At 35.7% G+C, this 72,089-nt stretch overlaps 1 protein-coding gene and 1 long non-coding RNA gene across 7 annotated transcripts; both read right to left on the bottom strand.

Annotated features, from left to right (window-relative positions):
* Window positions 1-7,123: 7,123 nt before the first annotated feature.
* On the bottom strand, window positions 7,124-41,356 carry LOC113289860. Of its 5 annotated transcripts, XR_003331180.1 has the most exons (5): window positions 41,035-41,356; window positions 39,429-39,613; window positions 11,490-11,698; window positions 11,144-11,236; window positions 9,908-10,416 (listed from the first exon to the last, which is right to left on the bottom strand). It is a non-coding gene; the product is annotated as an uncharacterized LOC113289860 (long non-coding RNA). The 5 variants fall into 5 exon arrangements; XR_003331183.1 differs by lacking the exon at window positions 11,144-11,236 and having other exon boundaries at window positions 9,909-10,416; XR_003331173.1 differs by lacking the exon at window positions 9,908-10,416 and having other exon boundaries at window positions 10,736-11,236.
* Window positions 41,357-47,350: 5,994 nt separating this feature from the next.
* Window positions 47,351-52,375, bottom strand: LOC113289875 (protein FAR1-RELATED SEQUENCE 7-like). 2 transcript variants are annotated; one of them, XM_026539298.1, is made up of 7 exons: window positions 52,084-52,373; window positions 48,850-51,908; window positions 48,640-48,712; window positions 48,464-48,554; window positions 48,317-48,379; window positions 48,084-48,194; window positions 47,351-47,936 (listed from the first exon to the last, which is right to left on the bottom strand). In XM_026539298.1, exons 2-7 carry the CDS (start codon window positions 51,899-51,901, stop codon window positions 47,436-47,438), a joined length of 3,891 nt encoding a protein of 1,296 aa, XP_026395083.1. In that variant the 5' UTR covers window positions 51,902-51,908; window positions 52,084-52,373; the 3' UTR covers window positions 47,351-47,435. The 2 variants fall into 2 exon arrangements, 1 of the variants encoding a protein (XP_026395083.1); XR_003331197.1 differs by having other exon boundaries at window positions 47,900-47,936; window positions 48,306-48,379; window positions 52,084-52,375.
* Window positions 52,376-72,089: the final 19,714 nt, after the last annotated feature.

Below are 72,089 nucleotides of genomic sequence, written 5' to 3' on the forward strand. Positions count from 1 at the left end.
GTTTTACCGTGAAGGCTCCATTGTGTATCTTATGTTGAGCACCTTACAACTATGTCGATTAATATTGGCCTTGTTGGTTGTTCCATGAGATGTTATATGTTGAGCATTCTTGAACTAAATTAATCATCTTGATTGGTTATTTAGTTATTTGCTCCGAAAGTCTTCTTTTGTCGAGCAAAATATTTTGACAATTAAATTGATTGCTTCAGTGATTAGTTTGGTTGTGTATTCCAATTAGATTAATTATAGGCTCTCTTGTAATTAATCTAGTTGAGTTTTTCATATATTCCACAAGTTCTTGTGTTGAGTATATGAACGACTATACTAATCATGTTCTATTGGTTGATATAGTCGTATACTCCGTAAGGTTTTCCTTATATTGAGTATTTGAACGATTAAGGTAGTCATCTCCGTGTGGTTATCTTAGTCGTAGCTCCGTGAGTTCTGTTATGTTGAGCACAATCAATTAATTTGATCACTTTTGTGGTTTGATTTAGTTGCGTATTTCGATTAAATTAATCATGGGTTTACTTGTGATTAATTTGGTTGAGTTTTGTATATAGAAAATCATTTCCATGGTTTTTGGTGTCCAATTTAAAAATCCTTCCTTTCTTTCGAAATTAAGGTCACTCTTGTTGTTCTTTCGGGAATGACATCAAATGGGGGAGAGTTCTTTTGAACTTGTGCTTAATGGTAATTTCTTGCGGGGTGTGCGGCTGTGGAATTTTATAGGGGTTATCTTGTATCTTAAAACTCCTTGATGAATGCATTTAGCTTTGGCTTTATGATTGCATCTAAATTAAGTTGGTATGTATTTTTTCTTTTAGTCTATGAAATGTCTCTTGTGGAAATTTCATTATGATCCCGTTCTTTTACCTTTGCCAATTTTATTGACAAAAAGGGGGAGAAATAATGTAGTTCACACTACAAATACATATGGTTTTCGGATCATTGTGTAAGGGGGAGTGGTTTCCATGATCGAGATGAAGTATTAACTAAGGGGGAGTAATACATATCACCATAGTATTGTTGTTAAAGTCGTGATGCAATTGGACTTTGATGTTACATAATGATACTATGACACTGTATAATAATGATCGAGAATCTCGATTTCTCTCATTGTTATAGCTACGGATCTTCAACAACGGTGGTGCTAAACTTACAACCTTTGGGATCATTGGAGTACTTGGAAGGACGAAGATTTCAAGGAACGTTGAAGATTAGACTATGGAATAGGAGCCACTAAAGTTTATCTTTTTATATTCCATATGTATTAATAGTTTTGTCACTAAAATTGACAAAGGGGGAGATTGTTAGAGCATAGATCGGTCGACCTCGCATGCGTTGCTATATCAAGCATGTGTGTAAATGTTAGTGATCAAAACTATGAGTCTTGATTTCTAGTCTATTATAGCTAAGTCTCGGACTAGGATAAAAAAGTGTAGTTGAGCTCAAGGACTTCATGGCGATTCATCATACAACGACGAAGATCTACTCAAGGAACCGTGGAACTTCATCAACAAAAAGGTATGTGGAGACTTGAACTTATCTATCACTCAAAAGTCTATCTATTATATCTCCTACTTTTTATGAGACAAAAAGTTGTATGCTATATAGACTGTATCATACACATTTGACATTTCGAGCTGAGTATTCACTACTTATCTTTTTCTCGAAATCGCGTGTTGGTAAAGCGTTTCGCTTTGATCAAGTTTATCTTCACCTAGTGACGAAAGTCATGAAAAATTTCAATTACTTTGAGAATTTCTCTGACGTGAAACGGTATGTGAATAACGTCTATATAACGTCCTCTGAGAATGTCTCAATGATTGGAATGAGAGTTTAGATTACATAACCATGTATTCCTTAATCCGAAGTTTTCGAACTTTGTTGATTGAGAGAAACCGGAGGAATTGGCTTTGCCAAGTCCGCGAATTCAGTTTGCGAACTCAGTCCGCGAACTGACGGAAGTTCTCTTGCCGAGAATTTCTGCTGGGGTTTTCCAAAAACTCGTTTGCGTGTTTAGTCCGCAACTCAGTCCACGAACCTAGTCTGCGAAGTGGCGGAAGTATCATTGCCGAGATTTTCTGCTGAGTTTGGAAAACTCTGCCGGTTGCTTTAAGTCCGCGAACTTGTTTGTGAGCTTAAGTGGTTATGATCTAAAGATGTGCTCTGAACATGAAACTTAAATTACTAAGGAATGCATTATGCAAACCGTGTCTATAAAGTTCATGAGCCGATTCATCGAATCGAATCATCTTTGTTTCAATTGTGTCTTGTGTAGTTACATAAGATCTCATAGCAATTGAACAACTCTCTAACTAGTTCATTTGAGTCAATTGAACTAGTTATGGTGAATAAGAACTAGGTTAATATGAATTGCTCATATGGTTAACCTTTTGGGTTACTATGTTGAACCAACATACACGTACACGTTTGGGAATGGTTTTCATAAACCCGGTAAACGTCTACCCAAGTGTGTGTGACAAGCTAAGTTTTCGATCTAACGGTTGAGAAATATTAGCTTGAATCTAAATCAGATTTTCATCTAACGGTGAATATGGATTGCTTTGTAACTAACGAAAAACCCTGATTTGAAGGCTATATAAAGGAGACATCTAGCATTGTGGAAAACTAATCCCCACACGTCTATGTGATACTAGTGCGCTCGCTAGAGTCGATTCTACTTTAACCTTTGGTTTTCTTCTCTAAACCAGGTTAACGACTTAAAGACTTCATTTGGATTGTGAAGCCAGACCGATACTACTTTTATCGTAGTTGTGTGATCTGATCTTGCATCTTCTACCGTATGAGTACAATCTATTGATTGTCTTGAGATCGTGAGAGTTCTCCGTTAGGCAAGATAAAGAAGTCACAAACATCTTCGTCTCACTGTTTGTGATTCCTCGACAAACCACTTGTGTAGTCAAGAAGGATTGTTGAGAGGTGATTGATTAATCTAGGCCGTTCTTCGGGAATATAAGACCGGATTATCAATTGGTTCCTGTTCACCTTGATTTTATATCTTAAGACGGAACAAAACCTAGGATTTTTCTGTGGGAGACAGATTTATCCTTTGATAGACTTTTCTGTATGAGACAGATTTGTTTATTATCAAGTCTGCGATTTTGGGTTGCAGCAACTCTTAGTTGTGGGTGAGATCAACTAAGGGAATCAAGTGCGCAGTATCCTGCTGGGATCAGAGGCGTATGAGTACAACTTTACCTTGAATCGGTGGGAGACTGATTGGGGTTCAACTATAGTCTTGTCCGAAGTTAGCTTGGAGTAGGCTAGTGTCTGTAGCGGCTTAATATAGTGTGTACTCAATCTGGACTAGGTCCCGGGGTTTTTCTGCATTTGTGGTTTCCTCGTTAACAAAACTTCTGGTGTCTGTGTTATTTCTTTTCCGCATTATATTTTATATAATTGAAATAATACAGGTGTGCGTTAAGATCATCAATTGGAAATCCAACATTTGGTTGTTGATTGATATTGATTGATCCTTGGATATTGGTCTTTGGTACCGTCCAAGTTATTCCTTGTGTTTGATTAAAGACTCGCTATTATTTTAGCTTGAGTAAATCAAAACAAGTGAGAGATATTGACTCCTTGAGATACTTTAATCTAGATTGAGTCTGACTGTCTAGTTGATTCTCTAGCAAAGTATTTCGGAGTTTGTCCATACAGATTGCAAATCGTATTATTGGGTGGTGTTGTTAGACCCCCGCTTTTTCACATTTCGTATTAAAAAAACACTAATAGAAGTTTACTGCATGGTAAGTAAAATACATGCTTATGCCTCCGCTAATGATATCTTTTTCTCGTTAAGTCCTGTATAACATCAAGCAAAAAGTTAAATCAAACTTGTAGCATATACGAATAAATAATACTTGATGTATCAAACAATTTTTTTTAACTGTTGAGCATCTATTCACATCTTACTATTAACCAATCAGATATTTTTTTTCAAAAGTGATAAGTCTTGTTACAATAGGAACAAATACCTTCTTTAGTTAATAAGGATAGTAAAAATATTAATACGATGAATGCGACCATTTTTTTTTGTTATGAACTCGTATACAAAATTGATGTAAAGAACCAAAGGTGTACAAGTGATTAACAAATAAGAAAATGATACAGTATGATTGTAATGAATCAAGATAAGATAGAAAAAATAATCAAAAGTATTGTTTTGATTTATGAGACAAAACAAAAAGTTAGCTTTAACTTTAGATGTAAAGAAAAAAAAGTTAAACCTATAAGTAAGAAAGTAGATTTTTTTTTTTACAAAAATAAAGAAAATGATCAATTATATTCTAAAAATAACAAAATAATTAGATAAATCGATCAATGAGATTACTACGTACCAGTAACGTTTTACCAAATAAAGAAGAGACAAATTAGAGGAAAAGAAAAAAGAAAAGATAATTCTATACATGTGTTCGCAATAGTTACATAGTTTTAAGCCCCTATTTATATGAATAGAAGATTAATACCAAGTATATGAAAACCTTTATCTTGACACAGGGACATATCAGTCACTAAACTTAGATTTATAAGTTATAACACAATATTTTGTTTTATTTTATGATTTTTCCATTTTCATTGCTTTGAGCCGATATTATAACATTTAGGCATGAATAATCTTTAAAAATCGATTGATGAGTTTGCTAGAATCTAGAAGATCGAAAATTCAAATAACGATGTTAGTGCTTCACACACAATTACTTTCAAAGGTGCTTTATAATATTGAAAGTCGGATTTTAACAAGTTGATTACTTCAATTTTTACGCAAAGATGAAAACAACTTCTTAATTTGTAAAGAGACAAACTATGTGATTGGTAGAAACTCTTTTTATTCTAGTATTATAAGTAAATAATCAGAAAAAATATATAGTTTATATGTGTAGGAAGAAAGATTTTATCAAAAAAGTGTTCCAGAATTGGGTACATTACTTATATATCTCTATTTTTGACACCCAACAAATATATCCTTCCTCAAAATAAATATACCCCTACTCCTTCTAGAAGGTAAACATCAAAATTGTTAGATTACTGAAATACCCTAATATATATTTCACATGATAACCTTTCCCCACACATTAAATTTCATTTATGTTCTTACTTTCGTTTTCTTCTCTCACTCGAAAACCATATCTGGAAAATAGAGAAACTGAAGAACTGAAGAATTGAATCACGATCTTTAGAGATCAGTGTAGTTTAAAGAAGACCAAAGTCGTCGAGGAATTATGGGTTTCCGATCGAGAAATTTATTAATACGACTCTATAAATTATGGGTTTTACACTCTTGGCCCTAGGGTTATTTTATAATATTTTCAAATTATTGCAATGACCCTAGAATATTATAATAAGTAGGTGATAGACGCATTTATGTGTCTAATTTGTCCTCAATGTTTCGTATTGTTAGTACTTATTTTCATCCTTATTATGGTGTTTTGTGTGTTTATAGGTATTTTTTAGAAATAAATATTGATGGAAAATTCGGCTCAAAAAGTTGTTAAAGGCACCCCGAAGGACATATGTTATTCGGACTCCAACAACGGATAAGGGACGACCACTGGATAAGGGGTGACCTTCTTTAACAAATTCAAAAAAAAAAATGGCGGGAAAATGGTGAAGAGAACTGGCAGATTTTCAATCGGATGTTTGGACGTGATTTAGTGAGATTCAATCCCTGAAACTTCATGGGTAGATGTGATTTGTCATAACAAAGTTGGTATGGGTGTTTTTTTCGATCAAATTTGGCTAGATAACCCAAGATATGAAATCAGAGCATCACGGGTTGGTTTTCCATTCCGAGTCCTGATTGAGTGACTAAGAGATTTTCGCGTGGCTACTGCATGTTGGAACACTTCTGGACAATGACTGGATGCGTTGAGAGTAATTTGGCGTGGGGAAACAGCGTGAGAAGCTAAATCAGGGAAGAAAATATTCCCAAAATATTTTTCATCAAGGCCGAGTTAAGAGAGAATTATCTTGAGTTATAACGAGATTTCTTGGTGCTACTGGCTATATAAAGGGTGCTGGTGTTTCATAAAGGAGGATGGAGAGTTAGGGGATAGAATAGAGCACCACAGAGTCGAAAAATCAAGCTGCAGAGAAATCTGCAGCAGCAGCAGCAGAAAAATACTGAAGAACACGAAGAACGGACCAGCAAAGACAGTCGTTTTTCTACAGTGATAACGACTCACAGGCGAGGGTCGTACATCAGAGGTAGACTTATTTGCTACAATACCAGTGACACATACTGTGGTTCGTTATGGTTTGTAACACATATAACTGTTACAAACCCGGTTTTCATTATATTTCTCCCTTTTCATCATTTGTAAACTATTTTTGAGCAATAATAATGGATTTCGAGCGTGTTTCCAACAACATGATGAGCTAAACCCTACCACTGGGACAACGGAGGAAGCAACTTTTCATGATTGTGGTAAATGAATTAATTCTTTTATCGACTTTTTGCATAGATTTAATTGCTTTATGATTTCTGTTAATTATTTATTATTTTGTTAGATGCCGCATGCTTAGTTCTAAATACTTTAGATGCGTTATGCTTTTAACTTACAAATAATATTTTACGAAATCTATTTTTGGCAAAGAACTAGAGTCACAACTTCTTTTGTTTGAGCTATATTGTCTAGAGTTAATGACTGAACCATAACAATATGAAAAGTGGTGAAATCCCGCGTCTCAGCGTCTCTTCATCTTGTGACAAATTGTGTATATATATTTTTCCTTATTTTCTTTATTAAGTCTTAAAACAAATTCTCAACAAATCTGAGTGAACGAATCATCTTACTACAACATCATTGAAAAATACCACCAGTAGGATTACCTAAATAACCTCTCATAACTTCCCAAATTAGTCGTATCTCCGGTTCAAACAAGTTCAATTCCAAAAACTCACCTTCTCCGCCTGCCTCTCTCAGAAATCCCACATGATTTGTAGAAAAAAACCACTAAAATTGAATGAAAACTCAAAATCGTAGATTAAATCTTAAATAACTACAAAAAAACACTTTAAAAAACCAAATCTTAAAAAACATTTTAAGCAAAATCAATAGATTTTGATAAAACCCCAACCCCTCAGAACCTAATATTCTTCTTCTCGAACTTCTGCATCATCGATTTGCTTCTTCTTCATAATCATCACCGATATTTTTCTTCAGTTCGGTTTTGATAAGAAAAATTGAAAACAAAATGTTATTATTGAATCATGGAATACATATACACAATCGACTGATGAAGATGAAGAACAAAATGATCTTGAAGAAACACAAAGGATCTGCTATAAGAACAAAATCAAGTAACAAAAAAGGTATTTCTAATCTTGTTTTCATTTGTGGAGTTGTATATACATTAATATTGGTAATTTTGTTGTGTTTATTCATCTTAATTAGTGAAAAAAATAGTTTTCATGATTTTGTTGTTTATATTGGATAATTATTTCGCAAATTTAGCTTGTGTATATACCCTGCACAGATTTAGTTCTTGTATATTGCATTTGCTTCATTGTGAGTTTTTTTGTGGGATTGTGCATATTGTATGCACAGATTAAAGTTGTGAATATTTTCTGCACGTATTAGCTGGGATATATGGGAATGGATGATGATAATAGGTGTAATATGCACTTATTGTTGGTATGTATGCAAATAATTTTGGTGGGGTGGATAAATAGGGTTAAACTAAAGATGGCTTGACTAGTATACTTAATATGCTGGTTCAAGAGTGATATGGATAGGTGTAACTATTGAGATTTGACGGATGACTGTTGGAAATAATCTAGCTGGTGGTGATTAGGGGTAATGAACCTAGGGTTTAAGAGTTTACTAAGTGGTGATATTGTTATACAGTGACATGTGGTGTAATAAAGAAGGATTAGTGGGTGGAGCGATAACTCGTGATGATGCTTTGACCAAGAATTTACTATGCCTATTAGAGTATTAAATAGTGGATAAATATGATTGGTGATGCAAAATTATAAACTAAAAGAAACGAAACTACCAGCAAGAGAAGATGTTACCCAAACAATATGGAACCACTAGTGGTGGCAGCAGATTTTGTTAACTAGTGGACGAATATGATTGGTGTTGTAAAATTCCAAACTAAATAAACATAACTACTAGCTAGAGAAGTTGTTACCCGAACAATATGGCCCAATAGTGGTGACAGTAGATTTTGTTGGCACTTGAGATATTTGAGTGAAATTCAATGCTGGTTGCAGCCGCTGCTGATGTAAAAACTTGCTGACTATAATCGTGGATATTTTCCGCACAGAGTATAGGTATTGATATTTTCTGCATGACGACGTTTAATTCATTACATATTGGAGGTCTTATGGGTGTATCTTATTTTCGGCGCAATTTGAAGCTTCTCCAGGAATTTAATTCATTACATGTTAAAGGACGTAGGTATGCACAGTAAAAGCACGGAAAATGTTAGAAAAACTTCTGAACTTGTATTTTATGCTATGTCACTTTGAGTGCAGGTTACCTAATAAAATTGTTCTAGATTTAGTTTTATGATTTTCCTGCACAAATTCTAGTTATGGATATTTCCTGCACAATTCACAGTTGTGGATATTTTCTGCACAATTTTTAGTTGGGGATATTTTCTTAAAAACTTCAATTTACATATATTTTTTGAATAGATAGATTTTGTGGATATGATCTGCACATAATTAAATTGTGCATATTTTCTGCACAATTTCAATTTGCATATATTTTCTGAACAAATAGATTTTGTGGATATTATCTGCACAAAATTAAAATGTGCATATTTTCCATTGTTTATCATGATCACTGGATTTATTGATTGATTATAGGTGTGGACTCTTTTCATGGGATTATAGATTTTGATTTCAGGTGGTGCTGATGGTAATACGTACATGAAACTCCAGATATATTTGGAGGTTACGTGAGTAGAAAGTAAATATAGTACAACTCTAGTCCACTCGTATTGCGATATGAAGATTGTTTTCTTCGGTAGAGAAAAAACTAATAAAGGTAGGTGTTTGGTGTTGTAATGACTTGAAAACGTGTGTAGAAATATATTTATGTACTGATTGTCCGAGTGATCCAAGTTCAAATCAACTGAGGTTGTAGAAGTTTGTATAAAATACTATTTCAAAACAAGTAATTATGGTATATAGTTGTTTAGAAGATTGTTTGGATGTCAGTCTTAACATCAGCGGTGAAGTAGTCTGCTGTCAAGAAAATACGATAACTATTTTGAGTTGGAGTTTCAGGATTGACAAAAAGGATGGGCCTGTATAATCGTCAGCCTAGTCAAGGTGGTAGATAGTGATTCGTTACATATTAAGCTTGGAGTTTCAGCACTTATTGTTAGGTTCAAGTAACTAACGAAATAGGTACAACGATGTCCATTCAGTTTGTAACGAAGTGTAAAATTTCAAGGTTGTATTATGTCTGCAGATCAAAGTAGTGATCAAACTTGGGTTAAGATTAATCCAATAGCAACGAAGTGAAGTAGTTAACATTGTTTTGTTTAACTACTTTTAGTCGTAACTTTTTCACTTCTTAATATATTTATTTGTGAATTTTTTATCTTATTAATATTTTTCCCTTTCAAAGAAAAAAAAACTATTATTAAGTATTGTTAATGTTGATATTGTGCATATTTGCTGCACGTATCGAGTTGTGTATATTTGCTGCACAATTACTCATCACATAGTTATTTTTGCTAATGTGGATAACCCTTGCGCTCTAAAAAACTAATGTGCATAATATATCCACATAAGAAGCTTCCAAAATAATATTCTGAAATATAAATTCTATCTGCTTTTCTCTGTATCTGAAGTCTATAAAAGTTGTGGATAAAAGTTGCACTATAAATACATTGTGATAGTTTATGCACATAAGAAATACTACCAAAAAAATTTGTGGATAGCAGCTGGACAAACCTGGCATTCTTCATTTGGGGAAGCCTAATTGTAATATCTTAGCCTACTTCACTACCAAACAAAATCCTATCTTATATACTTATCTCCATTTCTTCCTCAAAATATTAAAAAAAACATCAATTAAACTGAATAAAATTCCATATAAAAGTTCGACACATCTGCAGATTTTTTCTGCAGCGATATTAAACTTAATATTTAAGATGTTTTATCTTTTTTGGCTTTTCAACTTGGGTATAGTTCGCCTGCTACTACTTCCTTTTCTTCTTCTTATTGGACTACAAATTCATTCTGGTACTTGACATAAGAATTTATCAAGCGCTTACGATTCCAAGTACCTTGAACTTCGCAAGCTAAATTTTTGAACTCCACAAGATGAATGAATGGTCGTCTTTGTCTAGCTCACTTGTTTACCATGGAATAATCCCCGCATTAACCAACACCGATAATAAGATTCAAATGCGCACAAAGAACTGCACATTTTAGATCGATAATTTGTACATTATATATCCACAGTCCACTATGTACAGAGAATATCCACAAGATTTGGTATGTGTTTGTGCAGAAAATATCAACACATACAGTCTGATGCGTAAATTTAAAACATAACAAATCATCCAAATACCAAGAAGGAGTGCAAACAAAACTTGCTTTAGTTTTACAAAATATATCCATAATTCATCGTGTGCAGAGAATATCCACAAGATTTGGTATGTGTAGAAAATATCAACACATACAGTCTGATTTGTAAGTTTAAAACATAAAACAAATCAGCTAAATACCAAGAGGTAGTGGAAACAAAACTTGCTTTAGTCTTTACAAAATATATTCATAATTCATTGTGTGCAGAGAATATCCACAAGATTTTGTATATGCAAAAAATATCTATAAATTCATTTTGTGCAGAAATATCAACAAATTCAGTCTGATGCATAGGTTTAAAACGTACCAAAAGGGAGTTGATCTGGGTATAATCCTAGGGGTCAGTCCATTGCTTAAAAATGTAGCACAGAAATCACTTCGTCAATCAAATCATCTAGAAGATATCACCAAATTCAGTCTGATGCATAGGTTCAAAACGTACCAAAAGGGAGTCGATCTGGGTATAATCCCAGGGGTCAGTCCATTGCCTAAATAGCTAGCACAGAAATCACTTCGTCAATCAAATCATCTAGAAGGACAACAGAGAAATATTAATACCTACTAGAGACGACCAATCGTCAACTGGTGCTTTCCTAGGAAACTTTTTTGGAATCACATTCTCCGCTTTCCCTGATAAAGGTCGAAGTGATTCTGAAACCAATAATGGATCCCCAGCATAAGCACTTAGACATGATCATTAATTCCAGTGACTACAAGATTGAGATGGACCACGATTCATACACATCTGACAGTGCGAACTATGTAGCATTCAGGTGAATACTTATTTAGTGGTGTTCAATTAATAATGTGGTAGTATTGTTTAGTTAGTATAATTCACTTGGTTCAGTCATATAGTATTTCTTATTTGAACAACTAATCTTTTAGATGATATACAAGTACATACCTTGTTTAGATTGTGGGTTTCCATGATCAACGACAACTTTGGTACAAATCTTGCGGGAACTTAACAACAAGATACCCATTTGGTAGAATCAAATATATTCTTCCTTTGAGAGTAGCCACTCAGTATAGACAATCCTAGTTACTTTATCTACTAGTGCCCTACTTCCAAGATCAATCCAACTGTCGTCGTTGTAAACGACATTCAGATACCTGCAAAGACCAACCAACCGAGTCAGCAAAACTAGTTTGTTGGTTTTAGTTAGCAACACTTTTAGATTGAAGTGCATAATTTTCTACATACAGTACATTTGTAGAATAGATTAAGTATGATGAATATGTCAATGGATGCGACAAGCTGGGAACTAGATTAAAACCTTTACAAAAAAAAAGGTGTTCTATTTTATCCTAAACAATTGTTGTTCACCAAATAGTCCACACTCATTATCAGATTCATTTTCTTCTTCAAAGTACTTGAACATTTTATATCCTTACATGAAACGCATACTGCATAAAGTTCATTCATATGAGGTATAAAATACGCAACTGTGCGAGCACCCTGACAAGTCCAGGAAACCCATTTGATAACTGTTTTTTCAAAATGGGTTTGCAATCGCAAGAATATTTCTAAGAAAAATCTGCATATGAAAACGATAAATACAACTAACACACATTATTACCTTGGATGGTGACAATTTTGTTAGAGCATTGCTCGGTCGAACTCGCATGCGTTGCTATCTTAATCATGTTTGTCAATGTTAGTGATCAAAACTATAAGTCTTGATTTCTAGTCTACTATAGATAAAGTCTCGGACTAGGATAGAAAGTGTAGTTGAGCTCAAGAACTCCATGGCAATCATCATACAAGACGAAGGACTACTCAAGAAACTGGTGGAACTTCATCGACTAAAAGGTATGTAGAGACTTGAACTTATATATCACTCAAAAGCCTATCTACTCTATCTTCTATCTTTGAGACAAAAGTCGTTTTGCTATATAAACTTTGATTATACACATTTACTATTTCGAGCCGAGTTTATCTCGCCTATCTATTTCTCGAAATATGTGTTGGTAAGCTTTCGCTTTATCCAAGTTCATCTTTACCTAGTGACGAAAGTCATGATACGTTTCAATCACTTTGAAAATTGCTTACTTTGACGAAAAATAGTTTGTGAATAACAACTATATAATAACGTCCTCTAAGAATGATTCAATGATTGAAATGAGAGTTCAGATTATATAACCAATGGTGGATATAAGTATTGTGTGGCAACACATATATGTATAAGTCCTATTTGCTTGAACCGAAGTTTGCGAACTTTGTTGATCAAGAGAACCGGAACAAGAGCCGTGAACTCAGTCCGCGAACTGGCGGAAGTTCTCGACCCGAGAAAATCTGCTGGAGTTTGAGAACTCCTTCCGGGAACTTAAGTCCGCGAACTAAGTCTTCGAACTTAAGTTGGTTATATCTAAAAACGATTATTTGTGAACCTATATTTATTAATTAAGGAATGCAAAATGCAAACCGTGGCTATAAAGTTCATGAACCGATTCGAGTGGATCAAATCGTTTTTGCTTCGATTGTGTCTTGTGTAGTTACATAAGATTTCCTCTCAATTGAACAACTCTCTAACTAGTTCATTTGAGTCATTTGAACTAGTTATGGTGAAGAAGAATATGATTGATATGAAAGTGCTCATATGGATAATCATTTGGTTAACTATTGTTGCACCAATAAATGTACATGTTTGGGTACGGTTACACAAGCCTAAAATCATGCATTTCAATTATGTGTAACAAGCTAAGTTTTCGATCCAGCGGTTGAAAGATATTAGCTTGAATCTAATCAGGTTTTCATCTGACAGTGAATATTGAATGCTTTGTTACTAAGCTAACATTGATTCCAAACCCTGATTTGAAAGACTATATAAGGAAGAACTCTAACAACTGGGAAACCTAATCCCGATACCTCTTGCGTGATTCCAGGTCAATTATCTAGAGTCGATTCTCCTTTAACCTTAGGTTTGTTCTTGAAAACCAGGTTAACGAATTAAAGACTTCATTGGGATTGTGAAGCCAGACCGATACTACTTTATCGTAGTTGTGTGATATGATCTTGCTGATTCTATCGTGTTGAGTACAATCATAACGGTTGGCTTGAGATTAATATCTCCGATAGGCAAGATGTAAAAGTAGTCACAAACATATTCGTATCATCGTTTGTGATTCCACAATATCTTCTTTCGCCGCGTCTATTAAGATTATTGTGAGGTGATTGAAAATACTAGGCTGTTCTTCGGGAATATAAGTTCGGGTTATCAATTGGTTCGTGTTCACCTTGATTTATCAAAAGACGGAAAAAAACTTGTAGGTATTTCTTTGGGAGATAGATTTATACATTCCTGTAGACTTTTCTGTGTGATACAGATTTGTTTATTAAAGTCTTCGACTTTGGGTCGTAGCAACTCTTAGTTGTGGGTGAGATCAGCTAAGGGAATCAAGTGCGTAGTATTCTGCTGGGATCAGAGACATAAGAAGCGCAACTGTACATTGAATCAGTATGAGATTGATTGGGGTTCAACTACAGTCCAGACCGAAGTTAGTTTGTAGTAGGCTAGTATCTGTAACGGCTTAATAGAGTGTGTGTTCTATCTGGACTAGGTCCCGGGGTTTTTCTGCATTTGCGGTTTCCTCGTTAATTAACAAAACTTCTGGTATATGTGTTATTTCTTTTTCGCATTATATTTTGTTATATAATTGAAATATCACAGGTTGTGCGTTTGAATCAATCAATTGGGAAATCCAACCTTTGGTTGTTAATTGAAATTGATTGATACTTGAACATTGGTCTTTGGTACCGTGCAAGTGATTTCTGTTGTATTCAATTAGACTCGCAGATTTCTATTTGCTTGAGTAAGTATTAAATCAAGAAAGAGAGATATAACTCTTCGATATACTTTATTAAGATTGAGTCTAGTTGATTCTCTTGAAAGTATATTGGAGTTTGTCCATGCAGATTGCTAATCGAAATATTGGGTGAGGTTGTTATATCCCTGCTTTTTCAATTGGTATCAGAGCAGGCAAACACGTTATAGACCTTACAAGTCTGTGTTTGTAGCGATATGACTCTATGGACAAAGGTGCTATCTCTATTAACGTACCACCAGTCTTCGATGGCTCTAATTACTTATGGTGGAAAATTGTTATGCGAGCTTTCCTTCAAGCACGTGATTTTCAATCATGGGTATATGTTGTTAATGAATATGATGCTCCCGTTGTGGCAGTAGGAAATGTAAACGTTCCCAAGAATATTGGTGAATACAATCATGCCGAGATACTTGCTGCAAAGCAAAATTCCGCCGATTTGAATGCCATCATACATGCCATTACCCCGAATATTCAGCAACATGTGTCAAATTGCACTAAGTCTAAAGATGCGTGGGATATATTAGAAACCGTATTCGAAGGTAATACCAGTGAAAAGGAAGCTAGGCTTCAAAACCTTAATTCAGATTGGGAAAACCTTCGTATGGCAGATGAAGATTCATTTGATGAGTTTAATCACAAAGTGTCTGAAATTGTTAATGCATCTTTTGTATTGGGTAAGACTATTCCTGAAAAGGACATTGTGATGAAAATTCTCAGATCACTGCCATCTAGATACGATTCTAAGAAGCATGCCATCGTTGAGGGAAATAACCTTGATAATCTCTCCAGAAATACGCTGGTTGGGAAGCTTAAGATCTTTGATCACGAGCATTCATCCAAATCTAAGGATGTTGGGTTCAAAGCACTAAAGGACACAAAATTACTTAATAAAAGTAAAAAAGTGTACATCTATGAAGATGATCACTTTGAGACTGATTCATCAGATGAAGATCTTGACAAATCGGTCTCAATGATCACAAGGCAGTGTAGGGATCTTCTGTTGAAGAGAAGTAAACGGTTTTCCAGAGATAACCCTAAGGCATCAATCAAACCTCATATTGTATTCCTCCTAAAATAGGGATATTGATGAAACTGATAATGAGGATATGCCTTGGTGCTTTAAGTGTAAAGGATTTGGTCATTTTGCAAACGAGTGCCTAAATCGTAAAAAATACACTGGGAACAAAGGTCTTGCTGCAACTCTTGATGAAATGTCTGACAACTATGAATCTAATGAAGACGAAAAATCAAGTGTTGCACTTCTATGTGAAAATATTGATTTTGATAATTGTAGAAATACATACATCAATCTTGATATTCTTTCAGAAGAAAACCCAACTAATCTGGAAGAAAAATTGACCCATTCCTTGGAAACTCTATATGTAATATTTCAGGTTCCACCATGTGTCTAGCTGCTTGCACATCTCAGAAGCCTGATTTTTATCCAAGATTGACGTGTTCATATTGTTCTCTAAAGGGTCATGAACTTACAAGGTGTTACAAGTACAAACACCAACTGAGGCACGTCAACAAACTTCAACGAAGAGCAAATCAATTAGCAAATAAGCTTAAGCTTGCTCAGAAGACCGCTGAGGTATGTAGGATTTTATCTTCGTCTAAGAAGTTAGGTTCCAAGGATTAAACAAGACCATTAGAGAAGAAAGTATGGTCAAGACGTTTTGATATACAGGGGTCTGTGGATTCCTCTCAAGAGTAAAATGATGGACAAATTGTTGTTCACCACAACGCAACTTGATTGTGTTGATCTGGAAATCTTCTCATGTGCCTGATCAAAAGTGACAAGATTATGTACCTCTCAGGCTTTAGGAAAAGGTTGTTCTCTTCTTTTCTTAGTTTTGTTTTTTTGGAATCCCTGTCTATCAATAAAGGAGGGTTATTCTCGACAATTCTACTCTCTTTAGGGTTCAGAGTTGTGCGTGCACGAACCTGTTAAAAGGTTGCGTACCTTACATTCCTTTTTTCCTTCCTTGAAACTTCTTTTTTATCTCAAGACCACTTGTTGAGATTGTGATTTCCTCTCACAAACCCATACGCCTATGGATGCTCCAAGTACCATGTCTTCTGATGGAAAGGATGTTAATATGATTGTCAAGCCATCAATCATGAAGGAAAAAGAGAAATCTCCGTTAGCTCCAACATTGAAAAGAAAAAGAAGGAATGTGAGGAAGCCTAGAGATGTTCCTTCAAATTCTCAGAAGTTTTCTGATGTTCTTGAAGTGTTGAAGGAGATGCAAAAGGAGATTCTTCAAATAAAGGCTTTTGTGTTTAAGACTCATGAGATTCAGAAGGCCCTAGTTCGACATCAGTCAAGAAGGTTTATTGATATTAACTCATATCTTCATGAACCTTATGTCCCAATGGTTGTTGAGGACAAGGAGTTCGGGGACGATAAAGAATTCTTCAAAGGTATTAATGCCTAGTAAATATTCTATTTTTTGTTTTGATTAGAAGAATTACTAGAGTTTGGAATAGCCATTATTGTGATTACACATAGCTATGTCCAACGTTTTCATCTTCATGTTTTTAGATTTATTGGTTTAAATTCTAAACTTGTTTGGAAGATGATTTTTGCAGTATTAATCTTTATGGTTTTATATATCAATTTGTTATGGGATATGTGTGTTTGCGTCCGTGAACTATGATTGTCCCATACCTTGTCAAAAGTTAAGTCCTTTATATGTCGATATGCATGTATTGATAAAAGAAGGAATGAACTTTTGACAATACAAAAGTTAAGCCTATTATGTCAATTATTGATGGAAGATAGGTTAAAATCTTTTGTTTACAAGGATTATGTCTATTGTATGTCATTGTGCAAATTGTGATGGAAAGTAGAAAGGATCCTTGATTATTCCATAGTATTTGGTCGACCTCCGGTCTACAATTTTTTGTGCATATACTGTGTTGTTCCATAAAGTGTCTTATGTTGAGCGCTATCGACTGAGTTATTCATTCGCTTATGATAAGCTTAGTTGTTGCTCCGTGAGGTACTTTATGTCGAGCATGATCAACTAAATTAATCATCCTTGTTTGGTTATTTAGTTGTTGCTCCGTAAGTTCTCTTATGTCGAGCGTGACCAATTAAATTGATTACTCTTCGTGGTTAATTTGGTTGTGTATTCCGATTAGATTAATTATGGGTTCTCTTGTGATTAATCTAATTGAGTCTTTTTGAGACTCCATAAGTTCACTTATGTTGAGCATTTTCGATTAAATTAATCATGAGTTCTCTTATGGTTAATTTAATTGAGTATTTTTGCTTGTATTCAAATTCATACTTGTATGTGATTTGTTATGTCCAAAGAAATCCTTCTTTTCTTTTTGAAATTAAGGTCGCTCTTGTTGTTCCTTCGGGAATGACATTATATTGGGGAGAGTTCTTAATTAAACTTGTGCTTAATTTCCAAATCTTTGTGGGGAGTGCGACTGTGGAATATTATAGGGGTTATCTTGTATCTTTATAAACTCCTTGATGAATGCATTTAGATTCGGCTATATGATTTCATCTAAATAAGATGATATGTGCTTTCTTTTGGTCATGAAATGTCTCTTTCGGAAATTTCATTAGGATCCCATTTTCGTACCTTTTCCAATTTTATTAACAAAAAGGGGGAGAATTAATGTGTAGTTCACACTACAAATACATATGGTTTTCGGATCATTATGTAAGGAAGAGTGGTTTCCATGTGAGATGGAGTATTGACTAAGGGGGAGTGATACATATCACCATAGTATATTGTCGAAGTTGTGATACAATTGAACTTTGATACTATATAATTATACTATGTCACTGTATAAAAATAATTGGGAACTCTTGTTTTCTCGTTGTTATAGCTACGGATTTTCAACAACGATGATGCTGAACTTACAACCTTTAGGATCATTGGAGTACTTGGAAGTGACGAAAATTTCAAGTAATGTTGAAGATTAGGCATGTGGAATAGGATCTACAAAAGTTAATTTATTTATTTTTGTATTCCATATGTATTGATAGTTTTGTCACCAAAATTGAAAAAGGGGGAGATTGTTAAAGCATTGCTCGGTCGAACTCGCATGCGTTGATATCTCAAGCATGTTTGTCAACGTTAGTGATCAAAACTATAAGTCTTGAATTCTAGTCTACTATAGCTAAAGTATCAGACTAGGATAGAAAGTGTAGTTGAGCTCAATAACTCCATGGCAATCATCGTACAAGACGAGGACTACTCAAGGAACTGGTGGAACTTCATCGACTAAAAGGTATGTAGAGACTTGAACTTATCTATCACTCAAAAGTCTATCTACTTTATCTCCTATCTTTGAGACAAAAGTCGTTTTGCTATATAGACTTTGATTATATACATTTGCTATTTCGAGCCGAGTTTATCTCCCCTATCTATTTCTCGAAATATGTGTTGGTAAGCTTTCGCTTTAGCCAAGTTCATCTTTACCTAGTGACGAAAGTCATGATACGTTTCAATCACTTTGAAAATTGCTTACTTTGACGAAAAATAGTTTGTGAATAACAACTATATAATAACGTCCTCTAAGAATGTTTCAATAATTGAAATGAGAGTTTAGATTATATAACCAATGGTGGATATAAGCATTGTGTGGCAACACATATATGTATAAGTCCTATTTCCTTGAATCTAAGTTTGCGAACTTTGTTGATCAAGAGAACCGCAACAAGAGCCGTGAACTCAGTCCGCGAACCCAGTCCGCGAACTAGCAGAAGTTCTCGACCCGAGAAAATCTGCTGGAGTTTGAGAACTCCTTCTAGGAACTTAAGTCCGCGAATTAAGTCTGCGAACTTAAGTTGGTTATATCTAAAAACGATTCTTTGTGAACTTATATTTATTAACTAAGGAATGCAAAATGCAAACCGTGGCTATAAAGTTCATGAACCGATTCGAATGAATCAAATCGTTTTTTCTTCGATTGTGTCTTGTGTATTTACATAAGATTTCCTTGCAATTGAACAACTCTCTAACTAGTTCATTTGAGTCATTTGAACTAGTTATGGTGAAGAAGAATATGGTTTATATGAAAGTGCTCATATGGCTAACCATTTGGTTAACTATTGTTGAACCAATAAATGTAAATGTTTGGGTACGGTTACACAAACCTAAAATCGTGCATTTCAATTATGTGTAACAAGCTAAGTTTTCGATCCAACGGTTGAAAGATATTAGCTTGAATATAATCAGGTTTTTATCTAACGGTGAATATTGAATGCTTTTTACTAAGCTAACATTGATTGCAAACCCTGATTTGAAAGACTATATAAGGGAGAATTCTAGCAATTGGAAAACCTAATCCCCACACCTCCTGTGTGATACAAATTGTATTAGCTAGAGTCGATTATCCTTAACCTTAGGTTTCTTCTTAAAAACCAGGTTTACGACTTAAAGACTTCATTGGGATTGTGAAATCAGATCGATACTACTTTCTCGTAGTTGTGTGATCTAATCTTGCTGATTCTATCGTGTTGAGTACAATCGTAACGATTTGCTTGAGATTAATATCTCCGATAGGCAAGATATAAAAGTAGTCACAAACCTCTTCGTCTCATCGTTTGTGATTCCACAATATCTTCTTTCGCCGCGTCGGTTAAGATTATTGTGAAGTGATTGATTATACTCGGTTGTTCTTCGGGAATATAAGTTCGGGTTATCAATTGGTTCATGTTCACCTTGATTTATAAAAAGACGGAACAAAACTTGTAGGTATTTCTGTGGGAGATAGATTTATCTATTTCTGTAGACTTTTCTGTGTGATACAGATTTATTTATTAAAGGCTTCGACTTTTGGTCGTAGCAACTCTTAGTTGTGGGTGAGATCAGCTAAGGGAATCAAGTGCGTAGTATTCTGCTGGGATCAGAGACATAAGGAGAGCAACTGTACCTTGACTCAGTGTGAGATTGATTAGGGTTCAACTACAGTCCAGACCGAAGTTAGTTTGTAGTAGGCTAGTGTCTGTAACGGCTTAATAGAGTGTGTGTTCAATCTGGACTAGGTCCCAGGGTTTTTCTGCATTTGCGGTTTCCTCGTTAATTAACAAAACTTCTGGTGTATGTGTTATTTCTTTTCCGCATTATATTTTTTTATATAATTGAAATATCATAGGTTGTGCGTTTGAATCAATCAATTGGGAAATCCAACCTTTGGTTGTTGATTGAAATTGATTGATACTTGAACATCGGTCTTTGGTACCGTGCAAGTGATTTCTCTTGTATTCAATTAGACTCGCAGATTTCTATTTGCTTGAGTAAGTATTGAATCAAGAAAGAGAGATATAACTCTTTGATATACTTTATTAAGATTGAGTCTAGTTGATTCTCTTGAAAGTATATTGGAGTTTGTCCATGAAGATTGCTAATCGAAATATTGGGTGAGGTTGTTATATCCCCGCTTTTTCAATTGGTATCAGAGCATGCAAACACGTTATAGACCTTACAAGTCTGCGTTTGTAGCGATCTGACTCTATGGACAAAGGTGCTATCTCTATTAACGTACCACCAGTCTTCGATGGATCTAATTACTTATGGTGGAAAATTGCTATGCGAGCTTTCCTTCAAGCACGTGATTTTCAATCATGGGTATATGTTGTTAATGAATATGATGCTCCCGTTGTGGCAGTAGGAAATGTAAACGTTCCCAAGAATATTGGTGAATACAATCATGCCGAGATACTTGCTGCAAAGCAAAATTCCGCCGGTTTGAATGCCATCATACATGCCATTACCCCGAATATTCAGCACCATGTGTCAAATTGCACTAAGTCTAAAGATGCGTGGGATATATTAGAAAAAGTAATCGAAGGTAATACCAGTGAAAAGGAAGCTAGGCTTCAAAACCTTAATTCCGATTGGGAAAACCTTTGTATGGCAGATGAAGATTTATTTGATGAGTTTAATCACAAAGTGTCTGAAATTGTTAATGCATCTTTTGCATTGGGTAAGACTATTCCTGAAAAGGACATTGTGATGAAAATTCTCAGATCGCTGCCATCTAGATACGATCTAAGAAGCATGCCATCGTTGAGGGAAATAACCTTGATAATCTCTCCAGAAATACGCTGGTTGGGAAGCTTATGATCTTTGATCACGAGCATTCATCCAAATCTAAGGATGTTGGGTTCAAAGCACTAAAGGACACAAAATTACTTGATAAAAGTAAAAAAGTATACATCTCTGAAGATGATCACTCTAAGACTGATTCATCAGATGAAGATCTTGAAAAATCGGTCTCAATGATCACAAGGCAGTTTAGGGATCTTCTGTTGAAGAGAAGTAAACGTTTCTCCAGAGATAAGCCTAAGGCATCAGTCAAACCTCATAATCGTATTCCTCCTAAAAATAGGGATATTGATGAAACTGATGATGAAGATATGCCTCAGTGCTTTAAGTGTAAAGGATTTGGTCATTTTGCAAACGAGTGCCCAAATCGTAAAAAAATACACTGGAAACAAAGGTCTTGCTGCAACTCTTGATGAAATGTCTGACAACTATGAATCTAATGAAGACGAAAAATCAAGTGTTGCACTTCTAGGTGAAAATATTGATTTTGATAATTGTAGCAATACATACATCAATCTTGATATTCTTTCAGAAGAAAACCCAACTAATCTGGAAGAAAAATTGACCCATATCTTGGAAACTCTATATGTAATATTTCAGGTTCCACCATGTGTCTAGCTGCTTGCACATATCAGAAGCCTGATTTTTATCCAAGATTGACGTGTTCATATTGTTCTCTAAAGGGTCATGAACTTTCAAGGTGTTACAAGTACAAACACCAACTGAGGCACGTCAACAAACTTCAACGAAAAGCAAATCAATTAGCAAATAAGCTTAAGCCTGCTCAGAAGACCGCTGAGGTATGTAGGATTTTATCTTCATCTAAGAAGTTAGGTTCCAAGGATTAAACAAGACCATTAGAGAAGAAAGTATGGTCAAGACGTTTTGATATACATGGGTCTGTGGATTCCTCTCAAGAGTAAAATGATGGACAAATTGTTGTTCACCACAACGCAACTTGATTGTGTTGATCTGGAAATCTTCTCATGTGCCTGATCAAAAGTGACAAGATTATGTACCTCTCAGGCTTTAGGAAAAGGTTGTTCTCTTCTTTTCTTAGTTTTGTTTTTTTGGAATCCCTGTCTATCAATAAAGGAGGGTTATTCTCGACAATTCTACTCTCTTTAGGGTTCAGAGTTGTGCGTGCACGAACCTGTTAAAAGGTTGCGTACCTTACATTCCTTTTTTCCTTCCTTGAAACTTCTTTTTTATCTCAAGACCACTTGTTGAGATTGTGATTTCCTCTCACAAACCCATACGCCTATGGATGCTCCAAGTACCATGTCTTCTGATGGAAAGGATGTTAATATGATTGTCAAGCCATCAATCATGAAGGAAAAAGAGAAATCTCCGTTAGCTCCAACATTGAAAAGAAAAAGAAGGAATGTGAGGAAGCCTAGAGATGTTCCTTCAAATTCTCAGAAGTTTTCTGATGTTCTTGAAGTGTTGAAGGAGATGCAAAAGGAGATTCTTCAAATAAAGGCTTTTGTGTTTAAGACTCATGAGATTCAGAAGGCCCTAGTTCGACATCAGTCAAGAAGGTTTATTGATATTAACTCATATCTTCATGAACCTTATGTCCCAATGGTTGTTGAGGACAAGGAGTTCGGGGACGATAAAGAATTCTTCAAAGGTATTAATGCCTAGTAAATATTCTATTTTTTGTTTTGATTAGAAGAATTACTAGAGTTTGGAATAGCCATTATTGTGATTACACATAGCTATGTCCAACGTTTTCATCTTCATGTTTTTAGATTTATTGGTTTAAATTCTAAACTTGTTTGGAAGATGATTTTTGCAGTATTAATCTTTATGGTTTTATATATTGCAATTTGTTATGGGATATGTGTGTTTGCGTCCGTGAACTATGATTGTCCCATACCTTGTCAAAAGTAAAGTCTTTCGTATGTCGATATGCATGTATTGATAAAAGAATGAATAGACTTTTGAAAAATACAAAAGTTAAGCCTATTATGTCAATTATTGATGGAAGATAGGTTAAAATCTTTTGTTTGCAAGGATTATGTTTTGCTTGTATTCAAATTCATACTTGTATGTGATTTGTTATGTCCAAAGAAATCCTTCTTTTCTTTTTGAAATTAAGGTCGCTCTTGTTGTTCCTTCGGGAATGACATTATATGGGGGAGAGTTCTTAATTAAACTTGTGCTTAATTGCCAAATCTTTGTGGGGAGTGCGACTGTGGAATATTATAGGGGTTATCTTGTATCTTTATAAACTCCTTGATGAATGCATTTAGATTCGGCTATATGATTTCATCTAAATAAGATGATATGTGCTTTCTTTTGGTCATGAAATGTCTCTTTCGGAAATTTCATTAGGATCCCGTTTTCGTACCTTTTCCAATTTTATTAACAAAAAGGGGGAGAATTAATGTGTAGTTCACACTACAAATACATATGGTTTTCGGATCATTATGTAAGGAAGAGTGGTTTCCATGTGATATGGAGTATTGACTAAGGGGGAGTGATACATATCACCATAGTATATTGTCGAAGTTGTGATACAATTGAACTTTGATACTATATAATTATTCTATGACACTGTATAAAAATAATTGGGAACTCTTGTTTTCTCGTTGTTATAGCTACGGATTTTCAACAACGATGATGCTGAACTTACAACCTTTAGGATCATTGGAGTACTTGGAAGTGACGAAAATTTCAAGTAATGTTGAAGATTAGGCATGTGGAATAGGATCTACAAAAGTTAATTTATTTATTTTTGTATTCCATATGTATTGATAGTTTTGTCACCAAAATTGAAAAAGGGGGAGATTGTTAAAGCATTGCTCGGTCGAACTCGCATGCGTTGCTATCTCAAGCATGTTTGTCAATGTTAGTGATCAAAACTATAAGTCTTGAATTCTAGTCTACTATAGATAAAGTATCAGACTAGGATAGAAAGTGTAGTTGAGCTCAATAACTCCATGGCAATCATCGTACAAGACGAGGAATACTCAAGGAACTGGTGGAAGTTCATCGACTAAAAGGTATGTAGAGACTTGAACTTATTTATCACTCAAAAGTCTATCTACTTTATCTCCTATCTTTGAGACAAAAGTCGTTTTGCTATATAGACTTTGATTATATACATTTGCTATTTCGAGCCGAGTTTATCTCGCCTATCTATTTCTCGAAATATGTGTTGGTAAGCTTTCGCTTTAGCCAAGTTCATCTTTACCTAGTGACGAAAGTCATGATACGTTTCAATCACTTTGAAAATTGCTTACTTTGACGAAAAATAGTTTGTGAATAACAACTATATAATAACGTCCTCTAAGAATGTTTCAATAATTGAAATGAGAGTTTAGATTATATAACCAATGGTGGATATAAGCATTGTGTGGCAACACATATATGTATAAGTCCTATTTCCTTGAATCTAAGTTTGCGAACTTTGTTGATCAAGAGAACCGCAACAAGAGCCGTGAACTCAGTCCGCGAACCCAGTCCGCGAACTAGCAGAAGTTCTCGACCCGAGAAAATCTGCTGGAGTTTGAGAACTCCTTCTAGGAACTTAAGTCCGCGAATTAAGTCTGCGAACTTAAGTTGGTTATATCTAAAAACGATTCTTTGTGAACTTATATTTATTAACTAAGGAATGCAAAATGCAAACCGTGGCTATAAAGTTCATGAACCGATTCGAATGAATCAAATCGTTTTTTCTTCGATTGTGTCTTGTGTATTTACATAAGATTTCCTTGCAATTGAACAACTCTCTAACTAGTTCATTTGAGTCATTTGAACTAGTTATGGTGAAGAAGAATATGGTTGATATGAAAGTGCTCATATGGCTAACCATTTGGTTAACTATTGTTGAACCAATAAATGTAAATGTTTGGGTACGGTTACACAAACCTAAAATCGTGCATTTCAATTATGTGTAACAAGCTAAGTTTTCGATTCAACGGTTGAAAGATATTAGCTTGAATCTAATCAGGTTTTTATCTAACGGTGAATATTGAATGCTTTTTACTAAGCTAACATTGATTGCAAACCCTGATTTGAAAGACTATATAAGGGAGAATTCTAGCAATTGGAAAACCTAATCCCCACACCTCCTGTGTGATACAAATTGTATTAGCTAGAGTCGATTATCCTTAACCTTAGGTTTCTTCTTAAAAACCAGGTTTACGACTTAAAGACTTCATTGGGATTGTGAAATCAGATCGATACTACTTTCTCGTAGTTGTGTGATCTAATCTTGCTGATTCTATCGTGTTGAGTACAATCGTAACGATTTGCTTGAGATTAATATCTCCGATAGGCAAGATATAAAAGTAGTCACAAACCTCTTCGTCTCATCGTTTGTGATTCCACAATATCTTCTTTCGCCGCGTCGGTTAAGATTATTGTGAAGTGATTGATTATACTCGGTTGTTCTTCGGGAATATAAGTTCGGGTTATCAATTGGTTCATGTTCACCTTGATTTATAAAAAGACGGAACAAAACTTGTAGGTATTTCTGTGGGAGATAGATTTATCTATTTCTGTAGACTTTTCTGTGTGATACAGATTTATTTATTAAAGGCTTCGACTTTTGGTCGTAGCAACTCTTAGTTGTGGGTGAGATCAGCTAAGGGAATCAAGTGCGTAGTATTCTGCTGGGATCAGAGACATAAGGAGAGCAACTGTACCTTGACTCAGTGTGAGATTGATTAGGGTTCAACTACAGTCCAGACCGAAGTTAGTTTGTAGTAGGCTAGTGTCTGTAACGGCTTAATAGAGTGTGTGTTCAATCTGGACTAGGTCCCAGGGTTTTTCTGCATTTGCGGTTTCCTCGTTAATTAACAAAACTTCTGGTGTATGTGTTATTTCTTTTCCGCATTATATTTTTTTATATAATTGAAATATCATAGGTTGTGCGTTTGAATCAATCAATTGGGAAATCCAACCTTTGGTTGTTGATTGAAATTGATTGATACTTGAACATCGGTCTTTGGTACCGTGCAAGTGATTTCTCTTGTATTCAATTAGACTCGCAGATTTCTATTTGCTTGAGTAAGTATTGAATCAAGAAAGAGAGATATAACTCTTTGATATACTTTATTAAGATTGAGTCTAGTTGATTCTCTTGAAAGTATATTGGAGTTTGTCCATGAAGATTGCTAATCGAAATATTGGGTGAGGTTGTTATATCCCCGCTTTTTCAATTGGTATCAGAGCATGCAAACACGTTATAGACCTTACAAGTCTGCGTTTGTAGCGATCTGACTCTATGGACAAAGGTGCTATCTCTATTAACGTACCACCAGTCTTCGATGGATCTAATTACTTATGGTGGAAAATTGCTATGCGAGCTTTCCTTCAAGCACGTGATTTTCAATCATGGGTATATGTTGTTAATGAATATGATGCTCCCGTTGTGGCAGTAGGAAATGTAAACGTTCCCAAGAATATTGGTGAATACAATCATGCCGAGATACTTGCTGCAAAGCAAAATTCCGCCGGTTTGAATGCCATCATACATGCCATTACCCCGAATATTCAGCACCATGTGTCAAATTGCACTAAGTCTAAAGATGCGTGGGATATATTAGAAAAAGTAATCGAAGGTAATACCAGTGAAAAGGAAGCTAGGCTTCAAAACCTTAATTCCGATTGGGAAAACCTTTGTATGGCAGATGAAGATTTATTTGATGAGTTTAATCACAAAGTGTCTGAAATTGTTAATGCATCTTTTGCATTGGGTAAGACTATTCCTGAAAAGGACATTGTGATGAAAATTCTCAGATCGCTGCCATCTAGATACGATCTAAGAAGCATGCCATCGTTGAGGGAAATAACCTTGATAATCTCTCCAGAAATACGCTGGTTGGGAAGCTTATGATCTTTGATCACGAGCATTCATCCAAATCTAAGGATGTTGGGTTCAAAGCACTAAAGGACACAAAATTACTTGATAAAAGTAAAAAAGTATACATCTCTGAAGATGATCACTCTAAGACTGATTCATCAGATGAAGATCTTGAAAAATCGGTCTCAATGATCACAAGGCAGTTTAGGGATCTTCTGTTGAAGAGAAGTAAACGTTTCTCCAGAGATAAGCCTAAGGCATCAGTCAAACCTCATAATCGTATTCCTCCTAAAAATAGGGATATTGATGAAACTGATGATGAAGATATGCCTCAGTGCTTTAAGTGTAAAGGATTTGGTCATTTTGCAAACGAGTGCCCAAATCGTAAAAAAATACACTGGAAACAAAGGTCTTGCTGCAACTCTTGATGAAATGTCTGACAACTATGAATCTAATGAAGACGAAAAATCAAGTGTTGCACTTCTAGGTGAAAATATTGATTTTGATAATTGTAGCAATACATACATCAATCTTGATATTCTTTCAGAAGAAAACCCAACTAATCTGGAAGAAAAATTGACCCATATCTTGGAAACTCTATATGTAATATTTCAGGTTCCACCATGTGTCTAGCTGCTTGCACATATCAGAAGCCTGATTTTTATCCAAGATTGACGTGTTCATATTGTTCTCTAAAGGGTCATGAACTTTCAAGGTGTTACAAGTACAAACACCAACTGAGGCACGTCAACAAACTTCAACGAAAAGCAAATCAATTAGCAAATAAGCTTAAGCCTGCTCAGAAGACCGCTGAGGTATGTAGGATTTTATCTTCATCTAAGAAGTTAGGTTCCAAGGATTAAACAAGACCATTAGAGAAGAAAGTATGGTCAAGACGTTTTGATATACATGGGTCTGTGGATTCCTCTCAAGAGTAAAATGATGGACAAATTGTTGTTCACCACAACGCAACTTGATTGTGTTGATCTGGAAATCTTCTCATGTGCCTGATCAAAAGTGACAAGATTATGTACCTCTCAGGCTTTAGGAAAAGGTTGTTCTCTTCTTTTCTTAGTTTTGTTTTTTTGGAATCCCTGTCTATCAATAAAGGAGGGTTATTCTCGACAATTCTACTCTCTTTAGGGTTCAGAGTTGTGCGTGCACGAACCTGTTAAAAGGTTGCGTACCTTACATTCCTTTTTTCCTTCCTTGAAACTTCTTTTTTATCTCAAGACCACTTGTTGAGATTGTGATTTCCTCTCACAAACCCATACGCCTATGGATGCTCCAAGTACCATGTCTTCTGATGGAAAGGATGTTAATATGATTGTCAAGCCATCAATCATGAAGGAAAAAGAGAAATCTCCGTTAGCTCCAACATTGAAAAGAAAAAGAAGGAATGTGAGGAAGCCTAGAGATGTTCCTTCAAATTCTCAGAAGTTTTCTGATGTTCTTGAAGTGTTGAAGGAGATGCAAAAGGAGATTCTTCAAATAAAGGCTTTTGTGTTTAAGACTCATGAGATTCAGAAGGCCCTAGTTCGACATCAGTCAAGAAGGTTTATTGATATTAACTCATATCTTCATGAACCTTATGTCCCAATGGTTGTTGAGGACAAGGAGTTCGGGGACGATAAAGAATTCTTCAAAGGTATTAATGCCTAGTAAATATTCTATTTTTTGTTTTGATTAGAAGAATTACTAGAGTTTGGAATAGCCATTATTGTGATTACACATAGCTATGTCCAACGTTTTCATCTTCATGTTTTTAGATTTATTGGTTTAAATTCTAAACTTGTTTGGAAGATGATTTTTGCAGTATTAATCTTTATGGTTTTATATATCAATTTGTTATGGGATATGTGTGTTTGCGTCCGTGAACTATGATTGTCCCATACCTTGTCAAAAGTTAAGTCCTTTATATGTCGATATGCATGTATTGATAAAAGAAGGAATGAACTTTTGACAATACAAAAGTTAAGCCTATTATGTCAATTATTGATGGAAGATAGGTTAAAATCTTTTGTTTACAAGGATTATGTCTATTGTATGCAAATGGTGATGGAAAGTAGAAAGGATCCTTGATTATTCCATAGTATTTGGTCGACCTCCGGTCTACAATTTTTTGTGCGTATACTGTGTTGTTCCATAAAGTGTCTTATGTTGAGCGCTATCGACTGAGTTATTCATTCGCTTATGATAAGCTTAGTTGTTGCTCCGTGAGGTACTTTATGTCGAGCATGATCAACTAAATTAATCATCCTTGTTTGGTTATTTAGTTGTTGCTCCGTAAGTTCTCTTATGTCGAGTGTGACCAATTAAATTGATTACTCTTCGTAGTTAATTTGGTTGTGTATTCCGATTAGATTAATTATGGGTTCTCTTGTGATTAATCTAATTGAGTCTTTTTGAGACTCCATAAGTTCACTTATGTTGAGCATTTTCGATTAAATTAATAATGAGTTCTCTTATGGTTAATTTAATTGAGTATTTTTTGCTTGTATTCAAATTCATACTTGTATGTGATTTGTTATGTCCAAAGAAATCCTTCTTTTCTTTTTGAAATTAAGGTCGCTCTTGTTGTTCCTTCGGGAATGACATTATATGGGGGAGAGTTCTTAATTAAACTTGTGCTTAATTGCCAAATCTTTGTGGGGAGTGCGACTGTGGAATATTATAGGGGTTATCTTGTATCTTTATAAACTCCTTGATGAATGCATTTAGATTCGGCTATATGATTTCATCTAAATAAGATGATATGTGCTTTCTTTTGGTCATGAAATGTCTCTTTCGGAAATTTCATTAGGATCCCGTTTTCGTACCTTTTCCAATTTTATTAACAAAAAGGGGGAGAATTAATGTGTAGTTCACACTACAAATACATATGGTTTTCGGATCATTATGTAAGGAAGAGTGGTTTCCATGTGAGATGGAGTATTGACTAAGGGGGAGTGATACATATCACCATAGTATATTGTCGAAGTTGTGATACAATTGAACTTTGATACTATATAATTATTCTATGACACTGTATAAAAAATAATTGGGAACTCTTGTTTTCTCGTTGTTATAGCTACGGATTTTCAACAACGATGATGCTGAACTTACAACCTTTAGGATCATTGGAGTACTTGGAAGTGACGAAAATTTCAAGTAATGTTGAAGATTAGGCATGTGGAATAGGATCTAAAAAGTTAATTTATTTTTTTGTATTCCATATGTATTGATAGTTTTGTCACCAAAATTGAAAAGGGGAGATTGTTAAAGCATTGCTCGGTCGAACTCGCATGCGTTGCTATCTCAAGCATGTTTGTCAATGTTAGTGATCAAAACTAAGTCTTGAATTCTAGTCTACTATAGATAAAGTATCAGACTAGGATAGAAAGTGTAGTTGAGCTCAATAACTCCATGGCAATCATGTACAAGACGAGGATACTCAAGGAACTGGTGGAACTTCATCGACTAAAAGGTATGTAGAGACTTGAACTTATCTATCACTCAAAAGTCTATCTACTTTATCTCCTATATTTGAGACAAAAGTCGTTTTGCTATATAGACTTTGATTATATACATTTGCTATTTCGAGCCGAGTTTATCCCCTATCTATTTCTCGAAATATGTGTTGGTAAGCTTTCGCTTTAGCAAGTTCATCTTTACCTAGTGACGAAAGTCATGATACGTTTCAATCACTTTGAAAATTGCTTACTTTGACGAAAAATAGTTTGTGAATAACAACTATATAATAACGTCCTCTAAGAATGTTTCAATAATTGAAATGAGAGTTATAATAACCAATGGTGGATATAAGCATTGTGTGGCAACACATATATGTATAAGTCCTATTCCTTGAACCTAAGTTGCGAACTTTGTTGATCAGAGAACCGCAACAAGAGCCGTGAACTCAGTCCGCGAACCCAGTCCGCGAACTAGCAGAAGTTCTCGACCCGAGAAAATCTGCTGGAGTTTGAGAACTCCTTCCAGGAACTTAAGTCCGCGAATTAAGTCTGCGAACTTAAGTTGTTATATCTAAAAACGATTCTTTGTGAACTTATATTATTAACTAAGGAATGCAAAATGCAAACCGTGGCTATAAAGTTCATGACCGATTCGAATGAATCAAATCGTTTTTTCTTCGATTGTGTCTTGTGTATTTACATAAGATTTCCTTGCAATTGAACAACTCTACTAACTAGTTCATTTGAGTCATTTGAACTAGTTATGGTGAAGAAGAATATGGTTGATATGAAAGTGCTCATATGGCTAACCATTTGGTTAACTATTGTTGAACCAAAAATGTAATGTTTGGGTACGGTTACACAAACCTAAAATCGTGCATTTCATTATGTGTAACAAGCTAAGTTTTCGATCCAACGGTTGAAAGATATTAGCTTGAATCTAATCAGGTTTTATCTAACGGTGAATATTGAATGCTTTTTACAAGCTAACATTGATTGCAAACCCTGATTTGAAAGACTATATAAGGGAGAACTCTAGCAATTGGAAACCTAATCCCCACACCTCCTGTGTGATACAATTGTATTAGCTAGAGTCGATTATCCTTAACCTTAGGTTTCTTCTTAAAAACCAGGTTAACGACTTAAAGACTTCATTGGGATTGTGAAATCAGACGATACTACTTTCTCGTAGTTGTGTGATCTAATCTTGCTGATTCTATCGTGTTGAGTACAATCGTAATTTGCTTGAGATTAATATCTCCGATAGGCAAGATAAAAGTAGTCACAAACATCTTCGTCTCATCGTTTGTGATTCCACAATATCTTCTTTCGCCGCGTCGTTAAGATTATTGTGAGTGATTGATATACTCGGTTGTTCTTCGGGAATATAAGTCGGGTTATCAATTGGTTCATGTTCACCTTGATTTATAAAAAGACGGAACAAAACTTGTAGGTATTTCTGTGGGAGAGATAGATTTATCTATTCTGTAGACTTTTCTGTGTGATACAGATTTTTTATTAAAGGCTTCGACTTTGGTCGTAGCAACTCTTAGTTGTGGGTGAGATCAGCTAAGGGAATCAAGTGCGTAGTATCTGCTGGGATCAGAGATAAGGAGAGCAACTGTACCTTGATCAGTGTGAGATTGATTGGGGTTCAACTACAGTCCAGACCGAAGTTAGTTTGTAGTAGGCTAGTGTCTGTAACGGCTTAATAGAGTGTGTTCAATCTGGACTAGGTCCCAGGGTTTTTCTGCATTTGCGGTTTCCTCGTTAATTAACAAAATTCTGGTGTATGTGTTATTTTTTCCGCATTATATTTTTTATATAATTGAAATATCATAGGTTGTGCGTTTGAATCAATCAATTGGAAATCCAACCTTTGGTTGTTGATTGAAATTGATTGATACTTGAACATGGTCTTTGGTACCGCAAGTGATTTCTCTTGTATTCAATTAGACTCGCAGATTTCTATTTGCTTGAGTAAGTATTGAATCAAGAAAGAGAGATATAACTCTTTGATATACTTTATTAAGATTGAGTCTAGTTGATTCTCTTGAAAGTATATTGGAGTTTGTCCATAAGATTGCTAATCGAAATATTGGGTGAGGTTGTTGTATCCCCGCTTTTTCAATTGGTATCAGAGCAGGCAAACACGTTAAGACCTTACAAGTCTGTGTTTGTAGCGATCTGACTCTATGGACAAGGTGCTATCTCTATTAACGTACCACCAGTCTTCGATGGATCTAATTACTTATGGTGGAAAATTGCTATGCGAGCTTTCTTCAAGCACGTGATTTTCAATCATGGGTATATGTTGTTAATGAATATGATGCTCCCGTTGTGGCAGTGGAAATGTAAACGTTCCCAAGAATATTGGTGAATACATCATGCCGAGATACTTGCTGCAAAGCAAAATTCCGCCGGTTTGAATGCCATCATACATGCCATTACCCCGAATTCAGCACCATGTGTCAAATTGCACTAAGTCTAAAGATGCGTGGGATATATTAGAAAGTATCGAAGGTAATACCAGTGAAAAGGAAGCTAGGCTTCAAAACCTTAATTCCGATTGGGAAAACCTTGTATGGCAGATGAAGATTTGATGAGTTTAATCACAAAGTGTCTGAAATTGTTAATGCATCTTTTGCATTGGGTAAGACTATTCCTGAAAAGGACATTGTGATGAAAATTCTCAGATCGCTGCCATCTAGATACGATCTAAGAAGCATGCCATCGTTGAGGGAAATAACCTGATAATCTCTCCAGAAATACGCTGGTTGGGAAGCTTAGATCTTTGATCACGAGCATTCATCCAAATCTAAGGATGTTGGTTCAAAGCACTAAAGGACACAAAATTACTTGATAAAAGTAAAAAAGTATATCTCTGAAGACGATCACTCTGAGACTGATTCATCAGATGAAGATCTTGACAAATCGGTCTCGATGATCACAAGCAGTTTAGGGATCTTCTGTTGAAGAGAAGTAAACGGTTTCTCCAGAGATAAGCCTAAAGCATCAGTCAAACCTCATATCGTTCCTCCTAAAAATAGGGATATTGATGAAACTGATGATGAGGATATGCCTCAGTGCTTTAAGTGTAAAGGATTTGGTCATTTTGCAAACGAGTGCCCAAATCGTAAAAAATACACTGGGAACAAAGGTCTTGCTGCAACTCTTGATGAAATGTCTGACAACTATGATCTAATGAAGACGAAAAATCAAGTGTTGCACTTCTGGTGAAAATATTGATTTTGATAATTGTAGCAATACATACATCAATCTTGATATTCTTTCAGAAGAAAACCCAACTAATCTGGAAGAAAAATTGACCCATTCTTGGAAACTCTATATGTAATATTTCAGGTTCCACCATGTGTCTAGCTGCTTGCACATATCAGAAGCCTGATTTTTATCCAAGATTGACGTGTCATATTGTTCTCTAAAGGGTCATGAACTTTCAAGTGTTACAAGTACAAACACCAATTGAGGCACGTCAACAAACTTCAACGAAGAGCAAATCAATTAGCAAATAAGCTTAACTTGCTCAGAAGACCGCTGAGGTATGTAGGATTTTATCTTCATCTAAGAAGTTAGTTCCAAGGATAAACAAGACCATTAGAGAAGAAAGTATGGTCAAATCGTTTTGATATACAGGGTCTGTGGATTCCTCTCAAGAGAAAATGTGGACAAATTGTTGTTCACCACAACGCAACTTGATTGTGTTGATTGGAAATCTTCTCATGTGCCTGATCAAAAGACAAGATTATGTACCTCTCAGGCTTTAGAAAAGGTTGTTTTTCTTTTCTTAGTTTTTTTTTGAATCCCTGTCTATCAATAAAGGAGGGTTATTCTCGACAATTCTACTCTCTTTAGGGTTCAGAGTTGTGCGTGCACGAACCTGTTAAAAGGTTGCGTACCTACATTCCTTTTTCCTTCCTTGAAACTTCTTTTTATCTCAAGACCACTTGTTGAGATTGTGATTTCCTCTCACAAACCCATACGCCTATGGATGCTCCAAGTACCATGTCTTCTGATGGAAAGGATGTTAATATGATTGTCAAGCCATCAATCATGAAGGAAAAAGAGAAATCTCCGTTAGCTCCACATTGAAAAGAAAAAGAAGGAATGTGAGGAAGCCTAGAGATGTTCCTTCAAATTCTCAGAAGTTTTCTGATGTTCTTGAAGTGTTGAAGGAGATGCAAAAGGAGATTCTTCAAATAAAGGCTTTTGTGTTTAAGACTCATGAGATTCAGAAGGCCCTAGTTCGACATCAGTCAAGAAGGTTTATTGATATTAACTCTATCTTCATGAACCTTATGTCCCAATGGTTGTTGACGACAAGGAGTTCGGGGACGATAAAGAATTCTTCAAAGGTATTAATGCCTAGTAAATATTCTATTTTTTGTTTTGATTAGAAGAATAACTAGAGTTTGGAATAGCCATTATTGTGATTACACATAGCTATGTCCAACGTTTTCATCTTCATGTTTTTAGATTTATTGGTTTAAATTCTAAATTGTTTGGAAGATGATTTTTGCAGTATTAATCTTTATGGTTTTATATATCAATTTGTTATGGGATATGTGTGTTTGCGTCCGTGAACTGTGATTGTCCCATACCTTGTCAAAAGTTAAGTCCTTTATATGTCGATATGCATGTATTGATAAAAGAAGGAATGAACTTTTGACAATACAAAAGTTAAGCCTATTATGTCAATTATTGATGGAAGATAGGTTAAAATCTTTTGTTTACAAGGATTATGTCTATTGTATGCAAATGGTGATGGAAATAGAATGATCCTTGATTATTCCATAGTATTTGGTCGACCTCCGGTCTACAATTTTTGTGCGTATACTGTGTTGTTCCAAAGTGTCTTATGTTGAGAGCTATCGACTGAGTTATTCATTCGCTTATGATAGCTTAGTTGTTGCTCCGTGAGGTACTTTATGTCGAGCATGATCAACTAAATTAATCATCCTTGTTTGGTTATTTAGTTGTTGCTCCGTAAGTTTCTTATGTCGAGCATGACCAATTAAATTGATTACTTGTGTTAATTTGGTTGTGTATTCCGATTAGATTAATTATGGGTTCTCTTGTGATTAATCTAATTGAGTTTTTGAGACTCCATAAGTTCACTTATGTTGAGCATTTCGATTAAATTAATCATGGTTCTCTTATGGTTAATTTAATTGAGTATTTTGCTTGATTCAAATTCATACTTGTATGTGATTTGTTATGTCCAAAGAAATCCTTCTTTTCTTTTGAAATTAAGGTCGCTCTTGTTGTTCTTCGGGAATGACATATATGGGGGAGAGTTCTTAATTGAACTTGTGCTTAATTGCCAAATCTTTGTGGGGAGTGCGACTGTGGAATATTATAGGGGTTATCTTGTATCTTTATAAACTCCTTGATGAATGCATTTAGCTTCGGCTATATGATTCATCTAAATAAGATGATATGTGCTTTCTTTTGGTCATGAAATGTCTCTTTGGAAATTTCATTAGGATCCCGTTTTCGTACCTTTCCAATTTTATTGACAAAAAGGGGGAGAATTAATGTGTAGTTCACACTACAAATACATATGGTTTTCGGATCATTATGTAAGGGGAGTGGTTTCCATGTGAGATGGAGTATTGACTAAGGGGGAGTGATACATATCACCATAGTATTGTCGAAGTTGTGATACAATTGAACTTTGATACTATATAATATCTATGACACTGTATAAAATGATTGGAACTCTTGTTTTCTCGTTGTTATAGCTACGGATTTTCAACAACGATGATGCTGAACTTACAACCTTTGGGATCATTGGAGTACTTGGAAGTGACGAAGATTTCGAGTAATGTTGAAGATTAGGCATGTGGAATAGGAGCTACAAAAGTTAATTTATTTATTTTTGTATTCCATATGTATTGATAGTTTTGTCACAAAATTGAAAAGGGGAGATTGTTAAGCATTGCTCGGTCGAACTCGCATGCGTTGCTATCTCAAGCATGTTTGTCAATGTTAGTGATCAAAACTATAAGTCTTGATTCTAGTCTACTATAAAGTATCGGACTAGGATAGAAAGTGTAGTTGAGCTCAAGAACTCCATGGCAATCATCACAAGACGAGGACTACTCAAGGAACTGGTGGAACTTCATCGACTAAAAGGTATGTGGAGACTTGAACTTATCTATCACTCAAAAGTCTATCTACTTTATCTCCTATTTGAGACAAAAGTCGTTTTATATAGACTTTGATTATACACATTTGCTATTTCGAGCCGAGTTTATCTCGCCTATCTATTTCTCGAAATATGTGTTGGTAAGCTTTCGCTTTAGCCAAGTTCATCTTTACCTAGTGACGAAAGTCATGATACGTTTCAATCACTTTGAAAATTGCTTACTTTGACGAAAAATAGTTTGTGAATAACAACTATATAATAACGTCCTCTAAGAATGTTTCAATAATTGAAATGAGAGTTTAAATTATAAAACCAATGGTGGATATAAGCATTGTGTGGCAACACATATATGTATAAGTTCTATTTCCTTGAACCGAAGTTTGCGAACTTTGTTGATCAAGAGAACCGGAACAAGAGCCGTGAACCCAGTCCGCGAACTAGCGGAAGTTCTCGACCCGAGAAAATCTGCTGGAGTTTGAGAACTCCTTCCGGGAACTTAAGTCCGCGAATTAAGTGTGCGAACTTAAGTTGGTTATATCTAAAAACGATTCTTTGTGAACTTATATTTATTAACTAAGGAATGCAAAATGCAAACCGTGGTTATAAAGTTCATGAACCGATTCGAGTGAATCAAATTGTTTTTGCTTCGATTGTGTCTTGTGTATTTACATAAGATTTCCTTGCAATTGAACAACTCTCTAACTAGTCCATTTGAGTCATTTGAACTAGTTTGGTGAAGAAGAATATGGTTGATATGAAAGTGCTCATATGGCTAACCATTTGGTTAACTATTGTTGAACCAATAAATGTACATGTGTGTAACAAGCTAAGTTTTCGATCCAACGGTTGAAAGATATTAGCTTGAATCTAATCAGGTTTTTATATAACAGTGAATATTGAATGCTTTGTTACTAAGATAACATTGATTGCAAACCCTGATTTGAAAGACTATATAAGGGAAAACTCTAGCAACTGGAAAACCTAATCCCCACACCTCATGTGTGATACTAATTGTATTAGTTAGAGTCGACTCTCCTTTAACCTTAGGTTTCTTCTTAAAAACCAGGTTTACGACTTAAAGACTTCATTGGGATTGTGAAGCCAGACCGATACTACTTTCTCGTAGTTGTGTGATCTGATCCAACTGATTCTATCGTGTTGAGTACAATCGTAACGATTTGCTTGAGATTAATATCTCCGATAGGAAAGATATAAAATTAGTCACAAACATATTCGTCTCATCGTTTGTGATTCCACAATATCTTCTTTCGCCGCTTTGATTAAGATTATTGTGAGGTGATTGATAATACTAGGTTGTTCTTCGGGAATATAAGCCTGGGTTATCAATTGATTCTTGTTCACCTTGATTTATCCAAAGACGGAACAAAACTTGTAGGTAATTCTGTGGGAGACAGATTTATCTATTCCTGTAGACTTTTCTGTGTGATACAGATTTGTTTATTAAAGTATTCGACTTTGGGTCGTAGCAACTCTTAGTTGTGGGTGAGATCATCTAAGGGAATCAAGTGCGTAGTATTCTGCTGGGATCAGAGACGTAAGGAGCGCAACTGTACATTGAATCAGTATGAGATTGATTGGGGTTCAACTACAGTCCAGACCGAAGTTAGTTTGTAGTAGGCTAGTATCTGTAACGGCTTAATAGAGTGTGTGTTCTATCTGGACTAGGTCCCGGGGTTTTTCTGCATTTGCGGTTTCCTCGTTAACAAAATTCTGGTGTCTGTGTTATTTCTATTCCGCATTATATTTTGTTATATAATTAAAATATCACAGGTTGTGCGTTTGAATCAATCAATTGGAAATCCGACCTTTGGTTGTTGATTGAAATTGATTGATCTTTGAACATTGGTCTTTGGTACCGTTCAAGTGATTTCTCTTGTATTCAATTAGACTGCAGATTTCTATTCGCTTGAGAAAGAATTGAATCAAGACAAAGAGATATAACTCTTTGATATACTTTATTAAGATTGAGGCTGGTTGATTCTCTTGAAAGTATATTGGAGTTTGTCCATACAGATTGCTAATCGAACTATTGGGTGAGGTTGCTATACTCCGCTTTTTCAAATTTACTAATTAACAGTAAATCAATAACAAGCTAAAAAGAAGATCGATATATCAACTAAATTCACAGATTAGACTACGTTAATGGCATATTTTAAAGTGGTTTAACATCAGAGAAATTGTCTTGTAAAAGTTAACTTTAACAATTCATTTTAAAGGTTACATCTTGGTTAGTTGTTTCCTTTTCTTATATGCATATCTTCGTCTGTCCGGTCCTGGATATCAGATTTGTGCATACTTGCTGCACATACCAAGTTTGTTCGAAAAGTGGTATTTACATTCTTAGTGATATTTTGCGTGTTCGTAGTTCGTACATTATATATCATTCTCACTTGTTTTTCTCAATCCAATATTTTAAAAGAACAAAAGAGACCATATGCTCAAAACATAACAAAGCACCAAAGTTAAGACTGACCTGATACTTTCAACTAGTTACAAGGTAGACCCTTAATATGAAATTAGTAATGCTTCTGTAGCGATATCCATCTCTCGCCTTCAATAGTTCCTTTGCAGTTGCATCCTTAGTTGAGCTGACCAAATTATCTGGTGCTTGAAAAACTTTGACACGAGAGGCATTGAGTTGCATAGAGTGCGTACTCACTGTGATAGCAATAAACAGAACAAAAATCAAATCACCAGAAACATTGTGCATAATAGTTGCACCCAAAAAAAACATCAACAAGGAAAATATGAACATATCAATACGCTTATTTTTTGCACAAACTCGATCTATGTAGAAAACATGCACATTCGTCGATTTGTGAATATTTCTGCACAAACTCGATCTGTGCAGAAAATATTCACATATCAACGTCAAAGCAACACAAACTTTACAATCTCAGAGAACAAGTGTATAATGGATGCACACAAAAAATGCCATTTAATGTTAATAAAAACATACTAGTTTACGGATATGAAGTGACACAATTTCTTTAGAATAGAGAACTTAGCAGGAATGATTTTAAAAGCATCTCCTTCGCCTATAAATTCAAACAATGTAATATAAAATCAGAATCTCTTAAACAAACAAACAAACTTTGGTGCATAAAAATGCTCATCCAAATTTTGTGGTGTATAAATCCTGCACAGAGATTCAATTGTGCATAAAGTCTACACGCAAATTCTTTGGTGTATAAAGCCAGCATGTAACATTCTTAGTGTGTAAAGCCTGCACACAAATTCTTTGGTGTATGTAAGAAAACTGGTTGCCTATGACTTTACATAGGTTCAAAGCATAAAACAAAATCACATAATACCAAGAGAGAATGGATCTGTGGAGAATCCTAAGGGTCGGTACATTGTCCTAAACAACTAGCATGAATCATTTCATCAATCAAATCAATTAGAACGATAAGTGTTTTTTTTTTTGGCAAGTCTAGGAAACTCATTTGACGGCTTTCTTTTCAAAATGGGTATGCAAAAAAGTAAGTAGAGAGAAAGATAAATTGCACCATGAAATATTACCAGCACATAAGCATACACTACGAAACCAAACATACTAACAATTCATGAATTTAACTTAGTGGATATTGCCTGCACAGATTTATTTTTTTGTGAATAAACGAACACTGTTGAACAAAGATCCATGAATGCATATTTTCTGCACGGGAAAAGGCATTCTAAAAGCATTAATATTCAACTAAGAAAATCGAATTGGTAGACAAAAAAACGAGATCGAATTAATTATATAAAAAAGTAAAACCGAATTGATCAAATTAAATAAAAAAAATCAAACTGATCAGATCATTCAGAGGCAGAAAGATGAAAAATGAAGATCAAAATACATAAAAGAAGAAATAGTCCTTAAATCTTCACTTACTAGTAAACAAATCCAAACAAAACAGAAACCAAACCGAAAATACAATGCTCATGAATCTTTTTTTTTTGAAGCATATGCTCATGATCAAAAAAAAAAAGAAAAATCTAATCAATTTGCTTTTGATTTTTATCGAAACAGATCAAGATAAAAAGTTCACACCTAAAAAAACAGAAGCAAAATACAAAAACGAAGACCAAATTACCTAAAAGATGAATCTCTTTAAATCTTCAATCGCTGAATTTGAAACTTACAATTTTCGGATATTGAATCGGGAAGCTCGTATCTAACTCTCGATCAATTTCGATGCAAAAATGGTTGTAATAAATTTTTTTTCGATTCCACACAAATCGATCAAGTACAATCTGATCTCTATCAAAAACTAGGGTTTTGATTCACGTTTATACGACTTACTTTCTCTCCAAAATCAACTTGTATCGATTTGGATCGGAATATGAAGACTCCAAAATGAAAAAATACCATTTCTTCTTCTTCTTCTTTTCTCTCGATCTATTTTTCAAGTGAAAAATGAGAAGGTTATTTTAGGTATTAATGATGTTTTGTAAATGATGTCATCAATGAAATTATTCTCATGGCCCTTTCGTTTGAACCATAATATTGGGCATACCAAAATCTTCCAAGGCATATTGAATGAAGACAAAAAAGGTTGTGAAATAGCAAAATCAGATAACCCCTTAACCCAAATTTTTTTTAATGGCAAATATGCCCTTTACGTATTAGTGTTAATAATCTTGATTAGTGATTAAATATTTTGTTTGGTGATTAAAATAATTTTCAGAATTATAAGAGTTGTTTAGATGAAAAATTTGAGGAAAAAAAATCAAAGTTTTGGTTTGGTTAAGAAGGAGAGAAAGAGAAGGAGAAAGTGAGAAAATTCTAATTCTTGATTCAATGGAGGATGAGGAGTGTCATATATCATCTAAAAAACCTAGGAAAATACACATCAACTACACCAATGATTCCCAAATGGCTGATTTCTTAGATTATGAGAATGATTTTACACCCACTCAAACTCAAGCTGATGATTTTTATGAGCCAAATCCTGATGATGAAGACATTGATGAGGAACCCAATGCTTCTAATACACATGTACACTTATATCCTATACTTAATCTCACTTCTATAGCTCTCAACTATCAAAAGTTAGGTTTTTGAATCATGGTTCGGCGAAACAGGTTGAGGTTTGCCTCACATTCTATGAGCCGAATCTACCAATTGATGAACGGTTTGGCTTACTGAATCTGTTTACTGCATGCGCCGAACCTATAATTTCCAATTCCAACCCTTTTGCTAGACACTAGTTCGGCTTATATGAAAGTTTCATAGTAAGCCGAACAACAACCTGAATAGCCCGGAATAGAATCATTACTAATTCGGCTTACATATCCAAAATCGTATGTGCCGAACATAATTTTTAATTTCTGGGTTGAAATATTGTTACTGGTTCGGCACATATGGAGAATATCGTATCAGCCGAAACCTCTTATGTTCAAGGTTCGACACATAATATGATTATCATCTGAGCCGAACATGAATTTGTTAATTTTTGGGTTAAAATATTGTTCGTGGTTCGGCACATATTGAGGATATCGTATAAGCCGAAACCTGTAAATGTTTATAGTTCGGCACATAAGGTGATTATAGAATGCGCCGAACCTGAAGGACAAATGATTCGGCGCGTAACTAACATTAGAGGATAAGCCGAACTCTATAGATTCGGCGCATAACTGTTAAGCTATTCATTGAAACATGAAATTGAAGGTGTCCATAACCCAATCCCAGCACCATTAGAAACAAAGTTCGGGAACTAAAAGCAAAGGTGTTTACAACACCATAAAAGTGTACTTAAAACTTAAGAAAAAGTGTACCATAAAAGTGTACATAAAAGGGCATTTAACCACGACCCCTCTTCTTAGTTGCACGACCACCTCTTCTTCCACCTTGGTCTTCATCTTCCGACGCATCATTACCGGGTTGGACGGTAGCACCACCTTGGCTTGTACCTTCACCAACTTGTCGAGACCTCTTAGTGGTAGGCATTTGTTCGGGTTCCTCGGGTCCTTGTCCTTTGTTGATGATTGCATCCCACTTGTTGATGAGGTATTTTTGTTCTTCCACGGTCATTGGTGTTTTGCAACCAAGTTTGACCTTCATTTTTTTCAACATCTCCCTACCCGCGGCAACCTATTTTTTTATTTGTCAACAACTTATAACCATGAGGTTGAAGACATTTTTACCATAACTAATATATGAAAATAGTATAAAGTGAAGTCATTCTTACCATAATCTTGAAAGCCTTGACTACATCTTCGGAAGTAGACTTGCTGGTGATCTTGATTGGCCTCGCCTTCCCCTTATCAGCTATCTTTTGCCTTTTTTTATTGATAATGAAGGGATGAGAAATTTGGTTATACCAATCCATATAGCCCAGATCCTCTTCACATGGATCATCAAGTAAAGGTGTTAACTTGGACGCATCTAATGTGTGATTGTCTAAATTATTCCAAAACTCAACGGTGGGATCAGGATCATACTTTGGTTCCCAAGATGAAGTGGTGCTTTTAGTTCCCTTACCACTCTTTGGTAACAACCTGAATTTCTCGTCAAACAAAGGAACCTTTTGGACGCATCCTAATTGACGGAGTACTCGCCTAGGATCGTATATAACATAACTACCGGGATACCAGAATGGCCCATGATACATACCTACCGGCATATCCTCATCTTCAACAACTTCATCTTCTTCATCTTCCTTCTCATATGGTTGAAAAGTGACATCATCAACACCAAGACGGTCTAACGTCTCTCTCAAACTTTCCACCAACTTCTTTTTGTTCCTTTTCTTGGAGTCCTCGTACGCGTACCGTGCTGCAGTTGGCTCAGTATCAACATAATCGACATCTTTCTCAAATACTTTGGCCAAGTTCAAAATTGGGAAATGGTCATATATCCACACCTACATCCAAAGAACCACATTAAAAAATCAAAGGAATTGAATTGATAGAAACAAGTTTTACTTGGAAACATCAAAGTAAGACTAAATTTTGCGAACTCATAGAACTGTTCGGCTTATATGGATCAAGTATTATAAACCTAACCAAGTAAGTAAAAACTTCGGCTTAAAAGATTTTATGGTTATAAGCCGAACCATACTCTGAACTCCCAAAAGTTACCTGGAGCAAAGTGAAGTTCCCTCCGATGTTTGTACTTGTCAACCTAGACGCGGTGGCAAGTTGGTCCACCAGGTAAGCGAGCGTAGCCGTTCCCCAAGCAAACTTGTTACAAGTTTCAAGATTCTTTACCAATTGGAGATAATTAGCATTTACCTTGTTTCCGGTAGTGTCGGGAAAGATGTCTCTACCAAGAGTATAACGCAAGTAGGCAGTTCCGGTTTGCTTCACTTTGACGGGATCCATTATCAACAAACCTTGTGTGACTCTTTCCTTTGTGTTCTCAAACTCCCTTTTCAAGTTAGTCAACTTGATCTTCTTATTCTTCTTATTTCTGCCACCTGGTATGCAAACGGTATCGACATATTTAACTGATCGACAAAACTCCAACTCAGTTTTCATTGAACCCCAACCAAGGCATTCCAGGTACAAATTGTATAGCTCATCCCAACTCATGTCATAAAAACCAGCATCCACACTTACACCCCTTGATTTAAGGCCTGTAATCTTACTAGCCTCATCAGGAGTGATTGCCATCTCTCCAAAAGGTAATTGAAATGTGTAAGTTTCTGGACAAAAGCGCTCGGTAAATGCAGAGGCCGACACATTATCATATTCCTTATGTCCATAATTGATGATAGGCCATAAAGCACTGCGTTGTACGTAAGCAATCACCTCAGGAACCTCTTCATCAAGACTCCATTCTGCTGCCCTCTGGTGTCTCAATACTCGGACTGCACGGTTGTGATCAGGAGTCTCATAAATTTTCTTCGCCCAAGAATCGGCATAACCAATCAACACATTTCCTCCATCTTCCGGAAGACCATGAGGCAAACCATCTGATCGAGGTGTAATTACGTCATCTTCATCAGGAATGTGTAAACCAGTGATTCGTCGATCATCATCGTTCTTCTCTTTCTCGGGTTCTGCCACCTTCTTACCTTTCTTGTCTTTCTTGGGTTTTCCTTGGGGTTGTGTTTCTTGATGAACTTCTTGATTATCATCGACTTCTTCATCTTCAACTATTCCTTCTTCTTGTCTTTCAATTCTTACTTGTTCAGCTTCTTCTTCTAAAATTCCTCCTCTACCTCCCGCTCCCAATTTTTTCTTACCTCCTCCTATAGGATCGGGAGTTTTAGAAGTAGAAGGTGTTATCTCCATCTTCTTCCTCTTTGTAGCTGCATTGGTCCTGACACAAGTATGAAAGTTATAAGACTAATTCGAACAACAAAGAGATTTGGAAAGCCAAAAACTTGTAAGAAAATAAGATGGCTCGGCTTACCCGAAATAACACATATGAGCCGAATCATGTCTTGAAATTTTTATTAGCTTACACAGAGAGTGGATCGGCTCATACCACAAAACAATTATAAGCCGATCCTATATATTCGGCTCACAACCGATACCGTCGAATAAGCCGAGTCTATGATTATGAACTCAAACATGTATTCGGCGCAACATGATATCATATAAATAAGCCGATCCTACACACTAGTAAAATTTATGAAATTTTAACAATGATATTCGGCGCAACCCTAATACTATCGAATAAGCCGAATCTAGACTTATGAATCGAAACCTTTAATCGGCGCAAAACTAATACAACCATACAAGCCGATCCTAAGCACATGCAAAAATTCTGAAATTCAAACAACAATTATTCGGTACAAAACTAATACTACCATACAAGTCGATCCTACGCACATGCAAAATTTCTGAAATTCACAAAACATATTCGGCACAAAACTAACACCATCGAATAAGCCGATCCTAAATATAAGTCTCTGTGTCACTAAGTTCGGCTCAAAACGGATTTCAGATATACGCCGAGCCGTTCATATGCACTTTCAGGGTTCAGTTTCAAGAACAGCTCGGCGCACATCTAAGATTTTTTTTTGCGCCGAACCATACCCTGTAACCGCCGCAGAAACATGATTTTGACGAATTAAATCAATCAAACCAATCAAAAACATCAAATACGAGATGGGTTTGTAAAACTAACCTTCTTATTCTCATTTCTGGAGTTGGTTCTTCTTCAATCTCTTCTTCCGGTTGATTTTGTGGTTGATTTTGAGTTTCTTCTTCACTCTCTAAATCTTCTTCTTCTTCAATGGGTTGTTCAATCGCTCGATTAGAACGAGATACTGGCTTACGGCGAACTATTATATAGATGAGTTTAATCGTCGACTAAATTTTCACGAATCGACGATTAAATTTCGGCGATGATACGATGAAAAAAAAAGGAGAAGGTGGGTTCGGCTGTGGAGGATGAGGAGGAAGAAGAAGGGGTTGAAACTGATTTTAGGTTTATGATTATAGATTTTTGTAGGGGTGTAAATAATACCCGAAAATACTCGGCCTGCCTGTATCCGCCCGAGCCCGCCTGTACCCGAAGTAGCCCAAAGCATGTTATGGCCCGTCATGGACCACCCGGCCTGGCCTGGATTAATTTATTGGGCGGTCTCGGGCTTTGCGATAAATTATGATGCCCGGCCTGATACCCGGCCTGAAAGCCTTCTATGTGCCATTAATCATTTAATATCCTCTTAAAAAGACTTAAAAGTTACAATTTTATAATTGTCAATTTTGTGTCAAGAAAAATAAAATATATAATTGTTTTTTTACTTATAATTAACCTTTTCAAAAAATTAATGGTAATATATTTTCTTATTAGAAAGTTTATTGTACTCTAATTAATTATTTATTATAGGCTAAAATTAAAAATTTGTCAGTGTAATTTAAATAAAAAATAATACTAGCACTTACGATATGCGATGTTGGAAAGGAAAGGATATTGTATTTAATACCGTTCATTTGAAAATTTAAACTTAAAAAAAAAAATTCAAAATAGTGGCCTGTCCGGCCCGATCTGACTTGCCCGTATAAAAAGCGGGCTTTGGGCGGTCTTTGGGTAGCAAATTATCTACTTGTGCCCGGCCTGTCCGGCCTGAATTTGTTTACGGGCTCACAAATATTAAGCCTGGCCTGCCCGGCCTGTCTTAGTTTTGGGTCGGGCGACCCGGCCTGCCCGAATTTACACCCCTAGATTTTTGTATTAAGGTTAGAGATAAATTAATAATTTATAGGATTTAAGGGCATATAGATAATTAAACCACCCATAGGGTACCCTTTATAAGGTCACCCAAGTTAGGACTAGTCCTTTGTATGCCTTGAAAGTTTGGTATGCCCAAAATCAGGGTTCTTTCGTTTTTTTCTCCTGGCCTTCTCTTCCAGGTGGGCTCGAAATCTTTTAGGACTTCTCAAGCCCAAGGCCATGAGAGTAAAAGTGAGTGAGGAGAGGGCCAAACACTTAATTCCCACATTCCGAAATTCCGAAATTTCCTTTCTTTCCTTCTTTGTAATTCATTGCAATAAAAACATGATATTACAAATGAGGGAACCCAACAAGGCTAAATTACAAACTTGGCATTTGATCCCAAATAACCAAAGAATCCTTGGATAACCCTTCATTTGCAAGCTTACCAGCCACGGAATTTCCTTCTTGGTGAATGTGAGTGATGCGACCTAAGACTAATCTGGACATAATCGCCTCTATCTCGAAAAACATTGGGGTAAACCTCCAAGGAATCTCACTCTCCCTTCTCAACCATTTGATGACATGGTCAGAGTCCCCCTCGATCCATACTGGACCAGATGGCAGGGCAGAGAGCAATTTCAACCCATTCCAAAGCCCTAAAATTTCTGCCTCCACTGCTTGAACTTCTGCAGCTGATCCAGCATATGATTTAATGATCGATCCATCACTTAAAGAAACTGCACCACCATAGCCTCCAATTCTTCTTCTATCACTGTCTTCAAAATAGATTTCTTTACTACACCCACCAAAGTTGAGTTTGAACCACCCCGAGGAAGGTAGAAGCCGAGAATCCAATGGTGGGCGGACGACATGATTGACCTATGAAGTAGAATTAGGATAAACATACTTGCATTGAAAAGACAGACCATGAAGACAAGGTAACGCAACCACCACAAAGTTGACAGATCAATTCATAAGAACACCTCTGCTAAGATGATATAGAACAAGAAATATAATTAATCTTACCTGATTGAGGTCAAAATGACTCGTTTGAGGATTCGGAATACTAGCAGGGCCAACAGTTAACTCCTGAAATGTTTGGGGATTGGGAATGCTCGCAGGGCCAACAGTTAACTCCTGTGTTTTTTGTTTTTTGTTTGAAGAGTGTGCAAGAAGTAAGGACAACTGCAGAACGCAAGTAGTTTGTGTGGCATCCATATAAACAAAAGTAAACAGCATGATCCTTACCATAAGCCCACCTGATTAAGGTCAAAAATATTATGTTCGGAGGATTGGATGCATGATAGCCCAGCAAATGGCTCCTATAAAATGACGCAACATCAGTATAATAATATGTTTACTATCATTTTAATTAAAGAAAAAAATGGTGGATGAAGATATCTGACCCCAAATCCAGAAGTGTCCGTAGAATGGTATTGGTCATTAAGATCACCCGCAGGTCCAGGAACATACACGCATATGTTTGGGCACAGATTCCTGCCATGGCAAGAAAAGGTTAAGTTACCTGCTACATTATGCAATTTTACTTTAGCAAATTGAGGGCATATCAAGATTTACTTACGATAGTCTAGGGCTGTTATGAGTCTCTTGTCCATCTTTACCTCCAAAATTGCAAGGGACGATTGGTTCCGAGGCTGAATCAATTGGAAAATGGTTAGTACACTAATTGCTTAAGATAAACCATGGAAATGAGAATGGATAGTACCACTATTCTTATAAACTACCAGAAACATGAATAATAGTACATCTGAGATTTAAGCTTGATATGTACCAATTGCCTCACTCCTTGGATGTGAATGCACCCCATTATGCTCACTTGATTCAGGTTCTGTTCTGGCTTTCTTTTTCCTATGGTTCTCCAGCAATGTAGGCATAACCTTTTTGGGTGGACGTCCTCTTGGCCTAACACGTGGCGGATCAGATGAAGCTATTTGGCTACCTGAAGCTACTGTAGGGTTGTCTGCACAGACAAGGCGGTTTGAAATCTGATTGTTGTTAACAGCTTCAATGGGAGAGTGAGAAGCACTGGTCCCCTGAACATCAAGCTGTGAGACAATTATATCGCCCTCAGGAACTTTTTCCACTTCTCGTAGTTTCATTTCAACAGCACAACTTGCTGTTTGATACGCCTTAAAAGACAATGCACCTTTAGCAGAAAGGGTAAGAGCTAATTGGCAAAGATTTCTGTAGCGTAAAGCCAATGAACTTTCACATTCAGATCCCACCACACTCTCATTTTTGTGTGAAGGCATGCCACACTTTGCTCTTTTTGTCCACCTCTTTCTGATGTAGACGTCTGGAATCAACATAACATTAGTAGCTGTGAAAACTTTTAATATATGCCGGCATAGAATGCCCACAGATTCAAAACTCTGGCAACTACAAGTCACCTTCGTATCATTATCACAGGAATCAAATTTAACCAGCCAACTGCTGTTCTGCCCCCACCTTGAAACCAAAAACGTTTTGATTGTCCCCAGCATTTCCGTTTCTACAGCCATGTAGTTAAAACTGTCAGTAAACTCTTTATGGAACTCTTGAAATACTAATCTAGTGTAACTCTCTGCTGCTTGTTTTTCCAATGGAAGTTCAGACTTCAAAACTGGGTGTGTTTGCCGGGAGATGGAGTCTTCATAAGTTTCCTTTTCACGACTATCAAAAATTGCCTTTTCATACTGACTAATAAACTCAGTCATAGGAAGTGCCTTGCTCAGGACGTATCCATTGAAGAAAGAGTGCATACTTTCATTTTGTTCAATCGACATTGTGTGTGCATGAAAAATGTGCTTCGAATAAACCGGAACCCATTTATGTCTTCTTATGTACAAGTAACCAAGCCACTCGTTATCACGAAGATCAAATTTATCGAGAAGTGATTCCCACCTTGACTCAAACTCCTCGCACAACTGGGGCTCGTAGATGCAATTCTTATAATCAGTACTAAAGATGTCATCTTTGTTGTACAAATGACTCAGATTTTTTGCCGTATTTTGCAAGATATGCCATAAACTTAAACAGTGATTGGTTCCTGGTAAAAGTTGCCCAATTGCCTTTTCCATTTCTGCATCTTGATCAGTAATTACAGTTACTGGATGGCGCCCATACATTGCCTTCAACAGTGTTTCTAACAACCAGGCAAAAGACTCCTCTGTTTCGTTCAGTATAATTGCACAACCAAACAAGACTGTTTGTAGGTGATTATTTACGCCCAAAAGTGGAGTAAATGGTCGACCACACGTGTTAGCCCCATAGGTTGTCTCAAAATACACAACATCTCCGAAGTGACCAAAATCTGATCGCGACCTTGCATCGGCCCAGAAGCAGCCTGACATCTGATCCTCTTCATCAACTTGTATAGCATAAAAGAATGCTGGGTTTTCTGCTTGCATCCGCCTAAAATAATTGAGGATGATCTGCGTGTCACCCTTTTCGAGTTTCCTCCTCTTCTTTTTCTTCATGCGATTTCTTAGACGTGCTTCAATGAAACTAATCTTCTCACTTCCACCAGCTTCTGACATAATGTATGATGACACTTTTTTAGGTCTTGCACTCCCATCTGTCACAGAATCGAGTAGCGCCTCCTGGTCTGGTTTATCAAGTTTATGTGTCTTGAACAAAAGCATGTCTCCCAAACGATCAAGTTCGTGATTATGCTCTTCGATAAATTTTTGGACAACCCACTTACCATCCGTACTTTTTTTAACTTCTAATTTTGCATTGCAACCTACCCGTGTAACTGGCAAAATCCGCGTCCTCACCTTCACAATGACACCGCCTATCATTTGTTTCCTGTCATTGTCATCATTTTCACAGTTTTTCCTACGATAACCTTCCTTAGAACAACAAAGTCGACGAAATAGAAGCGAACCATCAATATTTGATCTTCTCGTTTTATCCTTACGTACAACGAAACCGAGAGTCCTGGCATACGCATTGTAAAAGAGATATGCTTTATGAGGAGACTCGAACTCCATTCCAACAGATGGTTTTGGAACTTCATTGATTATACGTTCTTCCGAGGAAGGAAGTTCCCCAACTCCATTTCTGTCAAGCAGTGCTCTAGCAGCTCGTCTACTTCTATGAGACCTCAACAAATGAGTTTCATCCAAACTAACACATTCATGGTTATGTTCTTCGACAAATTTCTGTACAATCCACCTTCCGTCAGTTGTTCTTTTCACGTCTAACCTAGCATTACAACCTACCCTCATTCTCTGCTGAATTTCTGCCCTTCTCTTCATATCCAACTTCGCTCTTCGACCAACCCTGGGAACTGGCTGAATCCGTGCCGCCTCCATTTTCACTAACTTACCATCCTTGACTTGCATTCCTATACCAATGTTAGTATTAACCCCATTACCACCATTCTCAAGGCTTTTCCGTGGATAACCTTCCTTAGAACAACAGAACCGCCGAAACAGATACGACCCATCAATATTTGATTTCCGGGTTTTATCCTTTCTAACACTAAAACCCACAATAGCAGCATACTCATTATAGAAAAGAAATGCCTTTTGCAGTGTTTCAAATTCCATCCCAACAAATGGTTTAGTAAAACAAGTAGACGATGATGTCGTTGCTTCTTCGCGATTATGAACATGATCATGAGTAGTATTATCAGTAGTATCATGACTATGAGTATGACAATGACTATGAATATCATTCTGAGTATTGTTATCAGTAGCAGTATCATGAGTAGGACTTACAACCTTGTCTACTCCTAGTACTAATTGACATTCAGCTTCAGCCACATCTCCAAATATCTCGTTCTCATCAGCACCTAGTGAATCAAACTGACTTGTACTTTCTTCCATGACGATCATATTTTACCTAATAATTACCAACCAGCATATCAGAATTCAACATAAAAAAAATCTAGGGCAAACTCTCCTAACCCTTGATCAAAGTAAAACAATTTCTTTAGATAAAAACTGAAATAAGCTCAAATCCAAACTGGGTTTTTTGCAGAAATGATTAAATTAAAGTAAGTTGTTTTTTACTCTACCTGGAAGGGTTTGAGAAGAATCTGTTGATTGAATTAAGGAATGAGAAGATTCAGAGAATTTTGAATCGTTGGAGAAGAAGAAGAATCTTCAATTGATTGTTGAATAAGAAGTTGAAGATACCCCATTTCTTGTTGTAGTTTGTCTGATCTTCAGAGATTATTATTATTATTATCAGATAATTAATACTTTCTTCTTCTTCACTCTCTTTCGTTTTCTTTTCTTAGTTTTTCTTTGGTCTGTAAATGGAAAGTGAAAAGAGGGATGACCCAGATACGATCGTGTCGGTTTGATTGATTTTTATCACCTCTCCTAGAGATCTGTAATCTAAATCTAAGTGACGATTTATACGGACGAGCTTTGGAAGATACGGGAACTTTCGGACGAGGGAACTCGTCATTTTTTCTTCCATATGATATGAGCATCATAACAGGGGTAGAGGTGTACCAGCTCCTTAGGGCAACTCATATGGAGTAAAAAAAACATCCATATATTTGTGATAGTCCACGTCTTCTTATAAATAAAAAGTGCTATGATGGATGATTTTAACATCCATGTGTTTATGAAATCAAGAGAATACCCTTCAAAAATGTAGAGGATGCTATATGGAGAGTCCATCCGGTCATAGAATGACCGGATACCCCATAATGTCCGGTTCTTTTCTTTTTCTCATCCAATCATTATGGGGTTCTTATTTTTTGATCGAAAGTAATTAGGGACGGATATAACTTCGATTTAGTGTTTCGCTCCAATCAACAACATTTATAAGCGTTGCAAAATGTCATATTTTTCAATCTGACCACTTAATGATCGGTTGGATTTACTTTTTTGATTTTTATTCGTACTGGGTTTTTGCTCCACTCTTTGCTGAGGGTCTACATATATGTGTATACTCCTTAAGTTATGGTAGATTTTACCTCCATACCGTAGGAATTGCCCTTACCAACGAAGGTTTTGTCTTCAGTATACCCCTGGGCAAACTGGTACCCATATTAGTGATGTGTTATAGTTACTCAACTTCAAGCTTAAAGCTTGAATTACGTGACCTTGAGTTTGCTATTAGCTTTTAATTAAGGTGGTCCAAGACTCAAGCGGAACTTGTGCTAATAGTTCAATTCGTTCTTTGGTCCTACTCGGTTGGGGAATGAGGAACGAGGAGCAACGAATTCGTACTTGTAACTTGGAACTTACCAAAACTCAGTCTAATATTCAGATATGTTGTTACTAACATCAAAATAAAGAAAATAAGCCATCTTAATCAAAACTCAGGAAAATCGGACTTGGAACTCGCCAAAACTAGTAATAATCAAACATGGAACTCGTTAAAACTCGGAAACGGTGAATTGAAGATTGTCTCGGTATACTACGGGGTTGCGAGTATTTATTTGGAAATTGGACTCGGACGATAATTTTAACCACACAGAGTTAACGCACCCAAGGTGACCAAAATGCTGCAGTCATGCCTCTTACGTCTCTCGAACCTCACAAGGCTCTAGGCAATTGATTCTCTTAGCTAACGTCCTTTACATCATAAGAGTTCTTCAACCTCAGGGAATACTTTTGATACCAATCTGCCCCTAACAGATAAGGTTAATTGATTTCCCTTTAGATCATTATACCAAGGCTTGGAAATCTATTAATAAAGCTAGCAAACCTCACGAATTCGGAACACTTGCACTCAATTAGCTGAGAAGCCTGGATTACTAAGCACCTCCCTAGAAAAATCTTAAACAGACAACAAAGAAGAGTTTTAGATATCTATATTGAGGAATCACAAAGTCTGAGACAAAGAGAACTTTGCGATTTCTATCTATCTCGTTCTTGATATGAGATAACTAGAACAAGATCAGGATAAACGGACTATCAAGGTAAAAATATTTGAACCTGGATTCATGAATCTATCATTGAAGTATTTGAATCATAAACCTAATTATGTCCCTAAGTGATGAGAATGGAGAAGTCAATATTCTCTCCTTGAATGAAGTAGTAAACAAACTCAGCCACAACCCCCGGTCCATATATTTTTGTCGATAGTGATTGGAATAATATTATCCACAACCACTTTTCCAAAGGCTTTTCGAAATAATTCAACATCATTGACTGACATTTTTCCATCCTTCTAAGGAACAATTTTTCTAATCAGAATCACAGAAATATCCTTTGGTGAAGGCCTCACATTCTCAGGTTGCAGAATAACACAACCACCATCACGAGGTAAATCTAATAACTCGGCAATTATGCTACAGTCAACAAGAATAGTCTTATCCTTGATAACGATTTTGAAACTAAAATTGCAAGTATATGCATCATGTAGGTTAGCATAAAACAAACTGAACATCTCAGCATGAGCAGACCAATGCCATGGTGAACACAACCCCATTCATGCTCATCCATGAACCGAGTAAACTTACGAACATCAATAGACGCATCATAAACTCTTTCCATTACGGGTTTACGATTGACATAGTTATTGTAAACATTACGAGCATGCTTGTTAATGAAATAAAATTGAAGGATAACATAAAAATGGAGTTCACGAGCCTGGTGACCCATATTACCATCATGTTCATCACCACTATCAACGTTTCTTTTACTTGAGCTTTCACCTTGATGATTTTTTTTTCTACTAAACATGATTATATATAATTGAATATCAAGAACAAGTAAAATACTTATCGAGTCCATGAGCATCCGATGATGGTGGTTACCGAACTAGGTAGTGCGAAATGAAATTGAACGTCACCCGTTGATAAGAAATTCGTTGCTAATCTAACGATACCAAGAAATCAGAGATTGGTAATAAAATTATCTTGGTGGTAGTTAGACAATTTTGGTTTCTCTTTTAACAGTTCGAGTACTTGATTAAGAAAGAAAAGGACTTGATAAAAATAAGGGTTTGCCTCCTTTTAAGTGGATGACAGTGATGGTTCATGAACCGTAGAGTTTAGTTCTGGATTGGAACTTGTTCCACTTTAGTTAAAGGTCCGTGAAACACATATGCACAAGCCAGGAGTCTTTTACATAAGATTTTTGTATAATAATTAAATATTTTTCTGGAAATAAGTTTAAGTATCAACGCATGATAAGATAATCTTAGAGCATAACTTTTTGACTTTTAAACAAAATTCTCATTTACTTAGGAGTCAGATAAGCGGGTACTGATACCCACAATAAGCGCATTTTGGACTCATCATATTGTGGTACCACCATGGTATAACTTTGGTGGGGCAGAGAAGATATCATTAACTGCTGGATTTCTTGTCCCACAAGGAATAAAAAAAACAAGAAGCATCTGATCATAAAAAACAGTTAAAACCAAAATTGTCAATAGGTCACATAAGCTATAGACAGATGGAGTTATTTCCATGGAGCAGAACTCAATAATTTGAGATTACGATTCTCTTCTTCAAAAAAAAAAATATTCAGAAAATCGTATACTCTGATGACAAGATTCTTTAGAGGGAGGATTCTCTCAGAAAGACTTGAACGGATCCAGAATGGCTCCATGAAATAACTTCTTTCAGATTACTTTCTACTTCAATGGGAATTAGGAAAGTACAGTTACCTGTGAAAAAGAGAATTTCCAATGAGAAGACCAATTTATTTCTGCTGACATAATGAATTGAAAATTGTCTTGTAAATTTTTAATAATAGTGCTTGAAGAGTGCACTTATCATTTCGTAAGAACTCTTTTGTCAAAAAAAGAATTCTTGACATTTTCATCATGGAATGTGATTTTGTTTTTAACCTGTAAATTCACTTGCACACCATCTTTGTGAACATATAAGACATATACAGTTTAATGTGAGTGATCATGACTTGGTTTAGCCTGTCAAGAGAATCTTGTTCTTTTTGAAGATATGAATCAATATAAATGAGATTCTCCAGTTGTTCTTCAAGGCTAACAAACACATCAAGGGATTTTAAACCTCTAGGAGAGGTACTTCCAGAAGTTCTTCTATATACTTAATAAGATCATTCATAGAAGAAGATTATGAATCCCCTGGTTCTGGTGGTACATTGTCAGAGATTGAACTCTTGTCCATAAATTCAGATCGCCATAAACACATCTTTATTAGGTATAACAGTGTTTTCCTTCTCTGATACCAATTGAAAAAGAGAGGATACCATGTACACCATCAATTGTTTGTTCATTCGACAACCTGTATGGGTAAAGCCTAATACAATTTCAAGTAGACCTAATTAAAGATCCTTGAACAATATGTATATAAAGTTTTCCCTTATCTCTTCATAATCAATATGTCTAGACAATAACCTGATTGTGTATAAAAGTTCTTGGATGATCGCACAAATCAATATCCATGATCAATCTAGTCGTATCCAAATCAATAGGATCCAAATTCTCCCAAGTATGAAACTTGCTATCAATCTTTCAAAATATGAATTCTACAAGAAGAAGTATCATAAATGATCACAAATAATAAGGACTTAAACTACCTAGATTGAATACATACTACTTGTGTTATTCTTAATATAAAGATAAAACAATATAATGCGGAAAAGGAAAAGGAAAAACATAAGACACCGGATTTTTTGTTAACGAGGAAATATGCACTTGCAGAAAATCCCCGGGACCTTGTCCAGCTTTGAGCACCAAACTATATTAAGCCACTATAGACACTAACCTACTATCAGACTCCGGACTGGAATGTATTTGAGATTGAACTAAGCCTCCCAAGAAATTCAGCTATAGTCATGCTCCTTACATCACTTGAAGCTCGTAAGGGTCTACGCAATTGATTCTCTTATCTTCCTTATTTTACATCCTAAGAGTTACTTCAACCTCGGTGAAGGCTTTTGATAGCAATCTTCCTCTAACAGATAAACTTATCGTTCAGATTAAGGATTAGAAATCTGTTTGTAATAGGCAAAGCTTACGAATCAGAAAACACTTACAATAATTTAGTTGAGAAGCTTGGATTATTAACCACCTCTCAACAACAATATTAAACCGATCAACAAAGAATAATTTTAGTGTTAGAGCATTGCTATGTCGAACTCACAAGTGTTGCTATCTCAAGCCTGTTGTCAAATTTAGTTTTCCAAACTATATCTTGATTTCTAGTCTACAATTAGTTAAATATCAGACGAGGATAGAAATGTAGTTGAGAAACAATGGATCACGACAGTCATCGTTGCTTTCTACTGTTTGAAGGTGAAGATCAACCGAAGCTTTTGGAGAACTTCATCAACAAAAGGTAAGTGAAGACTGAACCACCTATTTCTCAAGTTATATATTTACTTTTCTATCATTAAGACGATGACACATAAATAATTAGACTATTATGCATATACAAGAATTTCGAGTCGAGAACTATTTATCAAGTTAAGAGTCTTCTTAAATAAAATATAATGACTAAGCTTAATGAACATTTGATCATACTTGATGAATTTCGGTTATGGACAATTTATTATTCGAAATCAAAATCATGATTCAAGTTTTATCATTCGAAAATACCTGGAACAGTGGTATGTGTCATTGATGTTATTCGAGAATGTTTCGAATCGATTTAGAGAGAAATATAGAACTACTATAGATTCGGATATAAGACAATGTTATCATTCTTACAAGCTGGAAAACTATTGTAAGTCTGAACCCGTATTACATGTACTCGTACACGTAGCAGAGTATCTATATATCGACTTACAAATTGGTGGTACGCATATTCTTATGCACATCATGTGAAAATCTGTTTAACTCGTGAACCAGATCGGTACGCATACTTATATGCAAACCATTTTGGAACTGTGGTTACGGAACCGGGGTTAGTATCCAAACCGGTACACTTACCAAAATAGTTATGTGTTCCCGAAATCGGTTTAGTACCCATACCGGTACGTAAACCAAAATAGTTCTGTGAACTCCAGAACCAGTGATAGCCTTAAGGTATCCATACCAATACGTGATGTGATTTGTAGATAATGGTAAAAAGAGTTTCGTTTCTCAGACTTGTGAAGGATTTTTTAGACTTAAATTCAAAACTAAAAAACAAAACTCACTAATAATTATATCAAACACTGACAAAGTTGATACCAATATTAAAAGAATACTGAGGCTAAGATTCCACTATGTTCCAAGTTCAAAATGATTTAATCCAATATTTATATTCATGCAACTTTCTCGTTCAATTTGATTCTAAACTATTGCAACATGTAGATTTTCAAAATAGCAAGTGTAAATCCAAAGTGTAGAACATCAAAAACCTATGGCCAATCATGCTCTATCAAAAGAAATAACAATTGCTTAACAAAAATCATTCAAACAATTTTCAATCAAGGAAAATAATCATAAAATAATTACAATAAATAGATAAAATAGAATATACCACTTTTTGTTGGAAAAATAACTTCCTCTATCGCCTCAGCAATGGGGTTTAGCTCCACATGTTAATCATGATCTCAAAATATGTGTTTATGGCTCAAAAAATGATTAAAATGATGAAAGGTAATAATACATATGATTTGCAACAACGTCAATGTGTTACATAATCTCTTTTACAAAGAAGAACAGTGGCTAAAGACCTAATGCAACCGATGTTGATGAACGATATGTAATTTCTGCTGTTGAATAACGATAGTTTTCTGCGACAGGTGCTTGTGTGTCTATGTTCTTCGTGTTCTTGGTATTGCAGCAGCAGAAATAAAACTCCAACTCGTGATTTCAGCTCTCTGTTCTCTTCTAAACTTCCCCAAAGTGTACGTACCCCTTTTTGTGACTCCCAACAACCCTTTTATAGCCAACAGAATCCCTAAACCTCGATTTAATTCCTTCATTTCTTTGGCAGAAAGTCTCGGACTTCTCCACTTTCCAAATTCTTCTTTACGCGTTTCTGAGCCGTACAGGTCATTCCAGTCCCTCTATTAGATAGATACAAATCTCATGAAAGGTTATCTTGCCTTAAATCTCCCGTAACTGCCAAATATAATCAAAAGAAAATCCTGAAAATTCCATCTCCTATGTTTCGCTCCAACACACTTATACAACCCAATATGTTCGATACAAACATGCACATCAACCATGTTATGCTCTAAGAAGTCCTTCCCAACAAAAATATGCAGTTGAATCACGCTAAATCCGATCCATGAAATCTCAACAATCCCATGAAACTCCAAGCCTCTGTTTTGTCCAATCTCGACGTACCTGCCTATTCTCTCGAATCTAATCACCATAATTCCATGTTTAGTCGTAACAGGGTGTATCCGATCCAAATCAGCAATTAAATCCGGCTAAAACTCCAACAAATCTCGCCTGCAAATCACGCTGCAAAACTGAATTTTGAATTCAGTTTTTCCCGCCAAAATCTGTGAAGGGAAAAGGGTCGCCCCCTATCCAGAGTAGGGTGTGAATAGTAACTATCTAGGGAGTGCCCCTGAGGGTGCCCCTTATCCAAAATATGGGTGCCAATAACAATTCCTCATGGTGCTTTAGACAACTTTTCGAGCCGATTTTTCCAAAAATGTTTATTGGCCAAAAATACCTACACACACATAAAACACCATAATAAGTACAAAAATGAGCTCTAACAATATATAGAATCGAGACAAATTAGACACAAAAATGTACCTATCAAATACCCCCAAACTTATTATTTACTAGTCCAAAAATAGAAAAAAAAATCCTAACTAACTGTCGCAGGCATCGCGATTGCACTTAGCATGTGCAACAAGCCTTTGAATCCCTAGGTGGCCCTAATGGCCGAGTTATAGTCTCGGGAGGGTTTACAAGAGGTATACCCACAAAACCTTTACTCCAGACCGTAGCTATCTACGCAGAACCTTGGAATAGCACTAAAGAACTTCCTTGGTTGGCATACTCTCATTGACTACAGGAGGAAGTACCCTGATATGAAATTCCAATTGTTGTACACGAGTTTGCACTCAAGCATACTAAAATTCATATATAAGTGACAAAGCTCTACTCAGATATTCACACTATGGACATCAGTATCCGGAATCAAACAAATCACATGAATAGATTAAGAAGATGGAAATAGAAATAGGTGGTTGCGAATGGACATCAATGCCAAGATGAATCCTATGGCCTAATGGATTGAGATACTGGTCTGGAATAATATCAACACAGCTGGCATATAAAAGGGAACCAGTGATCGATAATCCTAATTCTAGATCAACTCGTATGGCATATACAAGGGAACCAACGGTCGATTTTATTGAATACTTTATTCCGGTTGGTCTGATGGTCTGGTCTAATTTTTTTTTTTTAATTAGTAACTCAATCACCCTATTTCAACCCAGCAGGCATCAACATAAAAATTGTGCAAAAATAAAAACAGAAGTAATAAGATGATTCCGAGATACTGTGAAACTATCATGTTATTTCTAACACCTGAACTCTGTGCTTTTATGAATAGACTCTATTTAGATGTTTCCATCCACTCCGATTGGTTCCTCAACTCCTACAACCAAGATGCTTCCATCCACTTAGATTGGTTAGTGTCATCCTTAATAAGCATAAATTTCTAGGCTCTGGAATTTATTTATTGCAACAAAAAGGTAACAAAAAGTTTCTACCCCACCCCCAAACTTAAATCTAACATTGTCCTCAATGTTTCTAATTAAAGAACAGTACCAAAAATATAAGTAACATGAGAAATTAGTAATGAGAGAAGTCGGAAATATAGTACCGGGTGAAGTGTAACCAAAAACCTACAAAAATAATATACATCACACACACCGCCTCGATGGTCAATCAAGGTAAACAGGGTCCTCCAGAGGGACCTCCTCAACATCACCTGTAGGAAAAGGCTCTAAAAAGGGCTTCAATCTCTAACCGTTAACCTTTGAAGAACTACTACCATCTGGTGTCTCAATCTCAACAACGTCATGAGGAAAAACAGTACGGACCACAAAAGGATCGGTCCACCGAGAGCGCAACTTCCCGGGAAATAGATGCAAACAAGTGTCATACAGAAGAACTTTTTGACCTGGAGAAAATGACTTTCGTAAAATATTTCTATCATGCACAAGTTTCATTTTATTCTTATACTCCTTAGCACTATCGTATGCATCTCTACGAATCTCGTCCAATTCATTGAGTTGGAGCTTTTTGTGAGATCTTGCCTTGTCAAGTGAAAAGTTTAAGTTCTTAATAGCCCAATAAGCTCTATGTTCTAACTCAACAGGCGGGTGGCATGCCTTGCCAAACACTAAACGATAAGGTGACATTCCAATGGGTGTCTTAAATGCATTACGGTAAGCCCTCATTAATAAGCCTCGAAGACTAGTCTTTCCTATTAGGATTAACTGTTTTCTCTAATTACGCTTAATTTCCCTATTGGAGACCTCTACCTGACCACTAGTCTGTGGGTGATATGGGGTAGCTACTTTGAGGGAAATACCATATTGTTTCATTAAAAGAGAAAATGGTCTATAACAAAAGTGTGACCCTCCATCACTGATTATAGCTCGCGGTGTACCAAAACGTGTAAGTGTGTTCTCTTTCAAAAACTGGACTACGACCCTATGGTCATTTTCTTTACACGGAACCGCCTCAACCCACTTAGACACATACACTACAGCAACAAGTATGTAAAGATAACCCAAAGAATTAGGAAATGGACCCGTAAAATCAATGCCCCACTGAAAATATGAGGGTACCCAAATATACCTCAATCTAAAACTTTTCCACTTATAAGTCCTTTCTCCGAAAGTTATTGTCTATGGACTGAGTTGAGACAATACAAATAATCGGTTCACACTTCATGTGATCGTCTATGGATACGAGATCGAGACAATATGACAACAAGATAATTTGTGTGATTGACTATGGATACAAGATCGAGACAATACAACAACGAAGTATGAGTACTTCATAAAAGGTTCGGACTTAACCAAATACAATAGGATTTCTATCAAGTAATTAGGAATTAACGTTTGTGTATTTTACTTCTAATTATAATAAAACAATTATAATTGCGGAAATAGCAAAGTAAAAGACACAACAAGATTTTGTTAACAAGGAAACCTCAAATGCAGAAAAACCCCGGGACCTAGTCCAGAATTGAATACTCTCAGAAATAAGCCGCTATATAAAATCTAAACCAACTTCGTATAGTTGAGACCAAGCAACTAAAGCTATAGTTCACCTAGTTCCCTTAGTATCTCTGCGCCTCCAACTTGTAATAAGTCACGCACTTGTAACAATTCCTTTGGTTCGTATTCCAAACAGTAAAGGAACAACAAATCTGTTCGGTAACAACTCTTTTCAAACAACGTGATATGAGTTTGACAAAAGGCTCTTCCGTTTATCCCAATAAACTCCTTTGTCAGGTTCTTAGATCAATCTCTTAACAATTAGCAAAGTAATTGTTTAGACTACGCAATCAATACTCTTAATCAAAAAGAATCGTATTGATGTCGATCTACTCAACTAATCAATCAAGGTTATCACAAAGATAAACCGATTATAGTTGGATCCCCAGCCGATCAAGTTTTGTGCACACCAAAGATTATGAACTCAAATAAGAAATCTTCTTTGTCTTCAAATGTTCTTAGATCTTCAATAAACACCTGTACACAAACAACTTGAATCTCTTGTGATCAATCACACACAGAACAGAGTCTGTTAACAATGGATTATCACAAGATGTCTTTAGATCTACAAACATTTCTAAAGATCCCCGTCGATATTTTGATCTAGTTTGAGTTAATCTTATATTAGAAGAGAAGATTCTCAAGCATAAACAAACTAGGTGCAATCAAAGTTCAACAACCGTTAGTTAATCAAATCAATCGAAAACTAATAATAAACTGCAATTATCTAGTTTCCCACCAACGGTACTCGTAGAGCTTCCCAATCCCAAAGAAGTCTTTAAAACGAGTGGTCTTAAGATATTTCGCCTAATTAGGGTACTTTCCTCTTCGAATAGACGGCTCCACCAGTAACAACACAACTGGCTCTGAGGATTAGTTTGCTTGAAATGCAAACTTCAATATTTATAGACCAAGGAAGTTTGGACACCAAGGAATTTCCAAAACTGAATATTCTCAAGGATATGTAATGAATGCAAATACGGTCCTCATAATTCCTGGAAATGCACTGTCCAAATATTGACCGAAATCTCAGTAGAAAATCTCCAATTAGTAAATGCACATTACTAATTTTTATTTTCTAAAGATATGCATTTAATTGCTGGAAATTAAAAGCATATAAAAACTAAAAAACTTAATTAAAAGATTCTCAATTTATTTCGATCCGGGATTCTCCTTTAGTTATTAAGAAAAATCTTTGAACAATAAAAGATAATAACTACTGCACATGTTCAAAGTATGTCGACATCTTTACTTTGTAAATCCTTTTTCATATTTACAATCTTGTAACCGATTTTCCACACTTCCAAACGAGTTTAGAATTGGTTCGTCTGACTTGCAAGAACTATGTGATTGATTATCCTATTAAGTCACCAATCATGGGTTTAACGGTTCTACCAAAACAAGTTTCAGTTCTACCTCCATGTGGGTACTAAGATTGGTCACACTAGTTACAAAATAGGTACTAGGATCGGTTACCACATATATATGGTATTTAACTTGTATTTGGTTGCACAAGTAATAGGATCGGTTCCCCAATTACTAAAAACTTGTTGCACCTCTTACAAGGATCGATTACCTCTTGTGATCGGTTGCACCTCTTACTAGGATCGGTTCCCCAATGTCTAGAGTTGGTTGAAAAGACGAGGGTACCCAAATATAGCTCAATCTAAAACTTTTACACCTATAAGTCCTTTCACCGAAAGTGATTGTCTATGGACTGAGTCGAGACAATACAACTAATCGGTTCACACTTCGTGTGATTGTCTATGGATACGAGATCGAGACAACACAACAACGAAGTATGTTTACTTGATAAAAGGTTAGGATTAACCAAGCACAATAGGATTGCCATCAAGTAAATAGGAATTAACGTTTGTGTAATTTACTTTAAATTATAATAACAACAATTATAATTGCAGAAAATAAAAGTAAATGACACAACAAGATTTTGTTAATGAGGAAACCGCAAATGCAGAAAAACCCCGGGACCTTGTCCAAAACTGAATACTCTTAGGATTAAGCCGCTATACAAAATCTAAACCAACTTCGTATAGTTGAGACCAAACAACTAAACCTATAGTTCACCTAGTTATGTCTGTATCCCTGAGCCTCCAACTTGCAATAAGTCACGCACTTGGAATAATTCCTTTGGTTCATATTCCAAACAGTAAAGGAACAACAAATCTGTTCGGTAACAAATCTTTTCAATCAACGTGATATGAGTTCGACAAAAGGCTCTCCCGTTTATCCCAATAAACTCCTTTGTCAGGTCCTTAGATCTATCCAATAACAACTACCAAAGTAATTGTCAAGATTTTGCAATCAATACTTTTAATCACAAAGAATTGTATTGATATCGATCTACTCAACTAATCAATCCAATCTATCACAAAGATAAACCGATTATAGTTGGATCCTCTTTACCCGAAACAAGTATTGTGCACACCAAAGATTATGAACCCAAATCGGAAATCTTCTTCGTCTTCAAATCTTCTTAGATCTTCAATAAATACCTGCACACAATCAACTTGAATCTCTTGTGATTAATCACACACAGAACGGAGTCTGTTAACGATGGATTATCAAAAGACGTCTTTAGAACTACAAACAGTCTAAAGATCCCCGTCGAAACTTCGATCTAGTTTGAGTGAATCTTATATCAGAAGAGAAGATTCTCAAACATAAACAAACTAGGTGCAATCAAAGTTCAACAACCGTTAGTCAATCAAATCAATCGAAAACTAATAATAAACTGCAATTATCTAGTGTCCCACCAACTGTACTAATAGATATTCTCAATCCCAAAGAAGTCTTTAAACCGAGCGGCCGTAATAGATTTCACCTAATTAGGTTACTTTCCTCTCTGAATAGGCGGCTCCACCAGTAACAACATAACTAGGTAGTTTTGCTGGCTCTGAGGATTAGTTTGCTTGACATGCAAACCTTGATATTTATTCACCAAGGAAGTTTGGACATCAAGGAATTTCCAAAACCGAAATATTCTCAAGTTATGCAATATATTTCCAAATTCGGTTTCCATAATTCCTGGAAATGCTTTGTCCAAATATTGACCGAAATATCACTAGAAAACTCCAATTAGTAATGCACATTACTAATTTTTATTTCCCAAAAATAAATCTAAAAACCTTAACTAAAAGATTCTCAATTTATTTTCGATCCGGGATTCTCCTTTAGCTATTAAGGAATATCTTTGAACAATAAAAGATAAGCGTTACTGCACATGTTCAAAGTATGTCGACATCTTTACTTTGTAAGTCCTTTTTCATACTTACAATCTTGGAACCGATTTGCCACACTTCCAAAAACAAGTTTAGAATTGGTTCATCTGACTTCCAAGAACTATGTGATTAATTATCCTATCAAAATCACGGTTCCACCAAAACAAGTTTCGGTTCTACCTCCATGTGGGTACTAGAATTAGTCACGCTAGTTACCAAGACTTGGTTGACTAGGTACTAAGATCGGTTCCCACATGTATGGTATCTAACTTTTATTTGGTGCACATGTCCATAGGATCGGTTTCCAATAACTAAAAATGTGTTGCACATGTTCATAGGATCGGTTCCCAATAACTAGAAACTTGTTGCACCTCTTACAAGGATTGATTCCCTTTTTGTGATCGGTTGCACCTCTTACTAGGATCGGTTCCCCAATGTCTAGAGTTGGTCATACCAATTACAACAAATCGATCATACCATCTCAGGTGTTTACTTAAGATAGGTTTCACTAATAAAAGTCATACCAATACAAAAGTCAGGCCTTGTGAATAGTTTTACCAAGAACATAAGCAAGTCATGAGCGGTTATACTAAATAGACATATTGGTAATTCAAAAGATTTGCAATGAATAACAATACCAATAAGCCTAGCAATTTCCCTTTCGATTCATAAAAAAGTTCATGAATTTACTTCCTTTAAACGAATGTAAAATATTGTTTCCTAGGATGAAATCTTCACCTCATACCCATACAAAATCACAATAGCATTCAAACGATTATGTCGATGTCTTATATACGAAGTTCAAAAGATAAGCGTTATACTTCGTATTGTATTCCTTAATACTATGTCTAACTAGAGTACAATTATTCATATCTTCGCAGTTATGTTTTCAATATGCACGACTTGAAAGATACGTTAGGTAATGAAACAGTTCAAGTCAAATATTACTAACCTCAAGTGGAAGGATGATGTCGTCGTTGTAGCTCCTTACTTCTTCACATTCTTCAAGTCTTCATGTAATACTTGTAATGTCTCATATCCTTATACTTTCAAGCTAACCTATACGAAGTTGACTCTAGCATTTATAATCGAGCGACTCTTTAAATGAGTTTTGATTCACTAAAATATGACAAGCAAACTTGACATACCAACGTTTGGTGGGTTCAACCGAGCTATGCTCTAACATTGGTCATACCAATTACAACATATCGATCATACCATCTCAGGTGATTACTTAAGATTGGTTTCACTAATAAAAGTCATACCACTACAAAAGTCATGTAGCGCCCCCTAAGCTAGCAGCTGACTAATCCAAGAGATTAATTATAAAGTGAGGCACTAGCGATCTAAAACATCTATTTAAACAGTAATAAATAAGTTCAAATCAAAGATTAACCCGAATCTAAACCCTCTCTGAAATAATTACAAGAACTCCTCTCATATGATACATATTCAATAGTGAGTTGGTTTACAAATAGAATATAAACACAAAATAAACATAGCGGAAGCTAACCAACTAACGAAACCAACTCCTCGAAGCTTTCATCGCCACGTGCACCACTTGAACTGAATCTGTCTCTGAAACTGAAAGTGGGAATTGAGTGAGCACATCATCCCGAAGGGTGCCCAATAGAAATAACAACTAACTTTCAAGTAATCACTAGAATGATTTGTAAACAATACAGGTTTTGTTAAAAAACCGATAAAACACAGAAATACAGTAAAGCATATTAAAATAATAGTAGTACTGAAAATATAAAGTTTTACCAACCAATAAAACGACACACATTCACAACATAAATAATAGTTGAGAGACGTCTTCCTTCAGAGTAGCAAGGCATGACTGTTGTGGATTCTTCAATGATCATTAAAGCGCCCATGAGGTTTCCGTTCTCAAGTCATAAACGATATGTACCTTACCAGTACCTTATTGTACGCACACTCTACATATCAAGTATCTAAAGAAAACAAATGGTAACAACATTATATCCGACCGAAGTCCTTACACAGTGGAGAGCCCACAATCCGCCCACGTGTAAATCCAACAATCTTATATAATATTCTCAACATCATTCTCTCTAAACACCAAAACATAATAAAATAGCTTTTGAAAGTAATTTAAAAGAAACGGTAAACATTCACGTATGAGACATGCGTTTCCCCCGTACAAAAATAGGGAAAGTATAATGGCCAAATTAAAACCAGACCTATATAATATTCAGCCCGACGAGGCCTATCTAGGTTTGCAATAAATAAATATAACATTTGGGAGCACATATCTCACACCAATCAAAAAGAATCCTTCTCCCTTTCATGCTAACAACAAATAAAGGTTGTAACCACTTTCCAGTCAATGGAAATAATCACTTTTTTAAAAATAAGTAAATACTCCCCAAAACACAGATATTAGTTATTTCTAAAGATCCAAGCCCATCCCAAAGTGTAAAAGAAAACTAGTTTGTATTACACACAGATAATACATGCATACACTATCATATAGTAACAAATATATGCATGGATTTCACAAAAGATAGATTTGTAAAACAATAATGAATACAAGAGAGTCTGTTATCGATTCCCACCTCTTTTGATGGCAAGCCTCGCATACCTTGAGATCCATATTCCACTGGTTCATTCTTTAGATCGATCGTTGTTAATAAAGATTAACTGTTAATCACACAAGCACTCTAAAGATTAGCCAAAAGACTCACACAAGACTCATAGCATAATCTCATATAATTCTCTAGTTATAGGCTAAGTGAATTATCTAATGGTTCTAAGCCCATTAATGATTCTACAGATTTTCATTGTCTATCTTTAATACATCTAAAAGTTTACTAATTCAATTAGGTTGCTTCTATAGTAGTCCACTTGATGGGTCTTATGAATATCTACAACTTTGTAGAAGGAACCAAAGGTTAACTCAGACCACAAATGGTCCAATTCATCAAACTAAGAATACATGGTACTAAGCCTAAGCCCACTAAACTCGGCCCATTAACTTAAGGCCTGGTCCATCCGAATCAACTAACGGTCTCTAACAGTCAATGGGGTCAATTAACAGTCAACATCTAATGTCAAGGTCAAAGTCCAGTCAAATTAAGTCAATGGTCAAAAGTCAGGTCAAATGATTCAACTCAGTCAAGGTACACCGAGTCAGGTCTGGTCGAGTCTGATCACTGAGTCAGACGAGGCCTGAGCCATCATACAGGCCAAGGTTCTCACATAGCTGCAACTCTAACCCCAGATCAACCTCAGTCTATTCAACTCAACAAATTAATCATTTCGATACATAATTATGAGTCATAAAGAATTTAACCTAACCTAAACATAACTATCTCAACACTCTAGCAACATAATCTAATTACTCTCTATTCTCTATTCTCTGAACCAAAGCTTCTGCAAATCTAACTTCAGCTAGTCTAAGCTTAACCTCAGCTCAAACTGCAACAACTACCATCATTCTGTTAACCCATTTAAGTCTTCAACATTATCCTTGTAACATCTTCTTCATTATCAGTTCAACTAAACTCAGTTTCTCTCACTACTACCATTGAAGTTCAGCTCAACAGTCAAACACCACCACTTCTCTTTCTCAGCAAACACAATCACCTGTGATATCATTTCACAACACCTGCGGTCACAAACCCACAAGTAATACCATCTCCAGCTACAGTTCAACTTCAATCATAACAACTCCAGCTTCCCAGAAATCACTACCAGCATCAGTTTACTACACCTCAAGTCTGCATCTGCAATTGATGAACACAAATGCTAACGGCTCCATTTCTATGCAATAACACTAAGTCCAATATTTTCTAAACCTCCACCAGCCACAGATATCCCTTGCAACTTCAACCACATAGCATACGACAACAACAGCTTCCTCATGTTTCCTCTAATTTCAAAAGTCTCTCAACCAGTTCAATATCAACACCACCATTTACTCATATTCAGCTTCATTAGCAACTGCACTTCATTTGCACCTAACAAAACATCTGCACCTCCACCATATTAACAACACCACCTTCCTTGACTCAATCCCAGTTCATTTATCCAGTTCCTGTCATTCTTTCTGCCACAACAATAGAACTTCTCAAACCACCATGAACTCACAACTGTAACTCAGAGCAGTACCAACACAAACATGAATTCTATCTTGTCCTTACATGCATCTAACTCTAGAATTCTAGTGAACCCAACTACTGTTAAATTTATCATCTTCATCTACAATTCTTCATCAACATCTTAATTCCCCCAATCCTAATTTCTGATCTAATTTAGGGAAGAACTGAAAACCCTAATTCCTTGAAATCAAAATTAAACTTCATATATTCATCTACACTTCAAATAACAACAAACCCATTCTATAATCGATTAAAACGAAATGATTTCATAAAGAAAATCAATTAACAGAAAACCCTAAATTAGCTTACCCCTTTTTCTGCTTCTTCTAAAACCCAGTCGACAGCATCAACATCACCTTATCCTTCAAATCAGCATGTTACTAAGCTTATTAAGAATCGCTCAAATTAAATCAACCTCAAACCCTCAGAAATCGAGACCAACAGAGAGGAGAAGAGAAAAAACAGAGAGAAGAAGAAAGAAGAAGAAAAGAGAAATGGATTTCTCTACGACACGTTTAGGTGATGGTAAGGCCAACGAAAATGATAAAGGCACCCAGATAAATGATAAGGGCAGCCAAGACGGTCTATGGCAAAATAGTAATTTTGCCCCTTCATACTTATCCGATGATATCTTCTTCGTCCGGTGTCCGAATGATACGTTCGAGTAGTCCATTGCGCATAACTTTTCGATACCTATTCAACGATACTAGTTTCGTATTTCATTCGTCGTTAGATTAATTTCCATTAATTAACATTCGTGTTAATCTAATCGATTCATTAGCGGCTAAATCGTGTCTTTACCATCGCTAGACCAGTCAAATAGCGTTGACGAGATTGAGGGTCCTTACATTCTCCCCACCTTATAACATTTTCGTCCTCGAAAATCGATTCGTCCTTCTAAACGTTCAACATTCCCCACCTTCAAGAAAAATACTATCTGTCGACTAAATGCAAGTACTGCTCATACTTACAAACGCGCGAAAAAGAAACTCATTTCAAATGAGTTCGGCAATTCGAAAAAAAACACAAATCTATATGGCTTTCTATAATAGAAACTATAAACTTTAGTCTCTAAGATCTCTACAGCAGTTTCCAATTCATAAGCTGGTCGTCTCTAAGCTCGCTATGTTGAATTAAATTTTAACAAATGACTAGGTCTAAATTCTTTATACTAAATTTCTTCTTCAACAGACTAATGGTTCCAATTATAAAAGAAAATATTCTATCAGTTTCTAATAAAATTTGGGATCTATGGGTTTACTAATAGAAGCAAGTCCTCCTTTTATGAATGGAAATCCATGCATGCAGTTGCCCTGTCTAGGTTAGCTAGGCCCGACAATGCTTTTCTACGAACACAGATAACACAAACATTCCAGAATTACAAACCTCACTATTCTCCAGTGCTAGATTATCTAAGTGTTAAATAACTGAGACTATTTAATCTTTAATCCTCTATTAAAATTTCTGATTATAACACAACTGGTTTCACCCTACAATTTTTACTTCATAAATATATACACACAAAATAAGAAGCAAGTAATCAACATATTGAACAAATCAATCAAATCAATTCAATTCATAAATCTTTTAGTTCTTGATTGTTTTTAGTGATTAAAATTTATCTCACAAACCCAACCCAGTTCTAAACTAATTTAGTTTACTATCTATCACTGGATAATCATATTGTTTCCCATGTAAGATCTAATAGTGAGCTCTAATACCAAGTCTGTAGCGCCCCTAAGCTAGCAGCTGACTAATCCAAGAGATTAACTATAAAGTGAGGCACTAACGATCTAAAACATCTATTTAAAAAGTAAGAAAGAAGTTCTAATCAAAGATTAGCCCGAATCTAAACCCTCTCTGAAATAATTACAAGAACTCCTCTCATATGATACATATTCAATAGTGAGTTGGTTTACAAATAGAATATAAACACAAAATAAACATAGCGGAAGCTAACCAACTAACGAAACCAACTCCTCGAAGCTTTCATCGCCACGTGCACCACTTGAACTGAATCTGTCTTTGAAACTGAAAGTGGGAATTGAGTGAGCACATCATCCCGAAGGGTGCCCAATAGAAATAACAACTAACTTTCAAGTAATCACTAGAATGATTTGTAAACAATGCAGGTTTTATTAAAAAACCGATAAAACACGGAAATACAGTAAAGCATATTAAAATAATAGTATTACTGAAAATATAAAGTTTTACCAACCAATAAACCGGCACACATTCACAACATGAATAATAGTTGAGAGACGTCTTCCTTCGGAGTAGCAAGGCATGACTGTTGCGGATTCTTTAATGATCATTAAAGCGCCCATGAGGTTTCCGTCCTCAAGTCATAAACGATATGTACCTCACCAGTACCTTATCCTACGTGCACTCTACATATCAAGTATCTAAAGAAAACAAATGGTAACAACATTATATCCGACCGAAGTCCTTACACAGTGGAGAGCCCACAATCCGCCCACGTGTAAATCCAAAAATATTATATAATATTCTCAACATCATTCTCTCTAAACACCAAAACATAATAAAATAGATTTTGAAAGTAATTTA

This window comes from Papaver somniferum, chromosome 1 (genome assembly GCF_003573695.1).
Source record: "Papaver somniferum cultivar HN1 chromosome 1, ASM357369v1, whole genome shotgun sequence".
NCBI classification, from domain to species: Eukaryota; Viridiplantae; Streptophyta; class Magnoliopsida; order Ranunculales; family Papaveraceae; genus Papaver; species Papaver somniferum.

Excerpts from the sequence above, each read along its gene's own strand:
- LOC113289875 (XM_026539298.1), bottom strand. The coding sequence starts at position 51,901 with ATGATCGTCATGGAAGAAAGTACAAGTCAGTTTGATTCACTAGGTGCT. Across the intron at positions 48,713-48,849 it reads TCCAAGGAGTGAGGCAATTG|CCTCGGAACCAATCGTCCCT; the intron begins GTACATATCAAG and ends CAATTGATTCAG. Across the intron at positions 48,555-48,639 it reads CATAACAGCCCTAGACTATC|GAATCTGTGCCCAAACATAT; the intron begins GTAAGTAAATCT and ends TTGCCATGGCAG.